We start from the raw sequence: 72,089 nt of genomic DNA on the forward strand, positions 1-72,089 counted from the left end.
AGGAAATGGGCTAAATAGAAGTCATATAGGTCATATTTGATAAAATACATATTGTTTAGCCTAAGTAGTTTGTTCTAACATAATTTTTTTGTATTTCAACTATTGCAAGTTACAAAAGGACGGTCCGTTGACAATCAAGGAATTTAATGAAGTTCGTGACATGTTGGCGTCTTTTATCACCTTCAACATGTAAATTAAATGTCATTTTAATTGTAAATTTATGTTAACTTTTTGACTATATATAATTAATCATTATTTACTTACTATCATTTGTATATATATAACATTTTTTTTATTGTATTTCATTTGGGAATATTTATATCTATACATATATTAATTCTTGTTTTTAATATTATTTGTATCTTATTATAATATTTAATAATATTAATATTATTAGTAATTATAATAATAATATTATTAATTATTTTATTTAATATTATTGCTGAAAATACAGGTTATTATTGCTGGAATAACAGGGTGTTTTGTTTTAATATTATTGTAAGAAAAAAGGAAAAAAAAAATAATATTATTGAAAAGGCACCGGTTAACCGGTGCCAAAAACTGCTGCCACCAAAAAAAAATTGCGCGGGACTATATTTAAGGCACCGGTTAACCGGTGGACAAAATAAATAAAGGTAGCGATTAACCGGTGCCAAAACCGGTTTATGGCACCGGTTTTGAACCGGTGGCAAAAAGGGGGGTATTTGGAACCCCCCACATTGTAACCGGTTAAAATCGGTGCCTTAGGTCGGGTTTGAATCGGTGCCCTTTGCTGTTTTTCTTCTAGTGCTAGCATGTCATTGACGAGGGTTAAATCGGTCGCTACAATCTAACTCTCAATCTAACAATACTTATACGAACACCCTATAACCAAGTACAATGGCAAATAAAGGTTCGGTCCACGAGGAACGAGAGTAATTGCAAATCAATCTTAAACCTAAGCTAGTTCGAAATCAATGGAAAATGGTGTTCTAAAATACTACTAATAAGATGGAATAAATCAATAAACTAAGACACTAGGGAGAACGGGAATCCGCCTAACCATTGGTAACTAAGCAACAAGGAATCACAGAGACAAACGGGATATGCAAAGACTATAAGTCTGATCAATATCATGTGATAGGAAGACAACGGGCAATACTAAGCTTGGATTTCTCATGCACTTAACATTACTCGATACATAATCAAACCACATTCAATAATGAAATACTCAATTCACAATCTCTTGTTCAAATCAAGAATATCATGCAATCAAATTCAAGATTCTAGGTTAGCTACTCCTATTATAATGAATTAACATGCAATCGCATATAATCAATTTAATCACAATCCGTTTATCAAAATCAATCCTCAATTACATAGATTACCTAGGCCGGGTTTCATCCCGAAACCCTAGCTAGGAGACTACTCACACATATTCATAATCAAAGCAATAATGAATTCCAAAAGCATAATAGATATAAACATGAATTCTGATTAAGGAATAATAAAGCTTGATTAATAAACAAGAATGAATAATACCAATTGTATTGATGCGAATCAATGGAAAAGTTCAGAACTTTGATATCCGTCGTCAATGAATAATACAAAGAATCTTCGCAAATCTTGCTTCAAATCAATCCAAGAAAACTAAAATCTCTAGAAATATCTCTAAGAAAACTAATGAATCTCTAATACTAAGAACGTTCTCCAATAACTCTCTACAAAGGCTCTCAAAACTATCTCTAAAAACTGTATGAGGAATCCTCTTAAAGTTGGGCCTTATATACGTCTTCTAATGCGGAGAAGTCAAGCGCGCAGTTAACCCTGGATCAGCACGGCCGTGCTGTATTTGGCACGGCCGTGCTAGCTTGTCAGTAAGTAAACCAGATTTCTTCTTCAAATTGGCACGGTCGTGCTATATATGGCACGGCCGTGCAGCTTCCTGGCACGGCCGTGCTAAAAATGACACGACCGTGCTGAATATGCTCTAGCACGGGGCTGATACTGAAGCTGACACGGGCACGGGCAACATCTGGCACGGCCGTGCTAATGGCCTACACGGCCGTGCGGGTGCGTGGATACTGACACGGCCGTGCTATTGGCTTGCACGGCCGTGCTGCCTTGCCTGGGGTTGCTTGCTTATAGGCCAGCACGGGTGTGCCTATGGTAACACGCCGTGCTGCCTGTGCTATGTAATCAATGCACGGCACTTGAACTTCCTTAACTCCTCGACCTCCGGTCAAGGCTAGCTCGATTACGCATCAAGGGCTCGGGATCCGATTAAACTCGGTTGATATTACCTGAAAACACATCAAAAACAAACCAAAAACCCGTGAAGCACGTAATATGGGGAACGTAAGCATAACAAGGTAATAATCGGCCAAAGCGGCCCCAAATACATCCAAAATCATCCTAAAATATGCTCTAAAGCGCGCCCTAAAGTGCGCTTGTCAAAACCCCCCAAGCTACACTTTTGCTAGTCCTCGAGCAAAAACCAAGGGAAACACACACAAGATCAAATAAACTATGCCATTGCGAACAAATCAAATTAAGCACGGAATGAAATCAATGGATCCTACTTAGAACAACCATGCACGGAAGGAAAACTCACTCAAACAAGCAACGAGACACACAATCCAAGATATCGTTGATCAAATGCGAACAAGACCTAAACCAAGCATAGAGAACAAAGAAATCATGCTTCCCTCTAAACCCGACCAAACCGGCCACGTCCTCCCCTTTTGCTTCAAATCACCTCCCTAATTGGCCCCTCGTGATTCCTCGAAGGAACCGGAGGAAGTGATGTTTTGAGGAAATAACAAAGGTATCCCGACATCTCGATTACGCATAATCTTTCCATAGGGTTGAAAGGTATCTCCCTCCACCGTTTGAGAACCGAACACCTCTAAAGTCTAAGGGTCTTAAAGGGTTGTAATGTATTGGCAATGGGTAAGGTAGGTGAAAACGATTTAAAAAAAGTGGGGTTAATTCCTAAATGAAGCGCAAGAATCACAATTCTCAAAAACAATAGTTCAAAAGATGTAATTCACTTTCCACAATCTCATTGATTCACATTCTTACACATCCCAAATTATCCATATAATACACACTCAAATGACCTCTTTCAAACTTCAAAACTTTATTTATGTGTCCTTGCCTTTTTCACAATTCGGACGGCTTTTCTCTTCTTCTTTTTTTTCTTTTTAAATTCTTTTTTTTTTCTTCCTTTTTTTTTTTTTATTGATGGAAAAATGACTTTCACATTACATATTTACAATTAGGCTCACTTTCACACCTGCTCAAACCAACTATCAAACTTTATTTCTTGATTAGTAAACAATAAGCTCAACAAACCTATCTAGGTAAACGCTTCACAACTAAGGGTTGGTAAAACATTGGCCATCGGGTTTGTAACACGGTTAACCAAGAATGGAATTAAAGCTCAACATGGTTAGCAAGTAAGATGATGTAAAAAGAAAATCAATTTGTAACAAAACAAAAGGAACAAAATAAGAAAAATGAAAAAGGTGCCCTCTTCCTCCCTTAAAAGTGTCAAGTCGGTCTCGGGAGCTACTAGTCAACACAAAGATCGAAAAATGCGTACTCAAGGATCCAAATATGCCACTCAACAAGAATGATGAAGGCTAGAACAAATAAACCTCACGGGATCTAACAAATAAAGCAACTACCAATCAAGGGGGTCAAATCCACAACCGGGAAGCGACTCCATCTTACCACAGCCCAAAGGCATAGAGTTTCACATGACAAAAGTGTTCTATTTCTACCCTTCGCCTAGACTCGTCCACATTGATCAACAATAGACTCGAACTGTGTATTCATCACTGGCTTAAGTGGAAATAGACATTCCATACACATTCATTCACATTTCGAATCCAACATGAACAATATTCCAAAATTTTGCAATTAGACAAGTTTATTATGATCCAAAAACATAGGAAAAGACTACGAGGCATATCATATAAGCTAAACCACACATCCTCATAGCAGAAGCTTTTCCTATCTAACACAAACATATGTACAACTAAGCCAACTGAATAAGTTGAAAGGCACACAACGAGGCATAAAAATCACATAAAATCCCAATCGACAAACAAGTGATCGAATGATATCAACATCAACGATCCCAGGTTCCTTAGAACCGATCAAACATCCTCGAACCATTCAACTTCTTCCTAAACTAAACTATCCTAAGCACACAAAAAAAAGGAAAAGATCTCACCAAATTTGCTTCCCGGGAGCTCCAATTAACGGCCATAGCATCGTTCTTCAAACTCATGTCGCGTCTCGAATGTTCCCAATCTGCAAAAAGGAAAGACATACTAGCAAACAAGTTAAGGTTAGTCTAGGAAAGCAGTAAATCTTTTTTTTTTTTTTTTTAGAATGAATACAAGTAAGACCCCCCCCCCAAGCTAGAATCAAACATTGTCCTCAATGTTTATACATCAAGGACTTACAATAGTAAGGAGAGGGAGGTAACTAAAGGGAAAGGGAAAGGGATCACGAGCTAGGCCCGCCCGGGCCATAAGGGAAACGGGAGGCCATATCATCAACACTCCTCTTCAGGTCTCTGAAGGCGGAGGTCATATCCTCGTTCGACCGGCGCAAATCCGCTACCTCGAGCTTCAAATCTTCCATTCCTTGGCGGAGCCAGGCGAAGTCTTGCGCCGGGATCTGCTGGGCCGCATCCGGGCCACCCTCCTCGTCATCATCATCATCATCAACATCGTCACCTCCTTGGCCCCCGTGGGCCTGCTCATCCCCCTGGTGAGGCTGGGGACTGCGGTCTACATACTCCGTGCCTCCGTCCTCGTGCCAGGCGAAGTCGCGGTCGAAGATCCAGTTGTCTTTGTTGTAAACCACCGTCCTCTCCGGATCGGGCAAGTAGGCGTATGGCTTGCCTGCTACGAGCCACAAATAGCAATCCGGCTGGGATGTCCCTTCAAGCCACTACATGGCTCTCAAGGTGCGCATATCAAGCCTCGTAGTGCCTGGGATAGCCTGCAATTCAGAAAAATCAATCCCATTATATTGCGCAAGAATGGTGATCATGCCACCGATAGTAATATCACCCCTACCCCGGGCTACACCGTCGAGGTGGTCTAGTAACCACGCTCCCATGTCTAGACGCCCGTCCCCACGGGTGAGGTGCCAAATAAACTGTAACTCCCTAATGGAGACTACACCCGAACTATCTCCTCTAGCAAAGATAGTAGAGGAGAAGGTCCTGTGGGACAACCGAAAGGCGGGATTGACGATGGAAGTCGCCTTATCCCTACGGGGATCTCTATCCATTTTCCCCGTGATTTGCCGCCAAAACAACCCGGAGTTGTAGTGTTTTGAGTGGCCATCCTTAGGACCATATTTCAGGTCGGATGTCCACCCAAAGGCGGCATTAACTTGGGCCACCGACATTTGAATGGTGCCCGAGTTCATTAGTTGAAAGGACAAGTACCGGGGTGAGTTATTCTCATCCCGATGCACGTACAAAGAAGACAAAAACTCGAGGGTAAGCCTCTTGTAAGTGAGAGCATGCATGGTAAGGAAAGAATCAAAGTTGGTAAATGAAAATAGTTAAACCATGTCGCTTTCGATCCCTAGAGCCCTAGCGGCTAAAGGGTCGTAGAACTTGGTAGGCCGGATCGGTCGGTGGGATAATCCTACAAATTTGTCCAAAAAGGACGGGTTATTAAAAACTATACCCATGGTGTCCACCGTGGGTGGAACCATGGATGAGGATGCATCGTCCCGACCCGGTCTCCTAGTCGATGTCTTTGTTCTAGGCATGTTTGATTCAAGAAATTAAGCACAATATACCAATTAACAAGCAAGAAACTATCCTAGCATGCAATGTACTACCCTAACACTACTAGTTCACCCAAACTTGCAACAATAAAGCACAATTCAACAACAAATATTCAATAAAACTAATGAAATTGGACAAAAATTGCGAAAATCAATGAGTTTAAGAACGAATTCACCGAGGACTCCACGAAGTACAATCTAACTCTCAATCAAACAATACTTATACGAACACCCTATAACCAAGTACAATGGCAAATAAAGGTTCGGTCCACGAGGAACGAGAGTAATTGCAAATCAATCTTAAACCTAAGCTAGTTCGAAATCAATGGAAAATGGTGTTCTAAAATACTACTAATAAGATGGAATAAATCAATAAACTAAGACACTAGGGAGAACGGGAATCCGCCTAACCATTGGTAACTAAGCAACAAGGAATCACAGAGACAAACGGGATATGCAAAGACTATAAGTCTGATCAATATCATGTGATAGGAAGAAAACGGGCAATACTAAGCTTGGATTTCTCATGCACTTAACATTACTCGATACATAATCAAACCACATTCAATAATGAAATACTCAAATTCACAATCTCTTGTTCAAATCAAGAATATCATGCAATCAAATTCAAGATTCTAGGTTAGCTACTCCTATTATAATGAATTAACATGCAATCGCATATAATCAATTTAATCACAATCCGTTTATCAAAATCAATCCTCAATTACATAGATTACCTAGGCCGGGTTTCATCCCGAAACCCTAGCTAGGAGACTACTCACACATATTCATAATCAAAGCAATAATGAATTCCAAAAGCATAATAGATATAAACATGAATTCTGATTAAGGAATAATAAAGCTTGATTAATAAACAAGAATGAATAATACCAATTGTATTGATGCGAATCAATGGAAAAGTTCAGAACTTTGATATCCGTCGTCAATGAATAATACAAAGAATCTTCGCAAATCTTGCTTCAAATCAATCCAAGAAAATTAAAATCTCTAGAAATATCTCTAAGAAAACTAATGAATCTCTAATACTAAGAACGTTCTCCAATAACTCTCTACAAAGGCTCTCAAAACTATCTCTAAAAACTGTATGAGGAATCCTCTTAAAGTTGGGCCTTATATACGTCTTCTAATGCGGAGAAGTCAAGCGCGCAGTTAACCCTGGATCAGCACGGCCGTGCTGTATTTGGCACGGCCGTGCTAGCTTGTCAGTAAGTAAACCGGATTTCTTCTTCAAATTGGCACGGCCGTGCTAAAAATGACACGACCGTGCTGAATATGCTCTAGCACGGGGCTCATACTGAAGTTGACACGGGCACGGGCAACATCTGGCACGGCCGTGCTAATGGCCTGCACGGCCGTGCGGGTGCGTGGATACTGACACGGTCGTGCTATTGGCTTGCACGGCCGTGCTGCCTTGCCTGGGGTTGCTTGCTTATAGGCCAGCACGGGTGTTCCTATGGTAACACGGCCGTGCTGCCTGTGCTATGTAATCAATGCACGGCACTTGAACTTCCTTAACTCCTCGGACTCCGGTCAAGGCTAGCTCGGTTACGCATCAAGGGCTCGGGATCCGATTAAACTCGGTTGATATTACCTGAAAACACATCAAAAACAAACCGAAAACCCGTGAAGCACGTAATATGGGGAACGTAAGCATAACAAGGTAATAATCGGCCAAAGCGGCCCCAAATACATCCAAAATCATCCTAAAATATGCTCTAAAGCGCGCCCTAAAGTGCGCTTGTCAGTCACTAATAATAAAAATCAAAGCTTTAACCCTAATTTGATACTAACATGCTATTATGAAAGAAAATAGGAAGCATCATAGTAATCATAATCGATATTAGGAACTTATTCTTTACCCTAAACATCACACTAAGAAAAGAATCCTCACATAATACTAGGGAAAACATCCTAACATGATACTAGGAATCAAAATAACAACCTAAACATGATTTCAATATGAAAATATCAATTAAAACAATTAAAGCACTTACTTGGATGCCTCGTACCTCTTTCTAACAATAAAATACACACGTTAGTAACTTCAAGGATAATAATAAAATCGAGGGTCTTTGAACATCTTTAAATTCGAATAGAATTAGGATTTAAAAAAAAGGAAAGTTTTATTCAATTTCAAACTCTTTGATTTTATCTTTTCAAAATAGGATAATTAAGATCTTTTAGAAACTCATAGAAGCTTCTAATAAATCCTAATTAATTTAGGAATAGGATTAAACCTTTGGACCCTCCACGTGATCATTGGGCTGTAGGTAAAATTCGGTTTGAGCTCATTTTAGTATTTTGGCCATAATTTCCTCATTATTCATCAGAATTAGGCTTATAATCTATCGTTGGAAAATTTTTTTCAAGCCCCATCCAACTACACTATTATTGGAACCATATCATGGAACAAACTAAACTGGAATGCATGTTTTTCATAAATAGGGTAAGAAAAGAAATATTTTCAAAAAACAGAAAGAAGAGATATTTTAATAAAAACATCCTCATCACTAGACTTTTCACACTTTCGCTTTGTTCGATAACAAATGACATAAAAGGTATTCATCAATGTGTTTGGCTTTGGAAAGACATATTTGGGTGTCTACAAGACGGGGGAGGGTTTCGATGGTGGGGGTCGCCGGATCGGCATTCCCCGGAGTGGGAGGGGGTTCCGGGGGGGTGGTGGGGGTTGCTTTTTTCTTTTTTCTTTTTTTTATTTTATTAATTTTTTTAAAAAAATTCCAACCAATCACGTGGTACCATGTGTCCCGTAACTTGTAAAAACAAGTTGGATGACCGGTTTGAACCAATGGAAGCAAATGCCCTCTAAAATTCAGATTATTAAATAATACTACATATTTGATAGTTGAGATTATTAAAAGTAAATCAATGGAAGTTGGGATTGTAAACAAGTACCAATTTTGAAAATGACAAAAATATTTTAAGGAAGAGAACGAGAAGATTTCCCTAAAAATTGTTGAATCGTAAATTAATTCTCTATTTGCGTTGGTTTAAAAACTTATTCCAATAGTATTGTCCCCGTAGGTTTGGTAGATTTTTTTTTTTATTTTTTTTATTGTTTGCAAAGAACCGCTAACGGTGATAGCGGTTCTATACTTATAAAACTGCTAATGCCGTTAGCGGTTCTTGTATAAGAAAACTTCAAACTTAAAACTTAATATATGAACCACTAACAACGTTAGCGGTTTTATAACAAGTATAGAACCGCTATCACCGCTAGCCGTTTTTTGTTTTTCTTCTTCCAATCCTATATGGACAATATTGTAGAAATAAGTTTTTAAACCGACGCAAATAGGGAATTAATTTACGTTTCAACAATTTTTATGGAAATCGTTCCAAGAGAACGATATGTGTGATCCCAAATACCCTTTGATTGACAAACAAATTAGGTCCAACCTGAAACAAGCGCAGCCCCTTTAACTCGGCGCCTCCATTCTCCACCGTCTCTTCTGTGTGCCGCCATAACAAACTCCTCAATGGGCTCTGCTAAGAGGAAATCAATAGAAGAAGAAAACTCAACAATGGAGTCTAAACCACCACCCCTTAAAATGATGAGAGAAGATAACAACACTATTGCTTGCTTCCATGACGTTTCATACCCTCAAGGCTATGCCCCTCCTTATCCTACTAACTCTTCAACCTCTACCCCTGCCAAGGAATTCCCCTTCTCCCTTGACCCTTTTCAGTCTGAAGCCATCAAGTGCCTTGAGAATTGCGAGTCTGTTATGGTAATATTTCTTGCCTCATTTTTTCTGGGTTTTTGCTGAATTTTTCTGGTATTTTGTTGAATTTTTCTGGGTTATTGCTGAATTTTTCTAGGTTTTTGTTATATTGTTCTGGGGTATTTGCGAAATGTTCGTTTGATTATTATGTCAAGTACGTTAGAATGATAATTTGATATTATCTTATGAAGTGCTTCATTAGAGTGAGGCGCTAAACTTGCACGCACTCTCCTGTTGATTGTGACATACTTCGTAGTACTTTGTTAAGGTTAAGATATTTGGAGCCTATATGTAGTTTATTATTGTTGTATAAATTGAAATTCCTGATTATATAGATTATGGAGTAGAATATCTCCAAAGGGTCTTAATGTCATCCATATATCATATACATACTCTTTTTGAATTTTATAATTCAATTTATCAAAGCAATAAGCAAGGTCAGATGTATAAAAGGGGGGATGGGAATCAAAAAGTTTACGTATGTTTAGTAAAACATCAATTTGTCAGAGGATGGATGTAGAGGCAATGCATATGCTTACCACATTGCTAAAAATGATCTTAACTTCTTATGTAGAAAGAAACAAGTATTGATACGACACAATTGCATTCTTATCCTTTTAGAATTAATGTTGACAAAATTTGAAATTTTCGACAAATAGGAATGCTGTTCATGATCTGCAGGCTGATGAGGAATATGTTATGTTCTGTAAATTCCATTTGAAAATAATAATAATAATAATAATAATAATAATAATAATAATAATAATAATAATAATAATAATAATTTTTAATAACCCAGCACACTTAGGGGTGCTTGGTTCAAGTAATTTAGGTACGGCCGTACGGGGTATGGGTTTAGAATAGGTGAGCTATACCATAACTTTAGGTATCAACTAAAAGAGGAATGCTCATTCATAACCTAACGCATAATATTAATTATCAAGTTACAACTCCATAGTTCATACCATCTTTATTTCATATTTGATTCCAAGCTCATACCACTTTGTGAACAAAAATTGCCCCTTTGTAAGATCATTTCATGATAATCACTTTGTAATAGTTGTTTTTATCTGTCTTTGTCACTTATTCGAATTGGAGGTCCTTTTTCTCTCCCTTCATTTAACAATATTAATCTTAGCTGATTTTTAACGTACTTAAAAGAGTTAAAACAGCGGAACAAACTAATAAGTATAAATTTTAGTAGAACATTGTATTATAATCATTGATAAAAAAATGAAATATTAAGACAAATTTATACAATTAGATAGTTAGGAAAGGAGGACAATATCCGATCTGAGACAGAGGGTGTGCTACTTTAAAATTTTGATAAATGTTTCGTTGTATCACATATTAGGTTGACATTTTTATATTTCAGGTGAATTCCTGTTGAAACTTTAATCTTCCACTAGTATTACGACCTACTATTAGTATTACACTTGCTTTTTTAGTTGGAGGTTCCCCCTATATCTTTAATGATTGTTTTCTGTTAAAATTTGAGTTACAGCGTATTGACTTATTCTTCATATTAGGTGTCAGCTCATACCTCAGCTGGAAAAACAGTGGTGGCTTCGTATGCAATTGCTATGTCGTTGCGGAACAAGCAAAGGGTGATATATACTTCCCCTATCAAGGCTCTTAGCAACCAGAAATACCGAGAATTCAAAGAAGAATTTTCAGATGTTGGTTTGATGACAGGAGATGTCACAATTGATCCTAATGCTTCTTGCTTGGTAAGTTGGTTGTTGGTTACGTGTGGCAGTTGTATGCTTGTTGTCTATGATATTTTTATCATAAGTTTCTAAATTACGTCAATGTGCAGGTGATGACAACAGAAATCTGGCGAAGTATGCAGTATAGAGGATCTGAAATTGCAAGAGAGGTTGCATGGGCAATATTTGATGAGGTTCACTATATGCGTGATAAGGAACGAGGTGTGGTATGGGAAGAGAGCATAGTGATGGCTCCAAAGAACTCTCGGTTTGTATTCCTATCAGCAACTGTACCTAACGCTAAGGAGTTTGCAGATTGGGTTGCTAAGGTGAAATATCTGCCTGTATTTTGATGATCTTTGTAATCCTCAATGTTTTACTTCGTATTTTTTTACATTTTATTTATTTTGTTTATTATTGTTTTTGTGTTTGGTCTTAGTTTTCTATGTGAATTTGGTCGTTATTATTCCTCCATTTTAATGGAGATGGTTAAATACAATATACAAAGTAAAATTTATTTAGTTGTACTTTAATATCAATTTTGTGACTTACCACTTTTAAAAAATGTTTTTATTTTTATTTTGCCACCAATGGATTAATGAATGGAATCTTTTAAGTGATGGGAAAATAGAATAAAAATGTTTTGTAAAGATGCTAAAATATTGAAAAAAAAAGTTATTCAATGTAGTTTAATCCAAAACCAGGTTTTTTTTAAGGGTGGTAGAAGTAAAAAAAAATTCCTATTTTAAAATGAAACATCAAAAGTTTTGAATATTGACTGCATTTGTTAAACTTTTATTACTCTGGATACTCTCTTCATTTTGAATCAAAGGTGAAAAATTCTTGTCACAAATCTATATGGATAGCTTTATTTATCTTTGTCTTACTCATTCACCTGACATACTCCAATAATTTCTGGGTAATCTGGACTTCGTAGATCCATGTTTTGTAGTGTAATGAAGGTCTACTATGTGATTGAATGTTTGAGATATAGCTAAATGGATTATGCCACATAGTGTAGTTCGCTAAAAAATTCTTGTGATTTTGAATCTTCCACAATAAGTTCACGATGGCTAAATGTAGTATTGCTGATGCAGGTTCACCAGCAGCCATGTCATATTGTATATACAGATTATCGGCCAACACCGCTACAACATTATATATTTCCTTCAGGTGGAAAAGGCCTGTACTTGGTGGTGGATGAGAAGGCTAAATTTCGTGAAGATAGTTTCCAGAAAGCCTTGAATGCCCTTGCCCCTGCTGCTGAAGGTGAAAAGAAGAGAGAGAATGGGAAGTGGCAAAAAGGTGTGGTCATTGGTAAGTTGGGAGAAGAAAGTGATATCTTCAAGCTGGTGAAAATGCTTATACAGCGTCAGTATGATCCTGTTATATTTTTTAGCTTCAGCAAAAGAGAGTGTGAATTTCTAGCCATGCAGGTAAGGAAGCCGTATTACTTATCATCCTCTTCGGTATATTGGGATTGAACTTGACTGCTTGTAGGTTCTAATTTAAAATACTACCTTGTATATATTTTGATCTTATGCTAAGTTTAGCTTTGGGAAGTTGGGTCACTTTTGTCAAAACTTATGACCTCTTTTTATGGCTGTGTTGTAATAGATTAACCTTAGGAAGGACAATTCGGGAAGTTTAGATGGTTTTAGGTCAGTAGTCCTTACTCCTTAGTATAAATAGGGGATAGTATATGCATTAGGCTTTATGTGAATTGTGAGGAAAAATGTTGAGAGTAGTAACCTCAAGTTACTAGGAGAGTGATAACCTAAAGTTATCAAGAGAGTGATAGCCTTAAGCTATTAATCTATCCTTTTGTATCCAAATTCAGCCATTATTAATCAAAGTATCAAGCTTTTATCTCTTAATTAATCTTTAAATTAGAAAATACTAAGTCAGTCCATAACATGTGTTTGCTACCTAGAAACATTATTGGCGGCTTTGGATTTATTGGAATTTCAAACATGTGTTTATTTAATAGTTCTTAATTGGTTATTGATTTTGTGCTCACTGTTTCTTTTACTCTTTTAATGCTAGAGATACTCTTCTATTTCTGTCATGCAATATCTTCACTGTTCTGTTTCCACTTTACTTATCTATTTGTGTTCTTCAGTCTTTGCTCTTTTGTTGTCTATTAGATGGCAAAGATGGATTTGAATGGGGATGATGAAAAGATGAACATAGAAACTATTTTCTGGAGTGCTATGGACATGTTGTCTGATGATGACAAGAAGCTCCCTCAGGTTACTACATATCTGTTGTTTAGTTATTTCAATTCTTTATATAGTACTTCTGAGTCTTTAAAGAGTATACTCGTCTTTGAGGGAAGAATGAACATAAAAATGAGCATCTATTTGTGTCTTGAGTTGCTCTTTGTGCAAGAGGATGACTTATCTCTTATATTGTATGGGATCTAATCTCTTTATGATTTTTTTTTCCCTTCAATATATAATATGAAATATGGCATTGTGATGCATAAATATGAAGAAACTAGTTTCTCATCTGAATTAATGCAAGGATTAAAAAAATATACATTTATAAAATAGATGTATGCTTTGTGAGGTCTAGTCTTGTCTATCCATCTTTCACCTTATGCCTAAGCTTCAGACATCTATTATCACCACACCTTGCATATTTAAAACGAGTTTTGCAATTGTGAATGTGTTGTTTGCATTTACTTGAATGTATTATACTTCTTTAGTGGGGGTTAGAAGAAGGAAAATCTGTATAATTTTTGTGGTCAAGACTGTTAGATGGTAATCTTTAAGAGTTGAGGAAAGATGTACATTAAATGATCTCGAACATAGGTATAAAAATCTTTCCTGCTCATTGGGTGATTATCCCTTGGCTCAATTTGCTTCAGCAAAGGTTTGCGTTAAGCAAGATTTTGGAACTTTCTTTTTTTGTCTTTAATATACAATTGCTGTTTTCTGCTTTACTAAAGCTAATGTTACTGTTGCTTATTATTTTTTATTTAGAAGAATTGTGCCTTAGTTTGCCCCTATAGTCTTGCTTATATTTGTTTACATTGGTTGCTAAGCCTTGTGGTTGGCATTTTAATCAAATTTATTTGTGACAATCTTCAAGTGTTCAACAAGAACAAGAGGTAGACAAACAACTATATAGGATATATTTGACGCTTCAATCTGGCAAGTTTTATGCATGAAGTGAATTGGAAAAACTTCAACTTGCATATCTTATATTGGAATTAAAACCTGAATATAAAGCTTCTGACTCAGTTCAACCTTTGTTTTTGAAAAAATTGTAAAATTTGAACCTAGCCCTAGAACTTGACCCAACTTGGTATAGAAATGAACATATAGCCCATAAATTTAGATTGAGTAGCCCAAACCTGAACCAATAAATGTGTTTAACACGTCTATGTGAGAAGGATACTTTGTAAACTAAGTCGTTAATACATGCAATTGCATTTTTCTTTTCCGGATGCAGTGAATGAGCTTTATTTTGTATGATGAGGGGTATCATATACTAGGGGCTTGTTTGGTTCACCTTATTTTTGCTTATCTAATCTAGTCTAAATGTCAGATTTGACTAAACTTTGACCTTAAATATACGACAATCTATATTGAAATAATATATCAAGGGGTCTTGTTAGATTCGTAGTAATGTGTATTTTATTAATATGTGATTTTCATAATTTTTTTCATTACAAAATTAAAGATATTTAGCGATATAAAACTACACATAAAACGATGATCTGGGGTGAACTTATTTCTGGATCTGAACTTATTTTTTCTGAAATAAGTAAAAATAAGGTTGAACTACAAGGCCTTACTCCGTATTTTTAATCACAGCATTTGGAATTTTACACTATTTGCACACTCCTTTGATCGTCTATTGTGATTTATATGATGGAAAAAGTATAGTCATGTAGAATCTTGTTAGATTCGTCTCGAAGTACACTTTCATAATATCAATTTTTTTTTTAACTTTTGTTACAATACAACTTACGATATTTAAGCTAAAAAATGTGCATTGGTGAGCATGAAATCCTCAATGTTTTGATTAAAATAAACGGTGGAAATACTATACAAGTGGCTAAATTTCCCAAATACTCTTCTTCCCCACACCACTCCTATGTTTTGTCTACATTTTTAATTCGTAATACTCTTATACTCGTGCTTTAAACTGTTGTGTAACTCTTAGGTTTTTGATGTTCTGTAGGTTACAAACCTGTTACCTCTCTTAAAACGTGGGATAGGAGTTCATCATTCTGGCTTGCTTCCAATTCTGAAGGAAGTAATTGAAATTCTATTTCAAGAAGGGCTTATCAAGGTATAATGGCACACATCATGCCATATATGAATTGTGTTCATGTAGAGTCTAATGGGCTATAATCGTTTTGTTGAACTTGGTGATTACGTGTGCAAGTATTGTCTAAAAGATCCTATAAGGGTTTTAAAGAGAACTCTACGGGTGTTTAGATTTTTGAACTTGAATTGGATATTAGTATGTACTCCCTCCGTATTTAATTAGTTAATTAGTTGCTCCACTTTCCATTTGCGGCCGTATTTAAATAATTGCTACATTTCCTTTTTTTTTTGAAACTTTTACCAACAAATTTTTACTATTTTCCTCCCCATTAGTGGTCCCCTTATATCATATTTTAATAATTTTCATATTTACTCTCCTCCCCACTTATACCCAATAATCCACTTTTGCTTTTTTAGGCCTTGTTTGGTTGACATTATAAAATGGGGGACTTAGGAATTCATGGGAATTGATAAAATGGGTAGTTGTTTTGGTTGACATAAAAAAGAAAAAATGGGGGAAGTGGGAATTCATGGGAATTTCAATTTCCCTTATTGCCAACCAACACATTTAAGAAATTCCTAGGAATTTCAGTAAGGAATTAACTACCCATGAAGTATAAATTCCTATGGGAATTAAATTCCCACGTCAACCAAAGAACACCTTAGATTTTGTTTTATTATTTAACGTCACTTCAATCATAAATTGATGTTTTTCTACTATTTCCCTAAAACTCCGTGTCCAGAAGTAGAGCAATTAATTAAATACAGAGGGAATATAGATTTCTTTACATGGTTGATCAACTTTGAGTACACCATTTGTACATGCCACTTTTTATTTAATGTTTATGAGTCATGAAGACTTATTATTACGCGAGAATGCCAAATTGAATGAAAATTCTTCAGTGCTTATTTGCAACAGAGACCTTTAGCATTGGTTTGAACATGCCTGCAAAGACCGTTGTGTTTACAAATGTCCGTAAGTTTGACGGAGATAAGTTTCGATGGATTTCTAGTGGAGAGTATATACAAATGAGTGGTCGTGCTGGTCGTCGAGGTATTGATGACCGTGGAATATGTATTCTGATGGTGGATGAGAAGCTTGAACCTTCAACTGCCAAGATGATGCTTAAAGGGAATGCTGATAGTTTGAACAGGTATCCATCTATATTGCTTGTGTGGTGGTGGTACTTTGAGTTATTGTTAAGTGGGGAGAATAATCTACCGATCTCACTGCACTTTAACTTGACATAGTGTGACTTTTTATTCATATATCTAAGTATCAGTAGTACCACAAAAATCATAATTCATTTGGATTGCCAAGTTCTATATATGCCGGATTATTATTCATGAAATGTTTGTCCTGCAAATATTATCTGACTCCAATTTCTTTGTATGAAGTGCCTTTCATCTGAGCTACAACATGCTTTTGAATCAATTGCGGTGTGAAGATGGTAACCCTGAAAATTTGCTCCGTGACTCATTCTATCAGTTTCAAGCTGATCGTGCCATGCCTGATTTGGAGGTTAGTATTGACATCTTGTTTTTTTTTTTTTTTTGAGGAACTTTTTTTTTCAGTATGCATGCTGTTTTCTGATTTTTGACTTCATTTCTCTTCAGAGGCAAGCTAAACAACTTAAAGAGGAGAGGGATTCAATTATTATTGATGGGGAAGAAAGCTTGAAGAATTATTACTCTTTAATCGAGCAATACAAAAGTATAAAGAAAGATGTCCGTGATATTGTTTTTTCTCCCAAGTATTGCTTACCTTTCTTACAGCCTGGAAGACTTGTATGCATTGAATGCACAAGAACTGATGAAGATCTTCCATCATTCTCCATTGAGGACATTGTGACTTGGGGTGTCATTATAAATTTTCGAAGGATTAAGAGTGTTTCTGAAGGTGGGTGACACTCATCTGCGCACTCCAATATATTTTTGATACCTCAAATGACACGGACTTTGTGTTTGTTTTAAAAAAGTTGTTTCATGTAAAGATTTTAGCTATAAAATATGTCATCTAATCTATAAGTCACCAATTACCATTTTATTAGTAGCTTGCTTACTTATGTTGACAATATTCGTCAGATGAAGGCAGTAAAAAGCCAGAGGATGCAAGCTACACTGTAGATGTTCTTGCAAAATGCATGGTGAGCGGAGAGGATGGAGCAAAGAAAACTACTAAAATTGTTCCACTTAAGGATTCAGGGGAGCCTATTGTAGTGTCTGTTCCACTTTCTCAGGTAAAATCACCTCGTTGTTGTTAGATTTTCCTGTACATGTTTTCTTTCATGACTGTAAACTTTTTTTACTTTAGCAAATCTAATGTACTCATTTTGAGGCATTGTTAACTTGTTACAAGCACTCCTAATATAATTTTTGGAGCACTCCAACTGTTAAAGCTTGAATTCTAACTGAGCTCATCTACACCAGATTTACAATGTGAGTAGCATACGTGTGATTATGTCCAAGAATCTTTTGCCATTAGAGGCTCGAGAAAACACGTTGAAGAAGGTATCAGAAGTTCTGTCCAGGTTTTCTAAGGATGGAGTTCCTTTGCTAGATCCTGAAGAAGATATGAAGGTAGACTAATTGAGATTTTATCCTTTTGCTACTTACTTCGTATCAGCTTACTTCAATTTATGTATCCTTCAGGTTCAAAGCAGCTTATACAGAAAGGCTGTTCGCAGAATTGAAGCATTAGAGAGTCTGTTTGGAAAGCATGAAGTGGCAAAATCTCCTTTGATTAAGGAGAAACTTAAAACGTTGCATCAGAAGCAAGAACTTGCTGCCAAGATAAAGTCTATTAAAAGACAAATGAAGACCTCTACTGCATTAGCATTCAAAGATGAGCTCAAAGCAAGGAAACGAGTTTTGAGGCGGCTTGGGTAACAATTTTTGTCTTTATTGGTCTAGCGCATTAGTGCTTTTGTGAAAATATATATTCTCGCTGTTTTTAATACTTTAATACTATTTGCCCTTCAAACTTGATTTCCCTTAGCATCAAGAAAGAAAATTTCTTCTCTACGGTTAGACATCCACCTATCAATGATGTCTTCAGATGATTTGCTGTCTGTCTAGTTTCTAAACATAAATGTTCCAGTCTTGATACAGGAGCTTCAAATTTTAACCTATAAAATTTTAGTATCTAGCTCTACTATAAATTATGATATAATCTTATTTGTTGCTGACTATCTGACAATGTTTTGTTCTGTTTGTGTTGTGAATAGATTAGTCTGTATTGCTCTTCGTGTTCAATATGCTTACCTGATCTCTAAAGGCCACAAACTTTTGTTATTGATTTAATGATGTTACTCCTTCCCCCACCCCCTCTCTGCAGGTATGTTACCAATGACGATGTTGTGGAGTTGAAGGGGAAGGTAGCCTCTGAAATTAGTAGTGCTGATGAGTTGACGCTAACAGAGCTTATGTTCAGTGGCATTTTTAAAGACATAAAGTTAGAAGATATGGTGGCCCTTTTATCATGTTTTGTATGGCAAGAAAAACTTCAAGATGCTCAAAAACCTAGAGAAGAACTTGAGCTGCTCTTTGCACAGTTACAAGATACAGCTAGGAGGGTTGCCAAAGTCCAGCTTGAGTGCAAGGTAGCTTAACAATCATATTTTCTTTGCCTTTAGTCCCCCCCCTCCCCCCCTCCCTCTCTCTCTCTCTCTCACACACACACACACACACACACACACACACACACAAAAGAAGGGTAAAAACCAATACAAGTTGCATTATCATTATCATTGGTTGTTGAAGCTATTTCTCCACTTTGGCCCTTGTTCTTTTGAACTTTATTTTTATTAGTATAGGTATTTTAGCAATAAAAGTATATGTAGCCTATAAATAATCACATCTTAATTCTATTTGGATATGAAAAGAAGAGAACAATATTGATGATAGTTATTGTGAAATTATCTAACCTAAAATATATTATGCTTATTCATGTTACAAAATTAAGGCAGTTTAAATGAGAATATTTCAATTACCAAAAAATTTCAAATCTGATGTATTTTTGAATTTAACTCATTTAGTTAATTTGTTCAGCATCGAACAAATTGAAACCTATTGTCATGTGTTAGGAATACCAATTTGATGACTAATTAGTAACCCTAACATGTGATAGTAGGTTTATTGATAAATGTTAAGGCCGAAAAGATGATAGATTCAAGCAGAATAAAATGTGAATCAAGTAAATATTAGGAAAAATTGAAAAGAATAAACCCACCTTTGGCACATCTTCTCAAAATAATCCCACCTTTGCATATTCTAGAAATAATCCCACCTTTGTGCCCCATATTCTCAAAATGATCCTTTTTTACCTTCAACCTGTTTTACAAGTTAGATTTTTGTAATAGACCGACTTTAGGGGGGGGGGGTCAGCCACATATACGGGTCTACGCTAAAAGAGTCAAACACGGGTATCAACAACACAAACCACAAAGAGCAAGGGACAAAATCAATTAAGAAGAGGAGAAGGAAAGGAAGCAACCTTAGTCCTAGGATGTTTATTTATGTTTTTCTATACTAGCTAATTTTCACATGTTAAGCCTTAAGGTCATCCTGACCATCTTAGTATAAGTAGTATGGCTAGTGTTAGTGGAAAAGGCAGGCAGAAATTAGTGAGGAAAATTTGGAGAGTTGCAACCTCAAGTTGCTAGGAGATTTGTAGCCTCAAGCTACTATGTATCCCTTCCATTAATCAGTTCAATGAAAAATCAGTCCTTCTCTTACTAATGAGTATTATCGAGTGAATCAGCCTTAGTCTATAACAATAGGTATCAGAGCAGGCGGTCTTGTGGCCTGCCGGTGACTGAAACCACCGTCCGTACAACGTAAAAAATAAAATAAAAAAATGCAGTTTCTGGAACAGAAGGAGCACATCTCATGAGGCAATGGATTCAAGAAGGATTCGAACACCTTTCACGCATAAGGAACTAAGAACTTCGGATCTCAAGGAGGAGGAGCAGAGAACTCGACAAGAGCTGCAACTTCCAGAGTTTACTGGAAGCAATTTGGAAGATTGGGTCCTTCAGCTTGAGGATTCCTTCCAATTCTTCGAGATGAATGAGGAGACGAAGTTGAAGGCTGCCATTATTGGACTTGATGGCAAGGCGTTGCAGTGGTTTGAACGTGAACACCAATGGCAACCATTTCGTGACTGGCAAGAATTGAAGACTTGGCTGCTTCGAAATTCAGGGAGGTGGCTACCAAATAAGAAGGAAAGGAGTGAGAAATCTCCGAAATTATTAGAGAAAGAATCCATTAGGGCAGTGGTGGAAGTGGCGGTCGCCCAAGCAATGGCAGCGGAAAGGGAGAGGCTGGATGAGAAGAGAGGCCCTTTCGAATCCAAACCCTTGGCCGAGCAAGTCGTTGCAACTGTGAGCACGGAGAGGAAAGTTGAGGAAGGTCTCACAGACGAACCAACGGCAGTCTCCTTCAAGTCTGCCGGTGCACCGGTTTCGGTGGAGGACGAGCTGGAGTCGCCAACGAATTTGGTGGTGGACGGTGGACGTCATGGGCGTGGTGGGTTGACTGGTGGATTTATCCGTGCTAGTGACTATGATGGTGGGGGGAGTGTTTTCGAAGGTGGCCTTGGTGGTGAATCTGGTGATTATTCCGAAGACTTTGACAGCAAGTTGGGTTACGTGGTTGGAGTATTCGCAGGAAAATTGAATTCGGGTGGAAGGTTTGGTGATTATGGAGCGGGATTTAAGGGTAGTGGTCAAGGTAACTCTGCCGGTGAATCTGGTGGTGGGTTCCGTGGTCTTGCTGGTGGTATTTGCAACGAATTTGAGGGGGGTAGATGGAGAAGGAAACTTAGTGGTGGCTCAGGTTGTTCACCAGGGGGAAAATTCGAGAGAGGGGGTGCCGGTGAAAGTGGATCCGGCGGTGGCCCAGGATTACTTGGCAGAAAGGGTGAGCATGGTTGTAAGGCCACCGCTAGGGGTGGACTGAACAGAGAAGGCGCAAGTTTTGTGATGGGCAGATCCGGTGGTGGACTGGGTTATTTGGTCGCCGGAGAAAAAGATGGTGCAAGGTGCAAGAGCAGCGATGGCAGAAGCGGTGTAGGTCGAGGCGAAATTACCGGTGAGTCGTCACCATGGATGGTAGCAAGAAGGGGCGGTGACTTTTGTAGTGGCTTTACCGGCGGTGGTTGCTTGGTCGGAGGTGGTTTAGTTGGTGGATCCAACGGTGGTCCAGGTAATTTAGCCGGAAAAGTTGAGAGGGGTGGTAAGACCGCCGCTAGTGGTGGCCTGAACAGAGAAGAAGATGGCGTCGTTAGTGCTGGGCCCGGTAGTGGCTGTCGTCTCTTCGCCGGAGGTGGCTTGTTGGAAAGTGGACTGGAGTACTTTGGAGGGGTTGGAGAGCTTCATGAATGGTGGATATTTGGTGGGTTCCAGAAGCATCATGAAAAAGTGATGAAAGGGAATTTGACTAAGTCAAAGCTTAGCTTGGAGAGAAAGTCAGTGATAAAATATGTTAGTAAGGGTATTATGGTAATATGCCTTGAAAATATAATACAAGAATCAGGTCAGCTGCTAGAGTCACGTGCAGCTAAAAGAGATGAAAGGCTTGACAGTTTAAATACTACATTGCTAGTACAAACCCATTTACAGCCCAATCCTTTTAATGAGAGGAACCTTCACTATGGGCTAAGAAAACTCAGGCCCATTCCTCTAAACTTAGATGCAAAATACAAACTCATTTCCTAATTTTCTCACTATCAATCTGCTAACCGTAAGCCCACAAACCTATCAATCTGTAGACCCACTTTGAGGACTTACTTTTCCTTAGATACTGTCATTTTATTAGTTAATAGTGTCCCACCCATCCCAGTTATACCACCCAATATATTCCGACCCCATTTCTTCAGCCAATTGTTAGACCAAAATGTTCATTGCAATTCCCACAACCCACAGCCTACACACCATCCCAAGCACAAGTCAACGGAGTCCAACTCCATCCACCATTCGACCCTCTCTCATGACAAATTGGTGCATTATTCACAACCTTCTGCCATATTAAGGCTAAGAAGGGGAGCTCTAAGGCCTCTAACTTTCAACAATGAGCAGAAGTTTTCACTACAGCTCTCTCTGAGTTTCGACCAATTCAAGAGTGGGATTAGAGATCAATGTTGCCGAGGCCGGGATCCACGTGCCGATTATCAACCACCTTGAGGACAAGGTGGAACTCGAGGGGGCCGGTAATGTAATAGACCGGCTTTAGGGGGTGGGTGGGTCAGCCACATATACGGGTCTACGCTAAAAGAGTCAAACACGGGTATCAACAAAACAAACCACAAAGAGCAAGGGACAAAATCAATTAAGAAGAGGAGAAGGAAAGGAAGCAACTTTAGTCCTAGGATGTTTATTTATGTTTTTCTATATTAGCTAAGTTTCACATGTTAAGCCTTAAGGTCATCCTTGACCATCTTAGTATAAGTAGTATGGCTAGTGTTAGTGGAAAAGGCAGGCAGAAATTAGTGAGGAAAATTTGGAGAGTTGCAACCTCAAGTTGCTAGGAGATTTGTAGCCTCAAGCTACTATGTATCCCTTCCATTAATCAGTTCAATGAAAAATCAGTCCTTCTCTTACTAATGAGTATTATCGAGTGAATCAGCCTTAGTCTATAACAATTTTGTTTTATTTTTAATTTTTTTTACTTTAATCTTTCTTCGCCCACCTCACCCCATTCCTCCATGTCCACCACCATCACCACCCACCACCGAACTGACCCCCACCCAAAACCCCACCTGAATCAAGGAGGAGGGAAGGGGAAGGGGCTGCCATGTCCAATCCCCACCCCAACTCCCCTTTTAACCCCCAAATCGATAAAAAGAGTGTTCAAGAGTGTTTTTTGCAAAATCCAATGGTGATAAAAATAGCAGCAGCAACAATGAAGGTTGGGGAATGGGATTCTTGTTCATCCTTTCTCACCATCACCGAGATAATAACAACAATACTTCTCACGAACAACCTAATTTCTCTGGTAGTAAGAAGAAATCTTCAATTTCATTCACTTCGAAATCAAACACCAATTTACTCGTTTCTAAATCACAATCTACTTTATCAATTTGTGGAATTTTAGTTTTCACAACTATTTTATTATTCACTCTTTCAATTTTCAAACCCACCTCTGTTATGAATAACAATTACCAAGATCGAACGCTGTTCAACCTTCGAACCCACTCAAACACCAAGATCGAACGCTGTTCAGCATTGAAGGAGAGAGAAAATAAAGGGTAGTTTATAAATTGCCCAAAAATGGTGGATTTATGCAAGAAAATTACAGTAGTTTTGATGAAGAAGATGATGAAATTGGTTTTTTTTTTTCCTTTTCTCTCAAATTTCTGCAATCTTTAATTTGTTTTAATTTTTAAATTGTCTTTTTCTATGGAGGAGAGAGTGGGAATGCGAGCAAGGAAATGGAAAGTGAGAAAGGGAGGGAGGCTGGCCGGATGCGGCTCCGGCAAGGGAAGGAAGGAAAAAGGTTTTTTTTTTTTTTTATTCTTTAATTTTTTACAAAAATTATATATAAAACCCAATTAAAAGGCGACACGTGTCAAATTACCTTTTAAAACAGGCTGGTCAATTAATGAAAAAGGGTCATCTTGAGAAAATGGGGTACAAAGGTGGGATTGTTTCCAGAATACGCAAAGGTAAGATTATTTTGAGAAGATGTGCCAAAAGTGGGATTATTCTTTTCAATTTTTCCTAAATATTAATACTACCTCTGTTTTTATTTAGTTGACACATTTTGACTTTAGCACTATTCACAAACCTCTTTTTGATTGTGTTTTGTGTTTTATACGTAATGAAATATATAGTCATGTGGTATATATATTTAAAATATCAACTTTTCATAATTTTTTCTTATCGATAATTAAATATATTAATGATTGAATAAGTGTATTGGCTAACGTGAATAAAGAAACGTGTAAACTAAAAAGAAACGAATGAAGTATAATGTTAGTAATTTTGGAGTATTGATTTTTATAGAACTATTTTGATTTTTTTTTTCCTTGAATTGATTATCTTTGAACTTGCTTCTTTTTTAATTGCTTTTAAGTGATTTGATTGATATTTGCTGGTTTTATTTGATGAAAAGAGCAAAGCCCATCAGGTGATTAGTGGAATTGATTATTTTTTGGCTGTCAAATAAAAAATTTCCTTTTAAGGATTACTTGATGAATGAGAAGAAAATGATATATTGGAAGTGAGAGAGAGAAGTGTTTTCCATCCACCTACTTGCCTCTCACTACTCAAAAGGGTTTTCTTATTTGATGAAAATGGGATTGTTAATGCCCATGATACGTTATGCGAAGGCTTGTAATTGGTTTTGTCTTAATGTTTGGGAGGATTTTCTTGGACGTTGTAGAATTATATTGTGTGGCTCTTCCTAGTTGCTACAATAATTGTTAAAAATGTTTCTGGCTTTTAATTATTAAATTGATATTCTCTTGACTAGGGGTATTAATGAGCTGAGGTGGTTTTTGAACTACTCGAGACTCGGCTTGACCAAAGCTCGGTATAGGCTCAGCTTTAGTGAGTGAGCTAGACTCGAGCTCGACTTTGGGTTGAGATCTTAACGGCTTGGCTCGAAAGCTCGGGAGCAAGCTCGAATATTTTCTTGTATAATAGTTTTATTTTTGGTAATAAATTAATTATTAGCATTAACTTTTCTTCATATTTATGGCACAAAGGGTAATTATCAACATTAATGGGGTAATTTAGTAACTAAACATTTTAAAGGGTATAATTGTCCAAGCAATATTCATAAGAGAGGGAAAATATGTAAACAAATATTATTGGGGGTATAAATATCCGCATACTATTCTTATTAGTTTTAAAAAAGAGCTATTTAACATTAATGGAGGCAATTAATTATATAAACATTTTAGAGGGTATAATCGTTCAAGTACTATTCCTAAGAGTAGTCTCATACTTTTTGAAAGGTATGGATTTATGGCTTAGGGACTTAAATTAATCTTCATAACTCTAGTGTTCTCACCGAGTTTTGGAACTTTGATGATGTTTTTTGTTATTGTTAATAGAGAAGAACTAAAACAAATTATAGAGGAAAGAAATAGTCACATTGAAAGATAGGAACAAGGAGTAGAATATGAGAGTTACTAAAGCAAACTTTGATTGTCTTAGAAACAATGATCACGGGCTCCATTTGGGCCCTTGTTAAATGGCTAAAGACTAAGGTACCTAAGCCTCGAGCCGAGCTTTTTGGAGTCTCGAGCCTTAAGGAGTATCCAGCTCGAGCCTCGAGCTCGAGAGCAGGGTAGGCTCGGCTCGGCTCGGCTTGTTAACACCCCTATTGTTTTTTTTTTTTTTTGAAACAATTAATACCCCTACTTGTGACATTGTTGAAAGTGCCAAAATGAAAATCTAGCCTAGCTAGCAAAGTTCAAAAGATTATGTTGCAGTCAGATTTTCTTTTGTCAAACCTTTGATTGTGTCTACATTGTGTGCAAAGATTCTTAGAGCTCATAATACTTCCGTTTCTATAGGCTATTAACACTTTCTGTTTTATCCCGTTTCAGAAACTTGTTAACACTTTCACTTTTTTTCCATTTTTTCAAACCCCTTTTTCTTCACCCACCTTTATATCTTCTTCATCTATCTTATTCCTACACTCACCACATCACATCAACTCACTTTCCAATTGCCTTTATGTGTGCAAACAGTGTATGTTAATAGCTTTCAGAAAAATAGGTAATACCACACAAGGCCAAGCCTGGGACTGTGTGGGCAATTGAATTATGCTGTATAAATGGACTGATTATCATGAATTGTGTGGTTCAGCCAAATTGGCTCAATGTTTATTTGTGTTGATTTCATTTTTTATGCGGGTTTTCCTTAAAATTTTGAGAGAAATCAAGGTAAAGAAGAAAAAAGAGCCTGATAGAACCATATTAGGCAATAGAAAATGCACTGAGAAATGAAAACATATTAGGCAATAGAAAATGCGCTGAGAAATGAAATTAAATTTCCCATCTTGAATTTGAAGAGAAACTTTCCGATCCACATATGATGGCTTTGTTTATTTTGGTACTGATAAAAAATTCTATGTTCTACTTGGCTATTTGACATCATTTTTCTATTTTGATGATAGGTCCAAATTGATGTTGAGAATTTTGTGAGCTCATTCCGGCCTGATATTATGGAGGCAGTCTATGCCTGGGCTAAAGGATCCAAATTCTATGAGATCATGGAAATTACGCAGGTTTTTGAGGGAAGTTTGATCAGGGCTATTAGGAGATTGGAAGAAGTCCTTCAGCAACTCATTCTCGCAGCTAAATCTATTGGGGAGATAGAGCTTGAATCTAAGTTTGAAGACACTGTCTCCATGATTAAAAGGGACATTGTCTTTGCTGCATCATTATACTTATAGTCTCTTAACTATATTTGTCTTCCTTTAACTTGGCGAGATTTTTCCAAAATTCATGCTTAATTTATGGTTATGTCCTCAAACTTGAAGATTACTACATAGATCGAGCCAAATGCAGTGGACATGGCATTTCCAACAGTTTGTAATAGGCGCATGGAAAAGAAGCCACTACGCCTTGGCTACAGCCCAGAAGTCAAGTCGAGGGCTCAAATTTTGCATGGAAAAAGCTACTCCAACATGTACAACAACTCCAAGTGATGCTATGATTTTAATGCAACACCTACAGATTAGAGTCGATTGAGAGGTGCTTCTGTATCTTTCAAAAATTTTTTTTTAACTTATTTGAGAACCATAGCCTACCAGAATCTAGTTAATCAAATTTGTTAGATTTTTAACTTTTAATTTGTACCAATACTAATCTTGATAATGTATATTCTATTTTCAAGGTGTGTGGAATCTGTCATTATACCGTTTTGAACAAATTTCTTCTTGTTGCGCATCATAAAGATTCATAACGTTCATCTTTCAGTCATCATCATTCTTTTAAGCTTTTCTTTATCTTCCAGTAATCTTATGTGAAACCAGAGTGGATTTTGTCTATAATACGTATCTAAAAGTCTTTGACACTTAATTTTCTTTCATCCAAAAAGTTCTCATCACTTTCCCTTTATTCCAATTTTTAAAAGGCAAAAGCGAACGAATGCCACGGGGGTGTTGGATAAGTTAGTTAAAAGTAGAAAGATTAAATTCAAAATAAGCATTAATTAAATCGATTAACGCGTGATTTTGTCATGATTTCCCAAATTGATACCACTTGAAGTAATAATTTAAATGTTTATCCAAAGCTCCGAGGGCGTTCGTTAGCATGATTTTTTAAAAACATTTTATACTTAATCTTTTTAGAGTTTAAGATTAAAATAAAATAAAAAAATATCCAAAATATCCAATTTGGAATATGAACCAACAAGGGCATTAGTTTTGGAAGTAAATAAGTAAATAAACATGACTTTTATAAAAACATTTGATACTTAATCTTTTTAGAGTTTAAGATTAAAATAAAATAAAAAATAAAAAAATATCCAATTTGGAATATGAACCAAGGCCATTAGTTTTGGAAGTAAATAAGTAAATAAACCAATGGGATTAGGTTAATAGGAAACAAATTGAGAGAAGACTTTAAAATGGTCAAAATATCCCTTATATGAGCCTTAAAACAGGAAACTTGACTAGAATCAAAGTAAGAGGTAGTAAATTAATGTAATGTCTTTTATGGAGCAGTTTGTTTAAAATAAAGTTTTATTTATTTATTTATTATTTTTTAATTGATGGTAAAATCAATACATGGTATTAAAAGATGATAAAATTTAGGATTTTTTAAAGTTATGCCCCCAGGGTTATTGAGTTTCTAAGGTGTGCCCATGCTTTTTTAAAATTACAGGATATATCCTCCAACTTAAGGTGTTTATTCAACCGTACTCTATAACGTCAATCCAATGTTAGTAGTTGTATTAACGGTTCATTATCACACTTTGGAGAGAAATTTCACGCCCAAATTAAGTTAGAGTTATATAAGTAGGTTACAATTTAACACTTTTTTTACAAAATTTCTCATCTGCCTTTTCTTCTTTCTTCTAAAAGCAACCATTGATATGTCAAGCTCTCAGTGTATTTCTTATTCTTTTTTCTCATCCGCTTCTTATTACTTCATATTTATTTACAATTCTAACGTCGAGTTTACGTCAGAGGGTACGGTTGATTAAACAGCTTAAGTTGGAGGACACAACTTGTAATTTTGAAAAAACATGACACACCTTAGAAACTCAACAACCTTGAGGGCATAACTTTGAAAAACCCTAAAATTTAAGATATTACATACGTAAAATCTTATTAGATTTGTTTCAATGCGTAGATTTTAAAATCTTTATACCCACTAGTTTTATTATAATACGACATTAAAATAATATATATGAACTTATCCAAAAAAAACCTTAAATTGGTCATATATTATAAGTTTTAAATTATGAAACATGCATTCTACTATAGTACTATCCCTTAACATCAGGTGAAGCCATCAATATTGGAGCAGTACTTTGACGCTGAGAGATGTTTAAGCAGGGATCGAAGCAGCGAAAGAGTAAAGCACTCACATCCACTATACATCCAAACAATCCTACTACACCATCCTTTTCGCTTCTCAACGAGAACTGCTGTAACTCTGAGCTGCCGGGATCGATAATTTCATTCTTATCTCAGTCTTTTAAGATACCATCACTAGTATTCGTATCAGTATCAGTAGTACGAGTAGTAATCACCGTTATCTATTGGGATGTAGCAATACAATTGTTTCGGGTGAAAACAATGGGACCTTGCCGAAAGCCTTGAGAGGTGGTTGAAGACTGGGCTCGGTCCAAGTAATGCTGGGTTGAGGGTTTCCTGCATAGCAAACACACGTAAACTGGCCTCGGGGGTTGTGCCGAGGAAGGCCCCTCCGATGCCGAAGTCAAACAGTGCTTAGAGAGAGAAAGCTATGCAAGAGAATTTAATGCTTGAGGCAATATGTGAATGGATGATGAGTGGTACAATTAAAGGCTTTTATACCTTAGCATGATCAGGAGAAATGGGCTTGGAGCCAAGTGGGCTGACCACATTGGCTGAGCCGTCGACTTGACTTGGCATGATTGGAGACTGGGACCTTGACCTTAGGCTTTGATTGAATCATTTATGGACTAGGCTCAATTAGGCATAATTGGACCCAAACAATTTGCCCCACAGACCCGATTTTGAAGGATGACGGGTCGAGTTTGGAGTTAATAAAAAATGGAGGGAAGTAAATGATTTAATTAAATAAAAAAGATTTAAATTTTGAAACAGTCATTAATGAAATAATTGTAATTTGGATAATAATTGAGGAAGTTGAACGGATAACGGGCAGTTAACTGGAGGAACATGCGTTTAACGATTACTTAATGAGTGATTAAAGAGAGATTAAGAGCGCGAACTCCTAGAATTCCCATTTATGTAAATATAACCGGCACTGCACTCTCTCTCTCCTCATTTCTTCACCAATTTGCATTCTCACTCGAGCAAAAACCCTTTGATTCCGACTTGAAACTTCTCTCAAACCCCGAGATTAAGGCTTTAACACTGAAATCCGTTGCTCCGAACTCTTAGATCGGCGAATTCCGCGTCTGATAAAGGTAATTTTCTTCGAATTTAGTTTGGTTTTCTTTAATTTTCGAAGTTCCCTTCGCTTTTGCAACTTTTCATTTTCCGGCGACCCGTAACCATGGTTAGAGGCAGAGCACGCGGAGGCCGATTACCCAGGCAACCCCACCCAAGGGACCGAGTTAGGAATACTCAGGGTGTGGGGAACCCTCGGCAAGTCCCCGGGGGGATCTGTGCAGTGCTGCTTTCTACGGCGCCGCCTCGTGGTGAAGAGCCCACGAGCACCTCCGGGGCAGGAGGACGAAGTCGTCGTACTTTGGGACCTGCCCCAGTGGGCTGCTGAATGGGAGAACGCCGAGGCCTTCTCGGCCATGGTTCGAAACGCTCTTTATTCTTGGTGGGTCAGGAACGCTGAGGCCTACCAATTTACCGAACACATTGAACTCTATTACGATATTCTGGAGCAAAACGGGTGTAGACACCTAAAAATGTCTCCCCAAAACCAAACCCGACGATGAACAACCTTTCACCGCCATTATTGGTCGGGTTGAGTATTTAATCTTTGAGTGCTTAAATCCATATTTCCATTTCATAAAACCAACCCAAAACCTATCCCATTTCCCAAAACCATAACTTATTTTCCTCTTTTCGTGCCTTTAAACCCAAAATAATTCAATTCGTGTCCTTTAAAATCATTCATTTCGTGTCCTTTTTATAAAAACGTTTAGTACAGTTTATTTTGGTCTATTATCTGGGTTCAATGATTAAATAGTTTGATGGGGATTTAAAAGAGATTTCCAACGATATATTATAAGACCAAATCCGAGTTATAACGAATAAATTATGGCCAAAATATTAAATTGAGCCCAAACCGAACCTAAGCCTACCTTACCTACGACCCAATGATCATGTGGAGGATCCAAAAGCTTTAATACCATCCCTAAACCAATTAGGATTAATTAGAAGCTTCTATAAGTTTCTAAAAGATCTTAATTATCCTTTTTGAAAAGATAAGATTAAATAGTTTGAAATTGAATAAAACTCCTCTTTTTGAAAGTCCTAAGTCTATTCAAATTGAAAGATGTTCAAAGATAGTCAGATATTATTTTTGTGCTTCATATTTTATCCAAATTTTATATGGTTGGATGGCCCTCGAAATTATCTTTCCAATGATATATTATAATATCAATTCCGAGCTATAACGAAAAAGATATGAATGAAATATCAAACTCTATCCAAAACTGATACTGTCTCACTATTTTTATTCTACAAAATATTTTAATTTAATTTCAATTAGGTTAAAAATTAGACTTCAAAAGATTTCCAACGATATCTTATTTATCTTATTCCGATTTATGGATCAAAAGATATGATAAAAATAAAAACCGCAAAAACTGCAGTCTATCGAGTTTTATTTCGATTTAATTCGGATCTTATCTTGTTTTTTCGACCCTTCTTTTTTCTCTATAAATAGAGGTCATATCTCCCCTTTTTCAAAGATCAATAATCTTGATCACAAAATAATTCTCTTCTCCCTATTTAGCATAAATTCTAGCCACCCTATTCTCTCACCATTCTTCCCTTAAGCACTCCAAGGAGTCCATACAATACCCGAAGTTCTATATACTTAAACCAAGGCGTTAAAGTTATAATTGACTGAGGTTTGGACCGAATCAACTCTAATTTTTATTTAATTTAATTGTTTCAATTTGATTTATATTTTTATTGAAGTTACTAACAGTTTATTCATGATGTAGCAATTTAAAGGAACGCGCGGAATGTGAGTAATTAATTAATTTTATTACTCTTCTTTTATTTTAATATTGTTAGTATCATGATTAGGTTATTTTATATTTGATTTGACTCGCATTATTATTGTCAAATTGCTTCCAATATTAATGATTATTTTATTATTATTTTTATTGATCATCATATTGCATGTTAAAGGGAATATGTAATTAAAAATTACGCCTAATAAGATAATTTGGACAACCGGCTTATGTTCCTTTTTAATCTTGTTGTTAAATCAAGTGATCACTAATATTTTAGAATTATATGTTGCATTAATATTCAACCAATTTAGCTTAATAATAGATTGGAGCAAATTGAATCTTTGTTTGTATGCCTTTGAGATCGCAGGAATCACTTTTCACTATAAGAATCGAGTAGAAGCCAATACGGGCGAATGTGACTCCATGACTCACTTCGTACCATCATCCCCGATCCTCCTTTTTTGGTTCTGAACCATATAAAGTTAGTATTCTCATGGATTATGAATGGGGTGTAACCTTCACGGGTCAATCGTTGTTGCCTATCGTTGTCCCTTTCTCGTGGTTGCCTTTCACGATCCGTGAACGGTTTACAAGTTCCTTAAAAACTTGTTGGCGGCTCCCTACTTTGCTTTGTCCCTAATCGTAATGTCAATTCCTACTTCCTATGAGTGCCAAGCATATTCACACATGCTTTAACGTAGGCGCTCTTCGAACGATGACTACAACGAGTATTGGTGCCGAATGCCCTCAGCAACTGATAGAATCCATCGTCCACCCCCGAGATATGTGGGGGTGTACACTCGGCAGTTGCAATATGGGCTTCAATTCCCTCTTCATCCCTCCTTCAGGGATATACTAATAAAGTATATGATCTCCTTGTGCCAATTGATGCCCGTCAGCATCCGAAGGGTGATGACGTATCTCTGGCTGTGTCGGTGTTTTGGACTTGAACCGAAATTATACTGTTTCAAAAAGTTGCACAAGCTTGTGCCAAACACCCAGAGCAGGTATGGTCAGCATGGCTCTGGCTGGTGGCGGATTGAGAGTCATCCGCAATATTTAACAATGTAGCTGAACGACTCTTCGGGTAAAGACTAGAGAGGCCAATGGATCTGGGTTAGGGCGCCTTCGGATCCTGATCACCCCTACTTCTTTGGCGCTCCCCGCTACCTTTCTGAGCCTGGCCCAGATATGCTGGACCTAGGTCCTGAAGACCCTGATGCTGCCAGTCATCCCAGCTACGAGCAAGTTTTCCTCTTCGGGAAGCAGGAAAATCCTGGAGGGACTGGCCGGCTGAAGCATATTCCAAAGAACTAGCTTCCGGACTCCTACTGAATATGCTAGCTGCTGTCGGCCTCAGCCGAAAGTCCCGAGATGGTAAGGGCCTTCGGCTTGGGCCGAGAACTTGCTTCTTTTTATTTCGCAATTACATCAGAGCTTTTTAGTGTTTGTTTCATTGAGCTAATTCATCTGTCTTTATTTTTCAGAGCTGAACGAGGCCAATTTGGGGATTGACTACGAACTCCTAGGGGTGAACGCTGAAAGAGTTATACTAGATCGCGCCCCTGCGATCACTGATCCCAAGATGCGCTCCCTGCATTTGCACTCAACTCAGCTTCAAATTGAGGCTGCTGCTGACTATCTGAAGCAGAAGCCTTGGTGGGATAAGCGGGATCCTTTGAGGCGCTTGTCCCTTGAGGAAGAGCAGGCTGCCCGAACTGTCGAGGAGGTAGCCAAAGTTGCTGAGCTCCTTCGAGGACGTGAAGGAACCTCTCGAGCTGTCGAAGAGGAAGCAACAAATGAGGCTCAGCTGAGGACCTTGGTGAGTTCTCTATACTTAGCATTTTTTCTTCTTTTTTTCTCTTTTCTTTTTTTTTCACTCACACCTTTCCTGCCCCCCCCCCCACTTTCTGTAGTCTGAAGAAGAGAACAGAAAGAGAAGAGAGGGGAAAGCTCCTGCCCGTCCCGAAGACCTTTCAGAGCCTGATTCTCCGGACTCTGAGGATATGGATGAGCAACCTCTCCTCCGAAAGAGAAGGAGGACGGGCCCTGTTGTAATGGGGCCGAACGATTTTGAAGTGAGATCGATGCCCGGCCTCACCATAAGGGAGCCCACTGACGGCAGAGGCAGGGTTCCAAGAGTTCCCCTGGTTCCTGCCCCACCAGTTCAGCCACCCCCGAGGACCCCTTCACCACCTCCTAAAACTCAAGAGATGGAGGTAGATCAGCGCACTCCCGATCCGAAGGAGGGGATCCAGGAGGAAGAGCCCAACAAATAGATCTTTGCTAAGCCCTTTGCTGATGAGGCTGTCACTGGGACAACTGATGAACCTATTGCAACTAAAGAATTGATGAAACTGCAACTGCGGAAGGGTTCCTCGCTGAGATTCAGAGAGAGACTGACGCTCTGCTGAACCAGCAGGAAGTTGAAGAGGAGGTTGAGGTAATCAACCTGGAAGGAGACCAGCTGGGCTCCAATGAAGAGACGAAGGATCAGCCTACTGAGGATCCTTCCCCATCAATTCCTTCCTTCCAGAACTTTAGGTCTGAAGAAATGGGGTTCCATGCCCCCCTTATTTCCGTACCCTCCAGCGTCAGAGAGATTATCTTCGGAAGGCATCGGGAGGAGGCTGCGGCCTTCTTTGGTGACTTCTCTAGCCTGTCCAAGGTGGAGCGGGCAAGAGAGTGGTCACTTAAGGCCACTGCTAGAATGGGAGAGTCCAGTCGAAGGGTCCCTGACCCTGCAGTAGACAATCAGCGACTGCTGATGCAGGTATTCCTTTGCCTTTGCCAGTCAAGCTGAGATTATGTTGGGGTTTGGTAAGTCCAACTTACCGCGGAAACAACCCCAACCCAAAGAACCCCTCGCAATTAATAAAACCATAAAGTATAACAAATAACCATAAAAGGATAAAATTGGAATTACCTTTGTAGCGTGCTTCGCCCTCAAAGTCGGGCTTTTACTTGAAAGCTTTAAGCTCCGAAAATACGCGAGCCTCCTACGGAAGTCCACTCGCAAAAACTACTAGCGACTTTTTGATCCGTTACCTCAAGGTTAGCGAGGTCCGACCAAAACCCAAGTATTATGTGAGTTTAAGAGTTTTTGCTAATGTAATGCTCTATTGAACTCCTACTCAAGCACTCTTCCCAAAAACCCAAGATGGGTATTTATAGGCAAGAGGGAGAGTGGGAATTTCTATCCCATCAATGTGGGAGTCATGAAATTCCACAATTTATTTTAAAGCAAAATTAAAATAAATAAGCCAACTTATAATAAATCTACAAGTGTCACTATTATATGTAAAGGGAAGTGAGGACCACTTGGAGAGTAGGGGACCATACTTTCTCCCTACTCCATACTCTCCTTGTGACACATGTCCCTCCCTTTAACCCTCTCTTTACTTGCTTCCCCTTATGCACATGACCCACCACCCGCACCTAGGTGATGCGGGCTGCTGCTGCTCGTAGCTAGCAAGCCACGCACGCTCGTGCGGGCTGCTGCTGCTTGCGGCCAGCAAGCCATGCACACCTTGTGCGGGCTGCTGCTATTGCTTGCGGCCGTTGCTGCCTTTGGCTGCTAGCGTTGGTGCGCTAGCATGCCCCAGCAAGCCTAGGCTTGGCTTGGTGCGCATGCTAGCCACCAATGCTTAGCAAATTATGCCCCTAGCACTCGGATGCTCGGGGCATTCCGATGCTAGGGGTATTTTGGGAAATATTGTCGATTTATTCTTATTTGCGTGCCTCGTCATTTACTATTTTTGACTCGACTTCCGATGCTCGGTTTCGACACTCTAAGCTCGAATTTCCGACGTCTAAATATTTAATACTCGGGCGACGAATTAATTTCTTTCGAATTATTTCGTCGAGTCGGTTCGTTTACTGCTAAGGGTGTGACCCGAAGGGTTCAGTCAAGATTAAGCTGTAATATTAATTATGCATTGGTATTACTGATCGGAAACGGCCTCCACCTAGGCATTCCGATCACTTGAACTTACTGAATATATTAGCTCTCTAATAATTTTGATCCCACTAACGGAATAGTACACTTTTTCGAAGGACACCATTCCTTTCAATCTCCCACTTGTCCTTCCGGACAAGTGCACATTTAGTGTACAACCTTTTTCCTATGTCGCTTAATGTCTCTTTATGAACTATAAGTTAAGATTATTTTGTCATCCTTATTACGTCCAGAAGTGTTTCTCGATTCCGCGTCCGACTGTGAATAAACAGATGATTTCTAAAATCCATCCGAGCACGGCCATGCATTTTCACAGTCTCGTTCTAGGAGAGGCCTTGTATACAACAAAGACATCTTCCTTATTTTAGTAGGGGGACATTCCCAGTCTTGTAATGTAGTTCCTCTTACTGAGAGAACCTAGGCGCCCGAGTGTTGCCGTTATAATCCCCTATTACGGTAGACGTTTGACAACATCAAAGCGGACTAGTACTCAAACAAGAGAACTCACAATACTCATGGTCGAGGAAATAGGTTCAAATAGCCATAATGAGAAGTATACTTATGATGTTTTAAATCTCTTAAAGTATTCTCATAGGTTGATCCAGTATGGTTCTAAACCAATACCTGTGCAAATGATTTATGACATTCATGTCCTCGTAGCACAAGAAACGGTGCTATTAATCAGACTACACACTAATCTCAATTGGTCATTAATTGTCCATCGTTTAAATGACCTCGATTAGGGACGCTTTTCGATTATAATATTCAACGTTCACTTAATAGGTGTTTCCTTACCAAGACTGGTCTTGATACCCTATTTTGAATATTCCAATAATCGAATGGAGTCATTATTTAATCCTAAACCACAATTAAATAGAAAACGGAGTGATAAAATATTGCATGAAATTTATTTTACTCCAAAACTTGAATGGTTTTTCTTAGTGTCTTACATTAAATTTTCAAAATTTTAACTAAAACACTAAACAAGGAAATCAAAGCCAGTCTCCTACATGCTTGATTCCCATTGCCTCAACGTGCTTGTTGTGCTTCACTTGAGGCAAAGGTTTAGTAAGTGGATCGGCTACATTGTCATCCGTTCCAACTTTGCAAATTCTGATCTCGCCTTCTGATTTCCATTCTTGAATCGCGTGAAACCGCCGTTTGACATGTTTGATGTTCCCTTGGCTCTCTGGCCTAAGCAATAGCTCCATTGTTTTCACAATAGAGGGCTATTAGACCCTTAATGGAGGGTACAACATCAAGTTCGCCAACGAACTTATGAATCCAAACAGCCTCCTTAGCCGCTTCAGCAACTGCTTATTACTCGGCTTCAATTATGGAATCTTCAATTGTACTCTTCTTGGCACTTTTCCAACTGAACGCTCCTCCATTCAGACATAACACATATACATATTACGATTTGATATCGTCTCTGTTTGTCTGGAAGCTTGCGTCGGTATAACCTTCCACAAATAATTCCTCTGAACCACAATACGCCAGGAATTTATCCTTGTTCCTTTTCAGGTACCTTAGGATATTCTTGGTCGCAGTCCAATGGACCTCTCCTGGATCTAATTGGTAATGGCTCGTAGCACTCAAGGCATACGATACATCTGGCCTAGTACATATCATGGCATACATGATCGATCCAATAAGCGAAGCATATGGAATCTGATTCATTCTTACCCGCTCATCAGGTGTCTGTGGACACTGCTTCTTTCTTAGGGTTATGCCATATGACATTGGTAGGTGACCTCTCTTGGCCTCTTCCATGCCAAATCAAGCAAGTACCTTATCAATATAAGTACTTTGACTCAATCCAATAATCCTTTTTGATCTATCCCTATAGATCTTGATGCCTAGTATTTACTAAGCCTCTCCTAAGTCTTTTATTGAGAAGCATTTTCCAAGCTAGGCCTTTATTGACTCTAACAACGAAATGCTGTTTCCAATGAGCAATATGTCATCGACATATAAGACTAGGAAGGCGATGTCATTCCCACTGACCTTCTTGTAAACAAAAGATTCATCTGGATTCTTGATAAAAAAAAATTTATCGATGGCTTCATCGAATCGCATATTCCAACTTCTGCTTGCTTGCTTTAGTCCATAAATGGACTTCTTAAGCTTACAAACTTTCCCAGCATTGTTTTGGTCGACAAAACCTTCAGGCTGTGTCATATACACAATTTCTTCCAAAATACCATTAAGGAAGGCGGTTTTGAAGTCCATCTGCCATATTTCATAATTGTAATATGCAGCAATCGCTAGGAGGATGTGAACGGATTTAAGCATTGTGACTGGTGAAAAATTTTCATCGTAATCAATACCATGAACTTGTCTATAACCTTTTGTCACCAATCTAGCTTTGTAAATGAATACATTTCCATCTTTGTCGGTTTTCATCTTGAAAATCCACTTACAACCGATAGGTGTATAACCTTTGGGTAATTCAACCAAGTCTCAGACTTGATTTTCAAACATGGAATCCATTTCAGATCTCATGGCCTCTTGCCATTTAGCAGAGTTGGTGATTGCCATCGCTTACTTGTAGGTTGCCGGTTCATCTCCATCCATGATCAGGATGTCCTGATTCTCGGTTAATACTAAACCAAGATATCTATTAGGTTGAAATCTCGGCCTCTGAGACCTACGTAGAGTAATGGATTGAGCATTTGCATTGTCGGTTTGACTTTGCACATTTTGATCATTTTGACCTGCGTCAACAGATGCTGTTTGAGCACTTTGACTGTCATTTTGATTTTGTTTCTCATCCTCGCGAACTTTGTCGAGTTCGATTTTCCTCCAACTTGTCATTTTGGAAAGGTGTTCCTTTTCCAAAAATACACCATTGCGAGCAACAAACACTTTGTTCTCCGATTTGTTGTAGAAGTAATACCCTTTGGTTTCTTTTGGGTATGCCACAAAGTAAACCTTGTCAGATTTGGGATGAAGTTTGTTAGAAATCTATTTCTTGACATATGCTTCGCATCCCCATATCTTTAGAAAAGACAACCTAGGAGGTTTCTTTGTCCATACTTCATATGGAGTCTTTTATACAGCTTTTGATGGTGCACGGTTCAGTGTTAGTGCCGCAGTTAGAAGTGCGTGTCCCCAGAAAGAGATAAGAAGATCACTAAGGCCCATTGTTGATCACTAAGTAAACCTTTCGGATACTCCGTTCCATTGTGAAGTTCCTGAAGGTGTCAATTCCAAAAGTATACCCTTTTCTTTCAGATGGTCATCGTATTTTTGGCTCAAGTATTCACCACCTCGATCCGATCGAAGGGCTTTGATTTTCTTGCCAAGCTGATTTTCAACTTCACTCTGAAATTCTTTGAACTTTTCAAACGATTCAGATTTATGCGACATTAGGTAGACATAACCATATCCACTATAGTCATCTGTGAAGATGATAAAATATCGGTGTCCCATTTCTTGTGGTGGAGCTCATTGGTCCACATACATCGGTGTGTACTAGACCTAATAAGTCTCCTGCCCTTTCTCCCAACTTGGAGAATGGATCTTTAATCATCTTGCCTAATAAACATCCCTCGCAATTCTCAAACGATTCTAAATCGAAAGAGTAAAGAACACCTTCCTGTAGAAGTCTCTTGATGCGTCTGATGTTAATGTGGCCAAGACGACAATGCCACAAGTAAGATTGGTTTGACTCCATGGTCTTAGCTCTTTTGTTAGTATTATTCACATTATAAACTTGTTTGTCTAAATCAATACCATATAAAACATTATCGAGATAAAACGAACATTCATTGACTTTTAATCGAAATTCAAAACCCTTGGCGTCCAACGTCGAAATTGAAATGATGTTTTTGGTAATGTTAGGAACATAATAAACATTATCTAGTTCCAAAACAAGCCCGGTGGGCAAAGAAAAACTGAGAGTTCCTACGGATACGACACTAATTCTGGCTCCATTGCCGACCCGAAGTTCAACCTCTCCCTTCTCTAGCCTTCTAGCGTTCCTTAGTCCATGTGAATTGGAACAAAGGTGTGAGCCACATCCGGTATCTAATACCCATGATACTAAGCTAGTGAAGTTAAAGTCTATAACGAATATATGTGATTCAGAAGTAACGGTTCCGTTCTTCTTGTCTTCCTTGAACTTGAGGTAATCCTCTTCCAATTTCCCTTCTTCTTACAGTAGAAACATTCAGAATAAGATTTTGAAGACACTACCTTCTTTTTTTTTGTTATCCTTGGTAGCTTTAGACTTAAGCAGAAAGGCTTAGGTTTTCTTTTTGCCCTTCCCCTTAAAGCCTTTCTTCTTCATGCCTGAGAATTTGAACGACTTGTCCTTTTTAATCATGAGCATATCATGCTTCCCCTCATCCTTGAGCGTTTTCTCTGCTTGCTTCAATATACCATGAAGCTTGGTGAGGGTTTTCTCCAAGCTGTGCATGTTATAGTTCATCTTGAACTGATCATAGCCTTTGTGCAGCGAGTGGAGAATGATGTCAATTTCCATCTTGGTTGAATACCCCGCATCAAGCCTTCCCATGTTCTCTAACAATCCTATCATTTTGAGTACATGTGGGCTGACTGGCTCTCCTTTCTTGAGCTTGTTCTCAAGGATCTGCCTGTGGGTTTAAATCTTTCAGTTCAGGCCTACTCTTGAAACATATTCTGCAGTTCAGAAATGATCTCAAAAGTTGTCTCCTTCTCAAAGAAAGTATTTTGAAGATTAGGAGACATTGTGGCCAACATGATGCATTTAACATCTTGATTGGCACTTTGCCATCGATTTAGGGCAGCCTGAGTCACCTCCTCATTGGGAGCCTCGGGCATTTCCTCATCAAGGACATATTCCTTTTGCTCTTGCATGAGAACAATTTGCAAATTCCTTTGCCAATCAAGAAAATTTGGCCCACTCAACTTCTCCTTGTCGAGAATTGAGCGTAACGAGAATTGGTTGTTTGAGTTATTTGAAGACATGATTCTACAATTTAAAGAATTTGAAATGAAAAACCATTAATAATATTTAAATAAGATTGAGTTCATGCATTATAAACGTATTTAAAACGTCTTATTCACACATTTAAAGTTGTCCCCAAATTGGTGAGAATAAATCGATTCCAAGATCCGAAGAAACAAATAGTGGTTAAGCATGCTTTGGCTTGTCTTAACACTTAATCTCCTAAGGTAAGCAACGCCTTGTTAATGGCTCCAAGCCACTCTTGGTTGAACAAATCGTCGCATCTAATGCTCTCTCAACAATTTATTCACTTTGCCACGACATGTTAGGACTCCATCACTCATATCGTTGAGTACAACCAAAACCAACTTGCATACCCGGTATGCCTTACGCTCCTTGGAGAGGTAGTGATGCCTCGCTTTGGTGTAGCCCACCACTACCCTCGTTCGGGTTGTAAGTTTTTTTTTTGGAATGACAAGTTTTACTCAATATTTAGGGACCTAGGGTTTCTATGTTGGTTGATTTAAATGAGAACTTAATTAATCATCACAACATTCGAAATCCTAAACATGCATCTAGCATACTATTCGTATACATAAAAATATATATATTTATCGAAAAACATAAATATAGATGCTTTTGGCAAATAGCATGACCCCTTGAGATCTTCAAATCTTCAAAAGGTCTTTATTTGCAACTTCATGACTATGTCTTCCAAGAACCTCCATCTTCAAGACTTGACCATAATCAAATGCAACTACTAGTATCTACGATTAGGACTAATCTAAATATTAAGGTACAAAAATACTCAACGGTACGCAGACCGTATTTAGATTTACAAAAATACATCACGGATCGCAAACCGTATTTTCTATCCTAATCGGGCCCCATTAGTTGCCATTTCATAAAACCTGTGAGAGAATATATATTCCATTCATCCATTCACTATCTGTGACTGGCCCATGCATTTTACAACGATAAACAAGTAACAATGCATAAACACGCGTGAACTAGTAACTAATCTAGGTGGTTAATCCAATTAACACTCCTAATTAAAACTAGGCAAAGTTTTTTTTAACCAGTTATGTAAATGAGCGCAATTAACATTTGAAGCTCCCACTAAATTCCGCATCCAACTTAATTAATCCAATTAATTAAGCCGGTAAAACCCAAAATTTGTCAAAATAAATTTTTCCAATGCCGCTTAAAACCGAGGCCTAGCCTCCAAAATTTATTAAAATAATTAAAACAATTAGATTCATAAAATAATTAAAACAATAATTTAAGCAAAAAATTACGTATTCCAAAATGTCTAAGTGCATAGCACTAAAACATGCAGTGCTCACATTTCGCACAACCGTTTGATGCTCAATGAACGTGGGAGTGGGCCCGATATCGCTAAGCGTTACACCGCCCACATCAGCAAACTTTCACACATCAATAATGTGGCCCTTGATGGTCATGTTGTACGAACTCATTGCACTACATTGCTTCGCAAGCAACGTCTACGCATACTCTTTATTACACGACTGATAGGGTAAAGTCGTATCCCCTAATCAAAAGTAAATACCTAAGTCCTCTAACTAAAGTAGATAGGGAAGTAGGGTCGAACTTCACAGGGAAACAAGTCTTGTTACTCCTAATTAATTATTATAATCTAAATTATCTTAGTAACCAATATTTTTGGGAATAAATTCTATACTACGAAGAATAAGTTTAGGGAGGAAAACAATAATAAGAAGGCCTGGGGTCATAGGTTCACCAATAATTAATATTCTGGGATAAAACATAATAATTAATAATTAACATTGCACAAATAACATGATTAACAGGCTCTCGCAATTTATTAATCAACATAGATCTAACAGGCTCTCGCAATTTACTAGATCTAAGTTCATATTAAAGATAGCTTTTAATATTAAATTAACATCTGCTCGATTCATCAATTCAATATTGCTAAACATTCACAATCAAATTACATCTGCTCGATTCATAATCTAATTGCAAAGAATTAAAACAATTCAATAAGAAATTATCATGCAATACCAAAAATCAATAATAACAAATTATCCCTTCATATTAATTATGGATCCCCATAAACCCTAGAATTAAACTACTCAGACATAATCATAACTAAACTAATCAAATAAATAAAACAAAACATAATCAAAGAAGTAAATGAAATAGATGAAATTAAGAGAAGAAATTGTTACCAAAAGAAATCTGGATTAATGAAAGTAATTAAGAACAAAAGTTGAGAGAGAAAGAAATTCTAAAAGAACAATTAAGAGAGTAAAGAAAGAGTCAAAAGAGAGAGAGAGAGATAGAGAGAGAGAGAGAGAGAGAGAGAGAGAGAGAGAGAGAGAAAGATTGAGAGAGAGCCTAAAATCGTATTACGGAGGAGTATTTATACTCCGTACAAATCCTAAACTAAAACAAACTAAAACGACACTAATCGTCTCCTAATAATTACACGCGCCCGATCGGGCGAGGCACCGCCCGATCGGGCGCGCCTTTTTGCTCGTCAGTACCAATCTCGCGCCCAGCCGGGCGCGTCACCGGGCACCGACCTTAGCTTCTCCTGCCCGGCCGGGCGCGCCTCTGGGCGCCAACCTTTTTGGTCGGGCGGCTCTCTTGGGCCACTATTTGGACTACGATTGGGACCAATTCTTCGGGCCAATCTGGGTTTCCTCTTCGGGTCTTGAATACTCGGTCCAAATGCCCTGGTATCACCTATACCGAGCCCTTAATCACCGGTTCGATGACTCTCACCGGCCCTGGGCTATAAAATCTGGTCGTGCTTCTCCAATGTTCGTGATTGCTCCAAAATATCTCGAGAAAATACTCCTAAAGTGTAAATCCCTGCAAAAGTCAACCAAATCTACGAAAACACTAGAAAACACCAATTAGTAATAAAAGTGGCTCTAAAGAGCCAAAAACACTATTAATTATGACCAAAGGACGGGGGTAAAATACTATATAAAATAGACACATCAAACTCCCCCAAGCCAAACCTTTGCTTGTCCCTAAGTAAAGTTCTCATCAATGAATCAATAAATATGCTTCTCCCCAAAAAGTAAAAATCAAGCACAAACGATTCAGGGTATATCAAATAAACATGCTTCAAAATCAACCAATCGAATCCATCTAATTACCAATCTTCCCTAACAATTGTCAAATAGAGCAAACCACAAGAGCATATATAATTCAAGACTAGTGCTCACGCAATCAACTCTCATTTTTGTTGCGAGTAAAAGATGTACTCGATCGCTCTCCATCCAACCCCTTTATGTGAACAATGCCCTCCCAACTCACACTCTCGTGTGTATAAAACAATGAACGCTCAATCCTACTAGTCGACTCGAAATATGTCAAATCATAACTTGCATTGATAAACAACACTTTCACATTCATACAATTCTATGCACAAAGGTCGGAAGGTCTTTAAAGCTTGTAATGTAAGGCTAGGGTAAAGGGTAGGAATCATTTGGGAACAAGTGAGAGAAAAGCTATGCTTAAGGGAGCAAATCCTAATAAAGCCCATGATCAAAATAAATAATGATCAACATCTCCTACATAACCAACTCTAACATCAACCAAATGTACTCCAATCATAATAAACAATCCCAACACTTACATATCACTCATAAAAATATAATAATGAAGAAGTGGAATGAATAAAAAAACTTTATTTCCAAACTTGAATTTTTCATTGAAGCTCTTATTTTTTTCTTCTTTTGAATCAACCTCTAACTAGAACATTTGAACATTTAAGATTTTTTTTCTTTTCTTTTGAAGTTCACTTATTTTTTTACATTTTTTTTGAACTTCTCTTTTTTTTTTCATAACATAATGCTTTATTTTATCAAGAAGATATAAGTCTCAAACTCATCAAAACAAACATGATAAAAAACAAAACAACTTCTCAAAAACCCACCCAAATTGTGCAAATAATAAGCACACTACAAACTCCCTCACCTCACTCACTAATAGCTCCCCCAAGCCAAGCTTGGGACTAGTAACCAATGGGGCAAAAAAAAGCTTGTAATGTGGCTAATAAAACAACAAAAAGTCAAGGCAACAACATGGGTAGCAAGAAGGGAACAAATGCATCTACAATCATCTGGAGGCTACCTAAAAGAATGAATGCCTTCGTCCTCCTCAATGTGCATAATAATGAATCATACAAATATTACTTATAGTTGCAAACCAATACTCAAATTCATTGACATACCAGGAACTATCACACATTCCTAACCAAATCAACTAGTCAAGCACTATATTCACAAGTAGTTGGACAAAATTGACGCATGTTAGGTTTCAAGGCAATCAAACATCAAATCATGATCAACTAATCCACAATGCTTATCATCAAATACCAGGAATCAAAACAATTTTCTCAAGTAAGGGGCACAGGGAAGCATAATTTACAATTCATTGGAACGTATTTTTGTATTTTTTTTATTTTTCAATTTTTTTTTGTATTTTTCAAATATAAGAAAGCAATAAAACTAACCTAGAAAGAAATAAATCTACCCTAAGAAAACACACCAAAAATAAAAGAAAAGAGAAAAAGAAAGATACCAAATCCAAAATCTCCCCCAAGCCAGAATCAGACAATGTCCTCATTGGCTTGGGAACTAGCCCATCATAGCTAGTCATGATCATCCTCATCCATCAAGCCAAAACCTGCACCTCCACTGCCACCTACACCACCTGCACCAGAAGAGCTACCACCAAAATAGTCAACATGAAACCCCCCCCCCCCCCCCCCCCGCCGGTCCCCCGAAAGGAATGTCCTGGCCGTACCCATGGAAGGAAGAATAGTAAGTGTAAATACCATGGGCAGTTGGATCCCTATCGTATCCATGGGGTGGAGGCTGAAACCAGTCAGGGTAAATAGCATCGTTGGGAATGTTGCCCCGACGAGCATAATCATCGTACACAGGGTAGAGAGCTCTACCCTAGTTCCTCTCTAGGTACCCTAACCTCTGGTATATGGAGCCTACATCCTCCTAAGGCAGTATGGGAATGCTCGATACGTCCTAAGGCCTGACCTATACTCTGAAGGTCCCAAACTCTGTCAGAGTCAACATGAGGGATGGATTGAGACATGCGAGGTGGAGAAAATGTCACCTCGGGCTGAGGCTGAGGTGGTGGAACTGGTGGTGGTGGTGCTTCCCCCCTAGTGTTGGCAACTAAAACATCGTATGTGTAAGTGTAGGGAATAAATTTCAAGCGTTAACCCCTAGCTTGAACCCCACTGTGATCGTACACTAAAGTACGGTGGCGTCCAAAAGGGAAGAAGATAGAGCAAAAGAGTCGCCAATAAGTTTTAGGAACTTGTAAACCGTTCACAGGGTGAAGGTTACACCCCTTAACGATCCAAGAGATCGTCAACTCCATAAGGTCTAGAACCAAATAAGGGTTCGGGGATGAAGGTACAAATCCAACCTAAAAGAGATTGAACCTGCCCTAATAATAGGCCTCTACTTTATTCTGATCGTATTCATGTGCGCTTTTTAATTAACATGCAATCAATAGGATTAACCCTAAACCTGTTTATCTATGTTGGTTGAATTTAATGCACAAATAAACTATTATTAGCGATCACTTGAAATCATAATCATATTAACCCTAAACAAGATTATTAATTATCTTATTAAGCGTGATTACAAGTACCAATTCCCTTTAAACATGCATAAAAGGTGTGATCAAGCAATAAATATAAATAAGCATCAAGCAACATAATAAATAATCAATAAATCAATAATCATAACAATAATAATAACCATCATTATAAAATTATAATCATAATCAAAACAATAATAATCATAAATAAAATAACCGTCATCAAAAATAACAACAATAATAATATTCATAATCATCATAAATTATAACAATTATAATCATAATCATGTTCATGTTAATATTAAAGCATATAATAGCAAGATCCTAGGCATGATACTAACAAGAGTAATAACAAACCCTAGCATGTCACTAAGCAATAAAAATCAAATCTTTAACCCTAACATGATACTAACAATCATAAATATTAGGAAGAACATAGGAAGCATCGTAACAATCATATTAAGCATATTTGATATTATAACCTTTTCCCTAAACATGGTACTAGGAATATCATAATAACAATTTAAACATGATTTCTACATCATAACATCAATTAAAACCATTAAAGCACTTACTTTGATGCCTAGTACCTCTTTCTTATAACAAAATACACACGTTAGTAACTTCAAGGAAAATAATGAACAAACAATTAAATTAAATAATTGAAAGAGAGATTTGGGACCAAACCCTCAGAAATTAAACCTTTCACGTCTAGGGCGAAGGCAACTTCAAATATGGCTAGGTGTTTCTAGATCTTGTGAATGCGGAATTTTGTAAAAAGCAAGTTTTAGAAGAGAGAGAGAGAGAGAGAGAGAGAGAGAGAGATGAATTAATCAAGAAAACTTGATGAGGATTGGTGAATGATTAAGAGAGAATTAGAGAATTAATGATTGCGAATGAAAACTGATTGTAGGTCCATGAAAACGGAGTTTTTTATACGTTATTTATAGAGAAAATCAGCCAAAAAGATAAAATATCAAAATAGAGCACTTGGCGCACACAAAACGAGATTGGCGCACGCAAAACAGAGCTGGCGCCAGCACCAGCTAATTGGCGCCAGGCGCCAATGGCTAGCACCAGGCGCCAATGGCTGGCGCCAGGCGCCAGGCCTGGTTCCTGGCGCCAATGCCTGGAGTCAGGCGCCAGGCCTGTTTTTGACGCGTTTTCGAAAATCAGATAAGTTTGCCGTACTGGAGGATAAAATCGTATCTTTTCCTCCAAAATTCTTTTTGATTTTAATTAAAACTCTGAAAAGTCAACAAAAGTCAATTTATCAATGCTAATTGAATTAGGAATGAAAAAAACCTTCTAGAAGAATCGAGAAGACTAAAACCATTCCTAATTGCATTAGGAATGATAAATCATATTAGGCCCTCCTCAAGATCATTGGGCCGTATATAAAGCTCAAACCGGGCCCAGTTTAGTAAATTGGCCATAACTTCCTCAATATTCATCGGAATTGGGCTTATAATATATCGTTGGAAAGGTATTTGAAAGCCCCATCCAACTACACTAATATTGGACCCATATCATGGACCAACCAAACTGGATTGGCTGTTTTCTTAAAATAAGTTTTCAAAAACAGAGAGAAGAGAACAGAAATTAAAACTATCCGCAACACTAAACTTTCCACACTTTCACTTCATTCGATTATGATTCGACGTGAAAGGTACTCATCACCGGGTTTGGTTTTGGGGAGACACATTTGGGTGTCTACAGTAAGATGGTTGCCCTGGGGGAAAGGCGATCAAGTCAGGACTAGGTAGGGGAAAGATAGGCAAATGCTGCTCGCTCCCAGTCCTAATACACCAGTGAGGTGTCTGCTCACCATCCGATCGTACCCAACCCAAATCCTCGAGGTACCTAATGGTCATGTAGGTTTCAGTCCACAGTTGGTCATCTGGTGGGGTCTAGCCTCTACAAAACCGGCCTTCTTAATAGCTATCCTAGTAATGAGGCCACCTAAACGGATGTGGGTAGTAGCGGTGTTACTAGCCGTAGCATGCCTAGCTAAGTGATAGATGATATACCTAGTTATGATAAGCTTCCCGAATCCGAACACATAATGACCAATAACAACAAGTTCATTGGTCTGACAGTTATGGGGCTCGTTCCTACCTAAAAAGCTGACACCAGCAAATTTTTTCCATACTTTAGGAACGGGGTGATGGATTGGTTTAGCACTAGCATGTTGGGAATTAGGCGCCGAAAAACTAGTCAAGGCAGTATAATTGTCATCCATTTTATATTCAGCATGCCATTGGTGAGGCAAATCAGGTTCCAAATCAAACAATTTACAAAAATCAACAAAAGTTAAAGTAATATTTCTATTATTTAACCTAAACATTAATTTTGGCCCATTTTTATGGCTATAAACATGCAAAGAGGAAAGAAATTCACAGGTTAATTCAGGATAAGCGGAATAATGCATATTAAAGAATTTCTTCATACCAATATCGTTCAAAAATCTCCAAACATAATCATGTAAACCTAATGCTTCTAGAGTAGGGCGGTGTAACCACCGTGAAGGAATTACCTCACGCCCGTAGAGTTGCTCAAGCTTTTCCTTCTATTTTGGGGTTTCTATTTTGATCGTAGGCCAATGCGGTAGTTGCAACGCCGGGTCATATTGCTGACTTGAGCTTGAGCTTCCCCCTAAAAGTGTTCTTGCCCTCTTTGCCACCATTGTTGAGAGTTTTTTGAAATGGGTCTAAAAATTATTTGATTGGAACTTGAAGATTTTGGTGTAGAAATGTACAGGATGAGGAGGGGATCAAAAATATGTAAAAAGTTTTGGATTTGGGTGAGAAATGAAGGAGAAATCTTAGAGAGAAGGTAGAGAGAATTTGAGTTTTAGAGAGAGAAAGTAATGGAGGAAAGAAAAAATGAAGGAAAAATGAGGAAGAATGAAAGAAAAGACGCGGAATATAGGCGCGCCCGGTCGGGCGGATCCTCGCCCGGTCGGGCGAATCCTCGCTCGGTCGGGCGATCTGGGCTTTCGACATAACTTGTTCTCGCGCTCGGGCGGGCGCCATACCGCCCGGTCGGGCGATCTGATTAGTAAATTTTGCTATGCCCTCGCGCTCGGTCGGGCGGCATTCGCTCGATCGGGCGATCTAAATGCCTGATTTGCGTAAATTCTCGCGCCCGGTCGGGCGATCTATCGCTCCAAATTGTTGCCACTTCTCGCGCCCGGTCGGGCAAGGACTGCCCGATCGGGCGGACAATGTAGTCCGTATACGACGAATTTCGCGCTCGATCGGGCGCCCGTCGCCCGGTCGGGCGAAAATACTTAATTTTTAAGACTAGCTCTCGCGCCCGGTCGAGCGTCCTTCGCTCGGTTGGGCCCGAGGCTAATTATTAGCTTTCGTGTTTTCTTATTTTCTTCAAAATTTGGCTAACTCTTTTCCTTCAAACCTGTATAAACCACTCATAAAAACTCATTAAATTCCCTCATCTCTCCTCTCATAAGAAAAGGGAAATAAAAACTAGTGTAAAAAAGCATTAAAAATACGGGTTGCCTCCCGCAAAGCGCTGGTTTTCTAGGTCCCTCACGACCTTCTTACCAAGTACAATGACTAGGACCATTGGCCTAACGCTTGATGAGGCGGTTTCTCACCCGGTCTAGCGGTGTTTCGGCTGCGACGCGGCTTCATGACATGCCTTGTGGGGCGCCAATTCACTTTGTCTGGTGGATCCTCCTTGACTTGGATTGGGGGTTCTTCAATGCTACGCACCAGAGATCCTTCTTTGATCGCGGGTTGCTTCAAATTGTAATTGCATTCAACACTTGCAACTCGATCAGGCGGAATACTTATCGTAGGCTCAAATCGCACAACTTGCTTGATTGATTCCACCTTTTCGTCCTCAAAACCAAGACCAACATTGTAGAGTGCTCTTTATATTGCATCGACCTCCTTCTGCCATTTGTCTATCTCATCTGAAAGGGATGCAACACAAGATACCGCCTCCAAGGGATATTTTTCAAGAGCTTGGGGCTTGTTAGAATAATTCTCAACCACATTAACACTAAAACATTTTTCCTCAGTCATTGAGCTTTTAGGGGTATTATTAAGATTGAAAATAACTTTATCATCCCCTACTGATAGTGTTAACTTACCACTTCTCACATCTATGATTGTACTTGCAGTGTTAAGGAATGGTCTACCCAAAATAATTGGGGTTTGCATATCCTCAGCCATATCAAGAACAACAAAATCCACAGGTATATAAAATTTACCTACTCTAACGGGGACATCCTCTAAAACACCTAAGGGGTATTTGAAAGAACGGTTGGCCATTTGTGGAGTTATATTGGTAGCTTTTAATTTACCCATATTTAACTTGGAACACACAGATAATGGCATGACACTAACGCTAGCACCCAAATCACACAATGCATAATCAATCATTAGATTGCCTATATGACAAGGGATAGAAAAACAACCCGGATCTTTTAATTTAGGTGGAGACTTATTTTGAAATACGGCACTACATTCTGCAGTGAAAGCTACTGTCTCTACCTCACTAATAGACCTTTTTCTTGTCAATATTTCTTTCATAAATTTTGTATACGAAGGAATTTGTGTGATTAATTCAGTGAAAGGAACTGTTACCTTCAAATCTTTCACCATCTCCAGGAACTTACCAAATTGCTTATCCAAGTTTGTCTTCAATTGACGATTGGGGAATGGAAGTTTGATAATTTGCTTTTGAGCATTATTTCCCTTGTCTGGAGTAGCCACCTTCTCTAGAGTCGTACCCTGCAATGTAGAATTAGATGTGTTAGTATTATTCTTTAGCCCTGCAGGGCTATTAACTACATTATCAGGTTTAACGGAATCAAGATTAGCATTATTTAATAAAACAGGTTCATCAACTCTAGGCATAGGGGGCCCTTCATAGTTTGAACTACTCCTTAGAGTAATTTCATATGCTTGATCCGTAGGCCTGGTCGGCTGTGCCGGCAGAGCTCCCTGTTGGCGGGCTTGTAGAGTAGCAGAGAGTTGCGCAATTTGATTATCTACAATTTTATTATGTGCTAGAATTTGATCAATTGTCGCATCTCTACTCTCCATGTGCTTTTTCATATTAACCAACATTACTCTAATTTCCACCAAAGAAGGGTCGGAAGATGAGGAGGGTTTTTGTGGTTGGTTCTTCTAGCTAGCATCGGGATGGTAATATTTCTGCTACTTTTGTTGTGGCGCCTGTGGTTCTTGTGGTGGTGGATTTTGAACATTAGTACTCCGGTAGGAAAGGTACGGATGGTTCCGATACCCAGGATTGTAGGTGTTGGAGTTTGGGTTATTCTGCCTATAAGCTTGAAAGACATTAACTTGCTCCACGGAACTCCTGCAATCTTGTTCCCAATGACCTAAAATTCCACAATTTTCACAGAAAACCTCATTAGAATTATTATTAATCGCAGAAACATTAGCTACATTGGCAGTGCTAAGATTATCTAATTTTTGGCATATGGAGGTCAGTTGAGCTTGCAAAAAGGATACAGAGTCAACACTATGTTTCCCCTTGTAAGAAAATCCTCTAAGATTCCCATATTGGGAATTGTGTATCACTATATCTTAAATAACCTGACCTGCATCATCAACATTAAGATTCATAAATCTCCCACTAGCAAGAGAATCTAAAATTATTCTAGAAGAATTTCCAATGCCATTATAAAAGGCTTGGATTAACTGCCTTGTGCTAAATTATGATGAAGGCATTCTCTTTGTAGGTCCTTGAACCTCTCCCAAGCCTCATATAAGGATTCATCGGCTTCTTGGGGAAAGTTCTTAATCGCACTCCATAGTACGACTGTTCTCTCTACAGGATAATACTTGTTATAAAAATTCAAAACAAGAGTTTCCCAATCAGTTATACCAAGTGCAGTTCTATTTAAGCCATTAAACCACAATTTAGCTTTTCCAGTTAAAGAAAAGGGAAAAAGAATCTCCCTGATTTGGTCTTGAGTGACCCCGGCTTGCCTGATGGTATTGCAATACTGACAATAGTCGGCAATGTGAAGATTTGGGTCTTCACCCTTCGCTCCACTAAATTTCTTCCTCTCTATCATCGTTATAAATTGAGGTTTAATTTCGAATTGTACCCCATCAAGAGCCGGAGTTGGGGTGAGATGTGGAAAATCTGTAAGCTTTGGTTGTGAGTAATAACTAAGCTTCTTTAGAACCGCCATCTCTGATTCTGCGTCTGATGATACCTCTGAATCGCTAGAACCAGTTGGAGGGTCTCGTTGATTATTATTATCACCAAAATCCGCCAGGATTTGCTTGCAGAGATTTTTCTGTCTATGGAAGAAGCGCTCGATCTCAGGATCGAATGGGATGTACCCTGATTTTGAACACCTGGGCATAAACAAAAAGTAGAAGCAAATGTGAGATTTTTCTCAAAGAACTAACGTTCTCTGAGACAAAAAGAAAATAACCTAGACTACAAAAATAATCAGAAATAAAAATAAAACCGTTTCCCCGGCAACGACGCCAAATTTTGACAGGGTAAAGTCGTATCCCCTAATCAAAAGTAAATACCTAAGTCCTCTAACTAAAGTAGATAGGGAAGTAGGGTCGAACTCCACAGGGAAACAAGTCTTTTTACTCCTAATTAATTATTGTAATCTAAATTATCTAAGTAACCAAAATTTTTGGGAATAAATTCTTTACTATGAAGAATAAGTTTAGGGAGGAAAACAATAATAAGAAGGCCTAGGGTCACAGGTTCACCAATAATTAATATTACGGGATAAAACATCATAATTAATAATTAACATTGCACAAATAACATGATTAACAGGCTCTCGCAATTTATTAATCAACATAGATCTAACAGGCTCTCGCAATTTACTAGATCTAAGTTCCTATTAAAGATAGCCATTAATATTAAATTAACATCTGCTCGATTCATCAATTCAATAATGCTAAACATTCACAATCAAATTACATCTGCTCGATTCATAATCTAATTGCAAAGAATTAAAACAATTCAATAAGAAATTATCATGCAATACCAAAAATCAATAATAACAAATTATCCCTTCATAATAATTATGGATCCCCATAAACCCTAGAATTAAACTACTCAGAGATAATCATAACTAAACTAATCAAATAAATAAAACAAAACATAGTAAAAGAAGCAAACGAAATAGTTGAAATTAAGAAAAGAAATTGTTACCAAAAGAAATCTGGATTAATGAAAGTAATTAAGAACAAAAGTTGAGAGAGAAAGAAATTCTAAGAGAACAATTAAGAGAGTAAAGAAAGAGTCAGAAGAGAGAGAGAGCCTAAAATCGTATTACGGAGGAGTATTTATACTCCGTAAAAATCCTAAACTAAAACAAACTAAAAGGACACTAATCGTCTCCTAATAATTACACGCGCCCGATCGGGCGAGGCACCGCCCGATCGGGCGCGCCTTTTTGCTCGTCACTACCAATCTCGCGCCCGGCTGGGCGCGTCACCGGGCGCCGACCTTAGCTTCTCCCGCCTGGCCAGGCGCTCCTCTGGGCGCCAACCTTTTTGGCCGGGTGGCTCTCTTGGGCCACTATTTGGACTACGATTGGGCTCCAATTCTTCGGGCCAATCTGGGTTTCCTCTTCGGGTTTTGAACACTCGGTCCAAATGCCCCGGTATCACCTATACCGAGCCCTTAATCACCGGTTCGATGACTCTAACCGGCCCTGGGCTATAAAATCTGGTCGTGGTTCTCCAATGTTCGTGATTGCTCCAAAATATCTCGGGAAAATACTCCAAAAGTGTAAATCCCTGCAAAAGTCAACCAAATCTACGAAAACACTAGAAAACACCAATTAGTAATAAAAGTGGCTCTAAAGAGCCAAAAACACTACTAAATATGACCAAGGGACGGGGGTAAAATATTATATAAAATAGACACATCAACGACGCATGAACCAAGTCCAAGTACACTATGCTCGTGCCATCACGCCCGCGCCATAGTAGCCCCATGCACCACGCAACATAGCACGCACACACACATGCTTAAGGCAGCGTGCTGATGCTGTCATGCTGCTGCAGTGCTGTTGCTTGCGGCCGTTTGCACCAGCCACGGCTTGGCTTCACGCACACACATGACAGCCACATGCGGGCTGCAATGCAGCCCGGCTAGCCAAGGGTGCTTATGCCTTGATTTGCGTGCCATAGCCTCGAGACTTTGATCCCAAATTTTTCGTGACATTTTATTTAATTCTAAATTAATTTTAGAAATAATTTATTGAGAAAAATGAAAAATTTAAACAATTCTAACTTAAAATGAAATTTTAAAAGTGCATGTTGTTTAGGGTAAAAATACCCTAGATACGTGGACCAATGAGAGGAGGCCACGTGTCGAGTTCAGGATGACCCACGTTGCTTAATATCCTCTTGGCACATGGCCCACTTGGATACATCTCTGAAATGGCGGCCTTCAAGGGCCCAAATCCCAAGAAGCGCCGTAAAACGGCGCAGCCCACTAAAATCTAGGTCAAGTGACTTAGATGGGGGCACATCCTGCAATGACCCTATAAATAGGGCAATATTCCCCCATTTTGGGGACACATTCAATCATTTTATTACACACATACTCTCTCTCATTAGTGAAAGACCTGAGCTTGGAATCCAAGCATATCCCACCTAAATTTCCGCATTAGGGGATAGTACATGTGGGCATTCAAGAGTCTAGGTCAAGTTACTAACTTGATCGTCGGAGGCGGAGCTCCAACCACCCGGAGTCTCCGTTTTTTTGCAGGCACAACTCAGCCGGACCAGACTTTGTGACGTAACTCTCCCGAGGGACAAAAACACCCAAAACATTTGGCCCGTCTGTGGGGAGAGTACCTCAAAGATGGTTCAAGAGTCTGTACTATCCCCTAAGCATCTGGGCGATGACCCGAAAGTTTTTACAGACAAGGAGGATGAGGATCCTCAGGTTGAAACCTATACAGCCGATGATGGCTCTCTAATAACCAAGCGCATCTGGCACAGAGACACTCTGGAGCGGGGTGCCACCCAGGCGGGTACAAATCGACCTCCTGCGCAGCCGGAAGGGGAAACCCACACGGCAGCTCGATCAGCTCCTGTCACCCGAGACGAACTCATGAGGTTCATGACAAGTTTTAAGGGTGAAATCAAAGATCTGATCACTAAGAGCCGGGCTGGCCCAAGTAGGGGTCAGTCGGCCAAGAAGACTCCTCTGGAAAAGGGGAAGTCAGTCAGAGATCGGTAGCCAACTCCTCATCCAAAGGAGAAGGAAGCCGGGACCATTGATTGGTCTAAAATTCTTCTTCCTAAGAGGAATACCAACAACACGCGCCAGACTCAACAACCGGTGCGAAGCAAAAAATCAACTCTTGATGCCCGGGAGATCATCACGCGCAAGAGGAATTAGCAGTTGTCTGAGTCGGCTTCTACGTCGAACTTTCGAGACAACTTCAACAACACCTCTAGAGGGAATGCACTTTCCCTGCATGAGAGCCAGACAGGCGGTAATACCGTCCATTCTGACCCTCAAATTATTGGGACTGTACCGTATGTACCTTCCCTGGTCTACGATCAGTATCCTCCTCATTTCATGCAGCCAGCCTTCTTCGGAGGTCAGGTGGCATACTACACAGTCCAGCCACTGGACTAGCAGCTCCGTCTGCTCCGTCTGGGTGAACAACCTTCTGCGTTCACCCGGGAGATAACCGAGGTGGCACAGCCGGCCAAGGTTAAAAATGTGTTGGTAGGTACCTATGACGGTACCACCAACCCGGAAGATCACCTCATGGCATACACCAACCTCATGTACTTACAAGGGTTGGATGATGCCACTTGGTGTCGATGCTTCCCGGCTACATTAAAGGGCATTGCTCAACAATGGTTTGGCAACCTGCCATCCAGGTCCATCGATAGTTTTAGGAAGCTTGCCTTCCTGTTTGCTTCCAAATTCTCAATGAACATCCCTGCTAAGAAAACAAGTCTTGACTTAAGCACCATTAAGCAGGGGGAGAGAGAAGGGCTGCGCTCCTATGTCAGGCGGTTCAATCTGATTAGAATTCAGATCCAAGGACTGTCTGATGAGGTAGCTTTTACAGACTTTTTCAAGGGTCTGAGAGACGGGTCGACTTTTAAGTTCGACCTAGTCAGAAAAGGGGTTTTCACTTTACAGGCGACCCTGAGGGAGGCGGAAAGCTACATTCAAGCAACCGACCTCTGCTCGCCTGGTAACCAGTCGAACTCCAAGAAGTCTGACAAGCAGAAAGACAGCCAGCCTGCTCAGCCGGCCAAAAAGAAAGAAGTAAGAGAGCAAGAAAAGAAAAGAAATCTGGGCGGTTAGTGACTCTGACCAGCCGTCCCAGAAGAAGAAGGAATTTAAACCGTACGTTCCTAAGTACGAGTTTAACAAGGACTGCAACTCCATCCTCATGGAAATTAAGGACCGGCTGTCCCTAGAGAAGCCGAATCCAATGAAAAGTTCCATTAAATCAAGGAACAAAAACAAATTCTGCCAATACCATGAGGAAGTTGGCCATGACACCAACGTCTGCTTCAGCCTTCAACGGGCGTTGGACCGTCTGGCTGACAAGGGGATGTTAAAGTCCTACATTTTTAAGTCCAAAGGAACTAATAAGAAGAATCTGGGGCATTCGTCTAAGACACCCCAGCCTGCTAGTAGTTCTGACACTAACAAGGAGCCGGTCTACACAATAGCAGGCGGGTTCTCATGCGGTGGCCCAACCATCCGGGGCACCAAGAGCCATCTTCGAAAGATGGACAAAGATGATGATGAGCAAGCGTCTGCTAGCTCCTCCTTCCTAGACGTCATGATCACTGAGAAGGACGAGGGCAGGTCGCCGTCCGCATGATGACCCGGTTGTCATTGAATGTAAGGTTGCCAACCAGCTGGTTGGACGGATCCTTATTGACACCGGCAGCTCATCAGACATCATCAGCCTCTGGTGCCTGCAAAAGCTGAAATACAATGTTAGCAACATGCATCCGGTTACCCACCCCTTGGTTGGCTTTGGGGGTTGAATGGTTTACCCAGTCGGAAGGGTTTATTTACCAATCTGGATGGGTGAGAAAGGAAAAGGGCGACACCTGGTCGTCAAGTTCTTGGTCGTTCAGGAGCTGACCGCCTACAACATTATTCTGGGCCGGCCAACCCTCAAAGAAGCCAAGGCTGTAATCATCCCTTCCCTCATGCTCATCAAGTATGGGAGGGATGACGGCTCTGTTGGTTCCTGGAACAGGGATCAGAAGACAGCTCGGGAATGCTATCTCTCAGCCGTCAAAGATACTGGGGCCCCAGACGGCCAGGAACCATAGACCTTGACAATTTCAAGGATGCCGAACCAGCCCCAGCCCCACCAGCAGCCGCAAAGAAAAGAAAGGCACCTTTGCTGGTGGAGGTGAAGAAAGAGAAAAAATAGCAATCACTGACCGGTGAACGGTCAGATGAGTTCCGTCCCCAACTGGCTGGAGAACATGTTGATATACCTCTTGACGACAGCCGTCCAGAGCGTACTGTAAAGGTTGGGACGGTTGCTTATGCTAAGTTGGGTGCAGACTTGCACCTTTTGCTGAAAGAATTCAAAGACATTTTTTGTCTTTGAAGTGGAAGAGATGCCAGGCGTCAGCCCGAATCTTGTTGTCCATAAACTCGCCGTGGATCCTAAAAAGAAGCCCATCCGGCAAAAGAAAAGAAATCACGGCGAGGAAAGAAGTCAGGCGACAACTGCTGAAGTAAAAAAGTTGTTGGACGCTGGGTTCATTCGGCCATGTAATTTTCCCGACTTGGTGGCAAATGTTGTGCTTATAAAGAAGCCGAATGGTACCTGACGTATGTGTGTTGATTACACAGACCTCAACAAGGCATGTCCTTAGGATAGTTATCCGCTTCCAAAGATCGACAGTCTAGTCGATTCAATAGCCGGGCAACCTTTGATGAGTTTCATGGATGCCTACTCCGGCTTCCATCAGATACTCCTATGGAAAAAAGATCAAGAAAAGACAGCCTTCGTCACTGATCAGGGGTTATTCTGTTACACTATGATGTCGTTTGGCTTGAAAAATGCGTCGGCTACATTCCAACGGATGATTAATACGGTCTTCATTAATCAAATTGGGAGGAATGTGGAGGCGTACATTGATGACATGATAGTCAAATCCAAGCAGCAGGCGGATCACCTTGCTGATCTCCGAGAAACCTTCACCACACTCAGGCGACATAAGGTTATGTTAAATCCTAAGAAATTCGTCTTTGGTGTTGAGTCTGGGAAGTTTCTCGGATTCCTGATTGATCAAAGGGGGATAGAGGCTAACCTCAAGAAGATACATGCGGTAATTGACATGAAGTCACCCCGCACTTTCAAGGAAGCACATAGATTAACCGGTTACCTGGCGGCCTCGGGGAGGTTCCTCAGCCGGTCAGGTGACAAATGCCTTTACTTCTTCCAAGCAATCAGGAAGAAGACCAAATTTTAATTGGGGGATGATGCTGAGACCGCCTTTCAACGGCTGAAAAAACACTTGCACTCTTTGCCAAGGCTTGTTAGTCCACTGCCTAAAGAGGTGTCATACATGTACCTAGCCGTCTCAGACATGCCCTCAGTGCTGTTCTCCTTGCTGAGAGAGACGAAATTCAGCTCCCGGTCTATTTCATTAGCCATGTTCTAAAAAATGCTGAGCTCCGGTACCCCATGGTAGAAAAATTTATCCTTGCCTTGTATATGGCTTTCAAGAAGTTGAAACCGTATTTTCTGGCCTGTCCGGTGGTAATTTACACCGACCAGCCACTCAAGCGGCTAATGTCTACCTTTGAATCATCCGGTAGAATGTTGAAATGGGCTATTGAAATGCAAAGTCTTGAAATCACTTTTGAACCTAAAAAGGCAGTGAAAGGTCAGGCGTTTGCCGACTTCATTGTTGAAATGACACGACCGGTGCAACCGGATAACATTGACCAGGTTTGGAAAGCGTATGTAGACGGGAGCTCAACGAAGAACGGCTGCGGTGCAGGAATTTTATATGAGTCCCCTGAGTGGGACAGATTTGAATATGCACTGCGGTTTAAATTTCAAGCCTCAAATAACGAGGCGGAGTATGAAGCCCTGCCAGCCGGAATCCGCATGTGTAAGGCAGCAGGAGCAACTAAAATTGACGCCTACTCTGATTCACATTTGGTCGTTAGCCAGTATGAGGGAAAATATGAGGCAACTCATCCGGCTATGATCAAATACCTTCAGGCAGTCAAAGAAAAGGCTGGGGCACTTGAGGAATTCCGTCTGAATCAAGTGCCAAGGTCAGATAACAATTAGGCGGATGCGTTGTCCAAATTGGCTTCATCCGCCTGCTGTGATACGCCTCTGTCTGTCTTTTGGGAAGTTCTTGAAAAGAGAAGCATATATGAAGAGCCCATTGGAATTCTGGACCGAAGCTCTGATATGTCCATTTTATATAGCGTTTCACCCCCGTCCCTTGGTCGTTATTAGTAGTGTTTTTGGCTCTTTCGGGCCACTTTTATTACTAATTTGTGTGTTCTAGTGTTTTCGTAATTTTAGTTGTATTTTACAGGAAATTGCACTCTTGGAGCATTTTCCCGGGCTTTATGGATCAACTACTGAAGCTAGAAGGACGCGACCACTTTTGGAGCCCAGGATCGGTGAGAGCCGGTGATTAAGGGCTCGGTAATTGGGATCCCAAGGCATTTGGACCAAGTATTCACACGAGAGGAAACCTAGATTGGGCCGAGAAATCTAGCCCAATCGAAGTCCAAGCCTCAAGAGGAGCAAAGACCCGATCGGGCAACCTCTAGCCCGATCGGGCGCGGAAAACCATAGTGCTGTGCATGCTAAGGCGCGCCCGATCGTGCGAGCATCCAGCACAATCGGGCGATGCTGCTTGGGAAGAACACGAAGAAAAAGGCGCGCTCGATCGGGCAGCCCTTCGCCCGATCGGGCGCGCGTTTCTGGAAGACCTGATTAAGTTTAGTTTTAATTCTTGTTTTAGAAAACGTTTAAATACGATTTTGTACGGAATTATTAGATTACCTTCTTTCTTCGACTTTCTCTCTCTACTTAGTATTTTTCTCTCTCTAAATTCTCTCTCAATTTTTGTTCTTAATTCTTCCTTTAATTCCTGATTTATTTTTGGTAACAAATTCTTCCCTTTTAATTTCAGCTATTTTATTTGTTTTCTTGATTATGCTTTTATTCATTTACTTGATTAGTTTAGTCATGATGATTTGTGAGTAGTTTAATTTCTAGGGTTTATGGGGATCTAATAAATGATATGAAGGGGTAATTTTGTGATTGTTAATTATCAATGCTTGGTTGATTTCTTATTGATTGTTTTAATGCTATGCAATTATGTTTGGCCAGATTTAATTGTATCATGAGTCAAGAAATATTAATTCGAGATTCGACAGATGAGAATTGATATTTAGGCTTAGTTTCAATAGGCGGATTAATTTATAAATGGTTAAGTTAAGATTCGACAGATGAGATTTAATACCGGTAAATTAACTCTGTGATTATAATACGTAGCGAAAGCCCTTTATAATCTGATTAACCAATGCTTGATGATTGCTTATTATGATTTGCCCTGGAATATTGTTTATTAGTGAACCTATGCCCTAGGCCTTTTAATATTTGATTTTCTCCCTACTTTATTTCTTTCGACCTTATTCTCTGTAGCTTAGATTTTATTCATAAAAATATTGGTTACTTAGATAATTTAGATTATAATAATTAAGTAGAAGTAAAAAGACTTATTTCCCTGTGGAGTTCGACCCTACTTCCCTATCTACTTTAGTTAGAGGATTTAGGTAATTATTTTTGATTAGGGGATACGACTTTACCCTGTCAAAATTTGGCGCCGTTGCCGGGGAAACGGTTTTATTTTTGTTTTCTGATTATATTTTTGTAGTCTAGATTATCCCCTTTTTGCTTCAGAGAACGTTAGTTCTTTGAGGCAATTCTCATATTTGCTTCTAGTTTTTGTTTATGCCCAGGTGTTCCAAATCAGGTTACATCCCATTCGATCTTGAGATCGAACGTTCCTTCCATAGACAGAAAAATCTCTACAAGCAAATCCTAGCGGATTCTGGTGATAATAACACTAATCACCGTGATCCTCCCTCTGATTCTAGTGACACAGATATTCCTTCAGATTCAGGATCAGAGATGACAGCGCAGAAGAAACTCAGTGACTACTCGCAACCGAAGCTCATAGATTTCCCGCACCTTACTCCCACTCCGGCTCTAGATGGAGTTCAATTTGAGATCAAGCCCCAATTTATCACTATGATAGAGAGGAAGCAGTTCAGCGGAGCTAAGGGTGAAGATCCTAATCTTCACATCGCATATTTCTGCCAATATTGTAACACCATTAGACAAGCCGGGGTCACAAAAGACCAAATCAGGGAGATTCTTTTTCCCTTTTCATTATGTGGCAAAGCAAAATTATGGTTTAATGGTTTGAATAGAACTGCACTTGGTATTACTGACTGGGAAACTCTTGCTTTGAATTTCTATAACAAATATTATCCTGAAGAGAGAACAGCGGTGCTAAGGAGTGCTATTCTGAACTTCGCTCAAGAGGCCGACGAAACATTATATGAGGCATGGGAGAGGTTCAAGGATTTACAGAGAGAGTGCCCCCACCACAATCTAGCACAATGGCAATTGATTCAAGCATTCCATAATGGACTTGGAAATTCTTCTAGATCAGTGCTAGATTCGACAGCTAGTGGGAGGTTTATGAATTTAAATGTGGATGATGCAGGACAGGTTATCGAAGACATGACAATACACAATTCCCAATATGGGAATCCGAGAGGGTTTGTAAATTAAGGAAAACATAGTGTCGATTCCGTATCCTTTTTGCAAGCTCAATTAACATCTATTTGTCAAAAATTAGATAATCTTAATGCTGCTCCTAACTCTGTAGCTAATGTTTCTGCTGTTGGTAACCATGAAGCTTTTTGTGAAAATTGTGGAATTGTAGGTCATTGGGATCAAGATTGTAGTAGCTCTATGGAACAAGTTAATACCTTTCAAACCTATAGGCAAAATAACCCCTATTCCAATTCCTACAATGCCGGTTATAAAAATCATCCATATCTTTCGTACCGGAGCACCAATGTACAAAATCCTCCACCCCCTCAACAACCACAACAGCAAACCCCACCACAGCAAAAATATTATCATCCTAATTCCGGCCAGAAAAGCCAAGCATCACCCTCATCATCTTCCGACCCTGCCATGACAGAAATTAGAGAAATACTTGCCAATATGCAAAAGCACATGGAGAGTAGGGATGCGCAAATTGATTCTATCCTAGCCCATAAAAAATCATGGACAATCAAATTGCACAACTTTCATCTACCCTACAATCCCGTCAGCAGGGAGCTCTACCATCACAACCAATCCATCCTACAGATCATGCTAATGCAATCACTCTAAGGAGTGGTTCACATTATGATGGACCTCCTATGCCAAAGGAAGATAGACCAGTTCCTGATCTAGATTCCTCTATACCAAACGCTAATCCTGCTAGCCCTGCAGGGCTACAAATATATACTAACCCTACTAATGTTTCTGTGCAGGGTAAATCGCAGGATAAGGGAGGAGATGTGCAGAGCCCAGTTATCAAGCTTCCATTCCCTAATAGACAACTGAAGAGTAAGCTTGATAAACAATTCGGTAAGTTTTTAGAGGTGGTGAAAAACTTGCAGGTAACAGTTCCTTTTACTGACTTAATCACTCAAGTTCCTGCTTATGCTAAATTTATGAAAGACATTCTGACTAGGAAAAGGGCCTTTAATGAAGTAGAAACTGTAGCTTTCACAGAGGAGTGTAGCGCTTTATTGCAAAACAAATCCCCTCCTAAATTAAAGGATCCCGGTAGTTTTTCTATCCCTTGTCACATTGGGAATGTTTTTATTGATAAAACTTTGTGTGATTTGGGTACTAGTGTCAATGTCATGCCATCGTCTTTCTGCGCTAAATTAAATATGGGAGAATTAAAAATTACTAATATAACTTTGCAAATGGCAGATCGTTCGGTAAAATATCCCTTAGGTATTTTAGAGGACGTCCCTGTAGAAGTTGGTAAATTTTTCATTCCTGTTGATTCTGTTGTTTTAAACATGGCAGAGGACACACAAATACCCATTATATTAGGTAGGCCTTTCCTCCATACTGCAGGAGCGATTATTGATGTTAAAAATGGTAAACTAACCCATTATGTAGGTGACGATAATGTTACTTTCAATTTAGGGAAGGTTTTGAAAGGGCCTATGTTAGAGGAAAATTGTTGCTACATTGATATAATTGATATAATGGATGATATTTGTGATGATAGCTTGCCACAGTTTCTAACGAAGGATCTCTTAGAGGAAGTTCTCTGCGGGAATTTATCTAGAAACAATGCAAGCGTTTGGGGTAATGAAGTACAAGATATTGAAAAAGCTCTTTCTTTAAAAGGGTTAAGCCCCAAGGAAACAATGAAGGTAGTAAATTTAGTTCAGGAATCAAAACCTGCAGAGGTCAAGAAACCTGAGCTAAAACCTCTCCCTTCTCATTTAAAATATGTTTTTCTGGATGAACAGGAACTACACCCCGTGATCATCAGTACTGCACTCACTGACCTACAATCTTCCCAACTTCTAGGGGTTCTCAAAACCCATAAGGATGCAATAGGGTACAATATTGATGATCTCAAGGGTATTAGCCCTGACTTTTGTATGCACAGGATACATCTAGAGGAAAATTACAAGCCTTGCATTCAACCCCAACGAAGATTAAATCCCAACATGCAGGAAGTAGTCAAGAAGGAGGTGATGAAATTACTTGATGCAGGTATTATCTATCCTATTTCTGACTCCAAGTGGGTAAGTCATGTGCAGGTAGTGCCAAAGAAGGGTGGGATGACTGTGATAACAAATGAAAAAAATGAATTAATTCCCACTAGAACAGTAACAGGGTGGCGTATGTGCATAGACTATCGTAGATTAAATATCTCCACTAAAAAGGATCACTTCCCTCTTCCCTTTATTGATCAAATGCTTGAGAGGTTAGCCAATCACAAATTTGTTTGCTATTTGGATGGGTATTCGGGATTTTTCCAAATTCCGATTCACCCTGAAGATCAGGAAAAGACTACTTTTACATGCCCTTATGGCACTTTTGCATATCGTAGAATGCCCTTTGGTTTATGTAATGCACCCGCTACCTTTCAACGCTGTATGATGAGCATTTTTTCTGATTTCATAGAGTCTATTATGGAGGTCTTTATGGATGATTTTAGCGTATATGGTTCTTCATTTGATTCATGTTTAATTAATCTCGCTAAAATTTTGAAAAGATGTGAAGAGTGCAACTTAGTTCTTAATTGGGAAAAATGTCACTTTATGGTGACAAAGGGAGTAGTCCTAGGTCATATTGTATCTGATAAGGGCATACAAGTAGACAAGGCTAAAATATCAGTGATTGAGCAATTACCTCCCCCAATTAATGTTAAGGGAGTTAGAAGTTTCTTGGGACATGCGGGGTTTTATCGCCGCTTTATCAAAGATTTTTCTAAAATTGCTAAACCACTGACACAAGTCTTGCTCAAGGAGGCCCCATTTATTTTTACTGACGAGTGTCTTGAGGCTTTCAACAGGATCAAGCAGGCCTTGATATCGGCACCCATTATATGTGCTCCCGATTGGAACCTTCCTTTCGAAATCATGTGTGATACAAGTGACTTTGCCCTAGGAGCCGTGCTCGGAAAGAGGAAGGACAAGGTTTTGCATGCTATTTATTATGCTAGCAAAACTTTGGATGAAGCCCAAGTCAACTATGCCACTACGGAAAAGGAGTTTCTTGCTGTTATTTATGCTTTAGAAAAATTTAGATCATATCTTGTTGGTTCTAAAGTTATTGTTTTTACTGATCATGCAACATTGAAATATTTGATAGCTAAGGCGGAATCAAAGCCAAGGCTACTCCGTTGGGTTCTCTTGCTCCAAGATTTCAACATAGAAATCAAAGATAAAAAGGGAGCAGAGAACGTAGTGGCAGACAACTTGTCACGTATCAGGTATGATGAGGGTAAGGATTCTCTACCTATAGATGATTCTTTCCCTGATGACAATCTATATGCAGTTGTAGAGCAATACCCATGGTATGCAGACTTTGCTAATTATTTAGTGGGTGGTACTCTACCCCTTGACTTGTCCTACCAACAAAGAAAGAAATTCCTTTCTGATGTTAAGCATTATTTTTGGAATGATCCTTTTTTGTTTCGTGAGTGTGCAGATGGATTATTTCGCAGGTGTGTTCCCGAATAGGAAGTCCACGGTGTGCTTACCAGTTGCCACACCTCACCATATGGAGGACATCATGGCCCCACTAAAACGGTGGCCAAGATTAATGAGTCAGGTTTTTATTGGCCTACAATGTATAATGATGCTAACATGTTTGTGCAGGCTTGTGACTCTTGCCAGAGGACTGGCAACATCTCGCGGAGGCATGAGATGCCCCAAACAGGAATTTTAGAAGTTGAGATTTTTGATGTTTGGGGTGTTGATGACATGGGACCGTTCCATTCTTCAAAAGGGAACCGTTATATTCTTGTCGTCGTAGATTATGTATCCAAGTGGGTTGAGGCCATCGCCACTCCTACCAATGATGCCAAGGTCGTCCACAAACTTTTTAAGAAGACCATCTTTCCAAGATTTGGCGTACCTAGAGCTATAATAAGTGACGGAGGATCTAACTTTCATGAACGGAAGTTGGACACCCTCCTCAAAAAGTATGGTGTCTACCATAGGACAGGGTTAGCTTACCACCCCCAAACTAGTGGCCAAGTTGAGGTTTCCAACCGTGAGATCAAGGCCATTCTAGAGAAGGTGGTGTCAAAATCAAGGAAAGATTGGAGTGACAAGTTGGACGACACTCTTTGGGCATACAAAACTGCATTCAAAACCCTTATAGGTACTACTCCTTATAGACTCGTGTACGGAAAAGCATGTCATCTCCCGGTTGAATTGGAATATAAGGCATATTTGGCTATTAAGGAGCTCAATCTAGATGCCAAACTAGCGGGAGAAAAGAGGTTACTTCAACTTAATCAACTTGATGAGTTTAGGTTGACAGCCTATGATAGTGCTCGAGTCTACAAAGAGAAGACGAAGAAGTGGCACGACAAGATGATCCTTCCGAGAGAATTCAAAGAAGGTGATAAAGTTAAGGTCAAGGTGGTCGGGTCCTTTTATCGTAAAAAGGTCCAACAAATTCGGTTATGTGGAAGTTTTCGACGAACATGGTAACGAGTTCAAGGTTAATGGTCAAAGACTCAAGCAATATCATGAGGGGGCTACAATTGGTGCGGTTGATATACTTCACCTAAGTAGTTCCGATCCACTCTGAGTTTCACTGTGGTAAGAGGGTCGTACAGGACCTAGATAAACCAGCGCTTTGCGGGAGGCAACCCATATTTCTTGCTTTCTAGACTAGTTTTCTTTTTATTTTTATTTTTATTTTTACTTTAGAGAGACGAGGAGAGTGAAATTTTACCATTTATAAGTGTTTTTGTACTGGTGTAGGTTTACGAGGTCAAAAGACTTAGAAGAATTTGAAGACAAAGAAAATTAAAGTAAACAACTGGGCACGGGCCCGATCGGGCGAAGCTCGCCCGATCGGGAGCGCAAGGAGGGTTAAAATTCATGCCTCCTCTCGCCCGATCGGGCGTGGCTACCTGATCGGGCGCGAGAGGAGAGCTGGAATCGAGCCTTATTTCGCTCGATCGGGCAGGCTTGCCCGATCGGGCGAGAAAGTGCAGTCTGAAACTCGAGCAAATCTCGCCCGATCGAGCGAGGTCGCCTGATCGAGCGTAAATCGAGTGAAGGAAAAGATATGTCGGGCAAAGCTCGCCCAATTGGGCGAGCCATAGAGCGAATTTTTCGTTCGTGTTCGCGCCCGATCAGGCGGAGCTCGCTCGATCGGGCGCGCAACTGCGATTCTGGAATCACTATTATCCGCCCGATAGGGCGCGCCTATTCATCTTTCATCTTCCTCCAATCCTTCCATCAAAACTCAAATTTTTTTACATATTTCTAATCCTTTCATCTTTCTCTACAATCTAGACCCAATTTCTACCATTTTCTCTCAATTTTCTCTAAACCCTAAGAGAGAGAAACCACTCAATTCCTATTCTTTCTACCATCAATGGCTTTCAAGAGGTCAAGAACGTTAAGGGGGGAAGGCTCAAGGAACCAAGAGGCGAGAATTGACCCGGATTTGCAAATTCTGGGGTGGGAGAGGGTGGTCATCACCACCCAAGAGCAAAAACAGAGGATGCTTAACCTCATCATGAGGCAGGTAATTCCCACTCGTTTCATTCATCACCCTACCCTTATTAGACTAGGATTTGGTAAGCATGTAGAAAAACTATTCAAAGGAGTTGGCATGAGCGGTTTCTTTAACATGCATTACGCTACTTATGATTATTTAACCTTAGAATTCGTTTGTAGCTTTAATGTCATAAAATCAAATGCTTTAATTTCTCATGTTCAATTTCGTTTATTCAATAATGATATTAGATTGATTTTGAAAGAATTCGGTAAAATTTTTGAGTTGAAATCGGATAGGCCTCTTGAACCACCCCAAGACAACATTGCCGTTGTCTATCAATCCCTTACGGGGGATCCTAATTTGAACCTCCAACATGCTAAAGGTACTTGGATACAACATCCCGTGCCAAACATTTGGCAACGGTTTGTTGGCCTTACCATTCTTGGAAGGCATGAACCCGCCAATGTTAGGTGGGTTGAGCTTGAATTACTAGGGTCATACATGATCCCTAGGAGTGAAAAGCTCAATATAGTCCATAAAATGGCCAACCACTTCCAACGGGTGGCCAATGCGGCCGAGACGGGTAGGTCTAGGGTACCCATTTACTTTGGTGGCCTAGTTACACATATAGCGGTCAAACACCTTAGCTTTGTCCCTAACGATGACGGTAAGGTAGCCGACCCAACTATTATGGACCTACCCTATCTAGGTGGCCTTAATTGGGTTAATGTCATGGGAGGGGAGACTTGGTGGGTGATTCAACGGGAATCGGGTAGGAGGGATAATGCTTTCACTTTACCCCACCCCACCTTGACCAAATTTGAGAAGGGGAAGCCTTCTTACACTTTTGAGCTTAACGGTCAAGGTGAGGTGCAACCACCTCACCCTTCACCTCAACCCCATCACTCTCCCATTGACCACTCACCTCCTCACCATTCACCACATGATCCACCACCTCAACCCTTTACATACGATATCCCCACTACCTCTACCAACTACAACATAGACCCCAACGCCCCTTATGACTTCTCGGCTTTTAGGAGCCAATTAGATAGGATTGAGACGGGGCAAGGGAGAGTTGAGGGTTTGGTTAGGGATTCGGATGCTAGAGTAGGGTCTCTAGATAGAAGGGTAGGTTATGTGGAGAGGAACCTAGGGAGGGGTTTATACCCCATGTATGATGACTACGCCTGTCGGGGGGCTATCCCCCCCGATTCACTTGTCCTTGATTGGTTCCAATATCCGCAGGGTGGATATGCGAACCCAAGTGCCTTTGGTACTTACGTCGACTACTCATCGGTCCATGTTTATGGGACCGATGTACCTTTTGGAGGGCTTGGGGGGAATGTGGACCTAACTACTTTACAGGTGGTTCGGGGTATGGAGGTGGTGGCTCTAGCCATGGAGGAGCTGGTTCTAGCCACGGCGGGGGCTATTCGAGGATGGATGAGGATGAGAAGTAGGCTACTCTCCCAAGTCAATGAGGACATTGCTTGATTTGGCTTGGGGGGGGGGGTGTTCTTTCACTTGGTAATTCTCTTCCTTTTCTCTTTTTATTTGCTTTCTAGTATAGTTTTTATTGCTTTCCTAGTGTAGTTTTTATTGCTTCTTATATATGAAAAATACAAAAAAAATTTGAAAAATTTGAAAAAAAATTCAAAATACGTTCCAATGAATTATGAATCATACTTCCCTATGCCCCGTACTTGAGAAAAATTTGTTTTGATTCTTGGTTATTGATAATGAGAATTGTGGATTTGTTGGTCATGATTTGAAGTTTAATTGTTTGGATTCCTAAACATGAGTCAATCTTGCCCAACTACTTGTGAATATAGTGCTCGACTAGTTGATTTGGTTAGGAAATGTGTGATAGTTCCATAATTCCTGGTATGTCAATGAATTTGAGTATTGATTTGCAACTATGAGTAGTGTTTAATGACTTATTATTATGCACATGAGGAGGACGAAAGCGTTCATTCTCTTAGGTAGCCTTCAGAGTATTTAGATACATTTGTTCCCTTCTTGTTACCCATGTTGTTGCATGTGCCCTTTCATTGTTTATTTAGCCACATTACAAGCCTATATGAGCCCCATTGGTTACTAGTCCCAAGCTTGGCTTGGGGGAGCTATTAGTTGGTGAGGTGAGGGAGTTGTGGTGTGCATATTATTTGCACAATGTGGGAATAAAAAAAAAGAGTTATTGTTCTTGATTTTTGATTGGAAAATATTGATATTGTGTTTCAAAGTTGAATTTTCCAATATGAGATAAAAAGAAAAAAAAGAGCAAACGAAAAAAATTTTAATGCTCAAATGTTCTATTTGAAGGTTGTTCAAAAGAAAAAAATAAAGAAGAAAAAAATTCAAGTGAGGAAAAGAAAAAAAAAGAATGAGTTCAAAGTTTGTTTTTCACTCAAAGTTCTACATTATCATATTTTTATGAGTGATTATTGTGGGTGATGGGATTGTTTATGATAATTAGAGTTGTATTTGGTGGTTTTTTGTTGGAGTTGGTTATGTTTATGGAGATGTATGATCATCATTATATTGGTCATGGGTTTATTAGGCTTTGGCTCCCTTAATGCATAGCTTTTCTCTCATATAATCCCAAATTTATCCTACCTTTACCCTAGCCTTACATTACAAGCTTTAAAGACCTTCCGACCTTGTGCATAGAAGTTATGTAAACGTGAAAGTGTTGTTTGTCAATGCAAGTTATGACTTGGCATATTTCGAGTCGACTAGTAGGATGAGCGTTCATTGTTTTTATACACACGAGAGTGTGAGTTGGGAGGGCATTGTTCACATTAAAGGGGTTGGGTTGGAGAGCGATCGAGTACATCTTTTACTCGCCACATAAATGAGAGTTGAGTGTGTGAGCACTAGTCTTGAATTCTGTATGCTCTTGTGGTTTTCTCTACTTGACAATTGTTGGGGAGGAAGGGTGATTAGGTGAATAAGATTGATTGATGTTGAAGCGTGTTCATTAGATTTGCCTTGAATCGTTGGTTTTTGATTTGATGATTGGGGTGAAGTATGTTTTATATGTTCATTGATGAGCTCTTTGCTTAGGGACAAGCAAAGTTTTGGCTTGGGGGAGTTTGATATATCCATTTTATATAGTGTTTTACCCCCGTCCCTTGGTCGTTATTAGTAGTGTTTTTGGCTCTTTTGGGCTACTTTTATTACTAATTTGTGTGTTCTAGTGTTTTCGTAGTTTTAGTTGTATTTTACAGGAAATTGCACTCTTGGAGCATTTTCCCGGGCTTTATGAATCAACTACAGAAGCTAGAAGGACGCGACCACTTTTGGAGCCCAGGATCGGTGAGAGCCGGTGATTAAGGGCTCGGTAATTGGGATCCCGAGGCATTTGGACCAAGTATTCGAGACCCGAGAGGAAACCCAGATTGGGCCGAGAAATCTAGCCCAATCGAAGTCCAAGCCTCAAGAGGAGCAAAGACCCGATCGGGCAACCTCTAGCCCGATCAGGCGCGGCAAACCATAGTGCTGTGCATGCTAAGAGCCCGATTGGGCGATGCTTCTTGGGAAGAACGCGAAGAAAAAGGCGCGCCCGATCGGGCGGCCCTTCGCCCGATCGGGCGCGCGTTTATGGAAGACTTGATTAAGTTTAGTTTTAATTTTTGTTTTAGAAAACGTTTAAATACGATTTTGTACGGAATTATTAGATTACCTTCTTTCTTAGACTTTCTCTCTATACTTAGTATTTTTCTGTCTCTTAAATTCTCTCTCAACTTTTGTTCTTATTTCTTCCTTTAATTCCAGATTTATTTTTGGTAACAATTTCTTCCCTTTTAATTTCAGCTATTTTATTTGTTTTCTTGATTATGCTTTTATTTATTTACTTGATTAGTTTAGTCATGATGATTTGTTAGTAGTTTAATTTCTAGGGTTTATGGGGATCTAATAAATGATATGAAGGGGTAATTTTGTGATTGTTAATTATCAATGCTTGGTTGATTTCCTATTGATTGTTTTAATGCTATGCAATTAGGTTTGGCCAGATTTAATTGTATCATGAGTCTAGAAATATTAATTCGAGATTCGACAGATGAGAATTGATATTTAGGCTTAGTTTCAATAGGCGGATTAATTTATAAATGGTTAAGTCGAGATTCGACAGATGAGATTTAATACCGGTAAATTAACTCTGTGATTATAATATGTAGCGAAAGCCCTTTATAATCTGATTAACCAATACTTGATGATTGCTTATTATGATTTGCCTTGGAATATTGTTTATTAGTAAACCTATGCCCTAGGCTTTTTAATATTTGATTTTCTCCCTACTTTATTTCTTTCGAC

General features: G+C 39.3%; 2 protein-coding genes across 2 annotated transcripts; both read left to right on the forward strand.

Annotated features, from left to right (window-relative positions):
• The first annotated feature begins 9,171 nt into the window (after positions 1-9,171).
• Positions 9,172-27,457, forward strand: LOC110706925 (DExH-box ATP-dependent RNA helicase DExH9-like). Its single transcript, XM_021884924.1, has 14 exons — positions 9,172-9,575; positions 11,099-11,299; positions 11,389-11,607; positions 12,376-12,714; positions 13,426-13,530; positions 15,473-15,583; positions 16,465-16,715; positions 16,960-17,083; positions 17,179-17,461; positions 17,647-17,801; positions 17,992-18,141; positions 18,214-18,446; positions 18,899-19,163; positions 26,692-27,457. Exons 1-14 carry the CDS (start codon positions 9,324-9,326, stop codon positions 26,968-26,970), a joined length of 2,967 nt encoding a protein of 988 aa, XP_021740616.1. The 5' UTR covers positions 9,172-9,323; the 3' UTR covers positions 26,971-27,457.
• On the forward strand, positions 19,227-24,260 carry LOC110706934. The gene is made up of 2 exons (XM_021884936.1): positions 19,227-24,057; positions 24,151-24,260. Exon 1 carries the CDS (start codon positions 20,460-20,462, stop codon positions 22,278-22,280), a length of 1,821 nt encoding a protein of 606 aa, XP_021740628.1. The 5' UTR covers positions 19,227-20,459; the 3' UTR covers positions 22,281-24,057; positions 24,151-24,260.
• Positions 27,458-72,089: the final 44,632 nt, after the last annotated feature.

Source organism: Chenopodium quinoa, unplaced genomic scaffold, assembly GCF_001683475.1.
Source record: "Chenopodium quinoa cultivar QQ74 unplaced genomic scaffold, ASM168347v1, whole genome shotgun sequence".
Lineage (NCBI taxonomy): Eukaryota > Viridiplantae > Streptophyta > Magnoliopsida > Caryophyllales > Amaranthaceae > Chenopodium > Chenopodium quinoa.

Excerpts from the sequence above, each read along its gene's own strand:
- LOC110706925 (XM_021884924.1), top strand. The coding sequence starts at position 9,324 with ATGGGCTCTGCTAAGAGGAAATCAATAGAAGAAGAAAACTCAACAATG. Across the intron at positions 11,300-11,388 it reads ATCCTAATGCTTCTTGCTTG|GTGATGACAACAGAAATCTG; the intron begins GTAAGTTGGTTG and ends GTCAATGTGCAG. Across the intron at positions 19,164-26,691 it reads AAGTCCAGCTTGAGTGCAAG|GTCCAAATTGATGTTGAGAA; the intron begins GTAGCTTAACAA and ends TTTTGATGATAG.
- LOC110706934 (XM_021884936.1), top strand. The coding sequence starts at position 20,460 with ATGGATTCAAGAAGGATTCGAACACCTTTCACGCATAAGGAACTAAGA.